This window comes from Silurus meridionalis, unplaced genomic scaffold (assembly GCF_014805685.1).
Source record: "Silurus meridionalis isolate SWU-2019-XX unplaced genomic scaffold, ASM1480568v1 Scaffold81, whole genome shotgun sequence".
NCBI classification, from domain to species: domain Eukaryota; kingdom Metazoa; phylum Chordata; class Actinopteri; order Siluriformes; family Siluridae; genus Silurus; species Silurus meridionalis.
In genome coordinates this window covers 15,804-87,892 of record NW_025804742.1, presented here as the reverse complement: position 1 = coordinate 87,892, position 72,089 = coordinate 15,804, and the positions used below count along the sequence as shown (strand labels likewise).

Sequence of the window (72,089 nt, the reverse complement as noted above, 5' to 3'; positions counted from 1 at the left end):
TCTGGGAGGCTGTGGTTGCTGCTGCACGCAATGTTGATGGTGAACAGATCAAAACACTGACAGAATCCATGGATGGCAGGCTTTTGAGTGTCCTTGCAAAGAAAGGTGGCTATATTGGTCACTGATTTGTTTTTGTTTGGTTTTGAATGTCAGAAATGTATATTTGTGAATGTTGAGATGTTATATTGGTTTCACTGGTAAAAATAAATAATTGAAATGGGTATGAATTTGTTTTTTGTTAAGTTGCCTAATAATTATGCACAGTAATAGTCACCTGCACACACAGATATCCCCTAAAATAGCTAAAACTAAAACTACTTCCAAAAATATTCAGCTTTGATATTAATTAGTTTTTTGTGTTCATTGAGAACATGGTTGTTGTTCAAATTAAATCCTCAAATAAAATTAATCCTCAAAAATACAACTTGCCTAATAATTCTGCACTCCCTGTATTTTTATTTCACTAGAAATTTTGAAAAATGTCTCCCAAGAAAATCAGTGATGGTGCTGTGAAAACGAAAGTAAATAGAATTACCATGGATCGTGGTGCGCGTCTCACACTCGCAATCAACCACTATCACATGAGTAATTGTTAAATTATGTTTATATTACAGTAATTTGCGGTGTATTTGTTTTTAAAAATAGGCTACAAATACTTTTTAAGTGCAGAAATAAGCGATCGAATGACATCTCGGAACGGATTAAATCACTTTTACATTCATTCCTATGGGGAAAATCAGTTCGACATACGAGTAAATGGACACGAGCAATTTTCAAGAACGAATTATGCTCGTACAACGGGGTTCCACTGTAGTAGTCGAAGGTGCAAAAGACAGCATGTAAACAGTGTAGTACAGTCAAATATAAATAATAAAAATAGATGATGGTGGAATGGATTGAGATGAGTGATGAGTTTGTGTTAAGTGTAAAGTCCAGGTTGTACAGTTTGATAACACACATTTGAGTGTGTGTGTGTGTGTGTGTGTGTGTGTGTGTGTGTGTGTGTGTGAGATCCCTTTAGTTCTGTGTATTAAGTAGCCTGTTGGCTTGCGGGAAAAATGTGTTGCACAGTCTTGATGTGGCTGCCCGAATGCTTCGGAACCGTTTTCCTGATGGCAGGAGGGTAAAAAGTGTGTGTGAGGGGTGTGTGTGGTCGTCCACAATGGTGTTTGCTTTGCGGATGCAGCATGTGGTGTACATGTCCATAATAGAGGGGAGAGAGACTCCGATGATCTTCTCAGCTGTCCTCACTATCCTCTGTAGGGTCTTGTGGTCCGAGACGGTGCAGTTCCCAAACCAGGGAGTGATGCAGCTGCTCAAGATGCTCTCAATGGTCCCTCTGTAGAACATGGTCAGGATGGGGGGAGGAAGATGGGCTTTCCTCAGCCTTCTCAAGTCAAGTCAAGTCAAGTGGCTTTTATTGTCATTTTTACTATACACAGTGGTACACAGTACACAGTAAAAACGAAACAACGTTCCTCCGGAACCCTGGTGCTACACTAAACAACAAAACAACATAAAGTACATCGAGTGCAGCCTGGTGCAAACAGTGCAAACAAAAGAACAGTACAGACAGACAACACAAGACAAGACAAAAGACAAAAACCAAGTATAGCGCCGACTAGTAAACCTACTGTATACTTAAATATACAGTACTGTGTGAGGAGAAATGTAAAAACTATACCCAGGAGAAAGTACAAACAGAACAGAGCAATGTAGTGCAAAAAAACAGCAGCAAGGACGTGCAAAGACAGCATGTAAAGGAATCAGAGATGCTGCTGGGCTCTTGGTGATGGAGCTGGTGTTGAGTGACCAGGTGATGCTGACTCGTCGTTCTTGCTGATTAGACCCACCACGTTCGTGTCATCAGCAAACTTGATATGATTCGAGCTGTGCATTGCTACACAGTCGTGATTCAGCAAAGTGAACAGCAGTGGACTGAGCACACAGCCCTGGGGGGCCCCAGTGCTCAGTGTGGTGGTGCTGGAGATGCTGTTCCCGATCCATACTAACTGAGGTCTCTCAGCCAGGAAGTCCAGGATCCAGTTACAGAGGGTGTTCAGGCCCAGTAGGCTCAACTTCTCAATCAGGTGCTGAGGAATTATTATGTTGAATGCTGAGCTAAAGTCAATGAACAGCATTCGTACATATGAGTCCTTGTTATCCAGGTGGGTTTGGGCCAAATGGAGGGTTGTGGAGATAGAATCATCCATGGAATGGTTTGGATGATACACAAACTGCATGGGGTCCAGGGAGGGTGGAAGCTGGGTCTTAATGTGCCTCATAACAAACCTCTCAAAGCACTTCATCACGATGGGAGTGAGCGCGACGGGACGATAGTCATTGAGGCAGGATATGGTCTTTGTGGCCGAGGTCGCAGCAAGCCGAGGTCGCAAAGGTTATTAATAACTTCATCATGCAGATTGTTGGTTGCATGATTCCTGTAGCGTAGCAGTGTCTGGTGGTCGTACACATAAACACAGCTGACTCTGGTGTCCATGTATTGTAATAGGTCGGGCTAAATATGAAAGCACCATTTTTGGATCCGGAGAGGCCGCTGCGAGCTACTGTCGCGCCACCATCTTGGATTCCATAACACTTCATAAATGTTATTCCTCAGTAGATGTGAGCAGAACTGCTGTGCTATAACCTTTTCTAGAATCTTGGCGATAAAGGGGAGGTTTGATATTGGACTGTAGTTGGACAGCTGACAGGGTGAAGGTCAGGTTTCTTAATTGGGGGTTGATAACAGCAGTTTGAAGGATTTAGGTTCATAACCAGTGCTAATGTCAGAGTTTATTATTTTTAAAACAGGTTTAATTCTCTCTGGAATGATCTGTTTAAAAAAACTTGTAGGCTAGGGATCGAGAATGCAGGTTGATGATTTTCATGAGAAAATATATGAAATTATGTCATTGTCTTGATTAGGAGTAAAACTTTGTAATTGATGGTCTGTTATAATGACACTGCTGTCTACAGGGTTATTTATAAAATAATTTGGATTTATTTTATTCTTCTGGATTTCTTGCCTGATGTTTCCAACTTTATTATTTAAAAAAATTATGAAATCATTACTACCTATTGATGGTGTGCATGTGAATGCAGTGAATTTCCTGTTCATTTTGCTACCGTGCTGAATAAAAATCTAGGATTATGCTTGTTATTTTCTATGAGGGTGGAGAAATATGCTGATCAGCAGCACTAAGAGATTTTCTAGAACTCAGGACATTCTCCTTCCATGCTATTAGATTTTTTGATGCCATTTACGTTCTAATTTCCGAGTGGTCTGTTTTAAGGTGTGCATATGATCGTTATACCACTGTGCTTATTTTTTCTCCATGATCATTTTGGTCTTAAGGGGATCTCCATCATCTAGAGTATAACGTAATGTTGATTTGAGGTATTCACTGGCCCAGTCGAGCTATTGAAAAAACTTGCTGCTGTAGTTGACGTGAATGTACGCTTAACACGGTAACGTGGTGAGGTACTAATGCAATGACCAAGGCAGATGTTAAAAGAGATGAGGTAATGGTCTGAAATAACTTCAGACTGTGGAATTATGACTACATTTTTTATTTTTAATCCAAACGTTAATAATAAATCAAGAGTGTGTCCACCACTATGAGTGGGTCCTATAACAATCTGATGAATTCCAACTGAATCTAGAATGGACACAACTGCTGCTCTTAAGGAGTCTTCCTGATTATCAAAATGAATATTAAAGTCACCAACAATTAATGCTTTGTGTAAAGAAGCAGCTAAATTTCTGATGAAATCTGCAAATTCTATGAGAAAATCAGAGTCGGGCCCCTGGGGGTCTATAAATAATAATTAATGGAATTGACTGACTGGACCTGCTTTTGGACACTGAATATTTTATGTTGGTGTAAAGAACTGCAAATGCTTTACATTTGTGTTTAGTCTATTGTGTGACCCTCAGATTATTATTATTAACAGCTGCGACTCCACCTCCTCTGCCATTTAGACGGGGTTGGTGTATGTAACTATACCCAGGAGGACTCGCTTCATTTAATGCTACATATTAATTCGGTTTAATCGGTCCAATCCTATTTTTAGATCAGCGGTGCTGGCTGTGTGTTCAGTCCAATTTAATTTAATGTTAATCAGGTTACTTAAACAGACTTTCTGAGACTTTTTACATTTTGGTTTCGCTTGGGGGACAGACACAGTCTCAATTTGGTGGATCCTGAGTGATGACTCTTTACAGCTAGCAGATGGTCGGTTTAGCCTGTCTGTCTGCACCCTGGCCTTGGCTCTGGACAGTCACTGGTTAACTAGTGCTGTTCTGAGACTATGACCTATACTACAAGAAATAAGTCACAATCATTACTCAGCACCTGATCGAGAAGTTGAACCTTCTGGGCCTGAACACCTCCCTCTGCAACTGGATCCTGGACTTCCTGACTGGGAGACCTCAGTCAGTCCGGATCAGGAACAGCATCTCCAGCACCACCACACTGAGCACTGGAGCCCCTCAGGGCTGTGTGCTCAGTCCACTGCTGTTCACTCTGCTGACTCACGATTTGGGAATCGATTTGGGAAACAATTTCTGGTTTGGGAATTGCACCGTCTTGGATCGCAAGACCCTACAGAGAATAGTGAGAACAGCTCAGAAGATCATCGGAGTCTCTCTCCCCTCTATCATGGACATTTACACCACACGCTGCATCCGCAAAGCACACAGCATTGTGGACGATCACACACACCCGTCACACACACTTTTCACACTCCTACCATCAGGAAAACGGTTCCAAAGCATTTGGGCCATCACAACAAGACTGTGCAACAGTTTCTTTCCACAAGCCATCAGGCTTCTCAACACACAGAACTGAAACAGAACTTGCACACACTCACTCAAATGAGTGTTACCGAACTGTACAACCCGGACTAAACACAATCATCATCTCGTTCCACTCCACCACCATTTATCTATTTATTATTATTTATAATACTACTTGTATTACAGTAGAATGTTTACATGCTGTCTTTGCACCTTTGTATTACAGTAGAATGTTTACATGCTGTCTTTGCACCTCCTTGCTGCTGTTTTTTTTTTTTTTTTTTTGCATTATATTGTTCTGTTCTGTTCTGTTTGTATTCTCTCTTGGGTATAGTTTTTACATTTCTCCTCACACAGTACTGTATAATCAAGTATACAGTACACCCTCAAGAGCCTTGGTATCTGCGGAACAGCATGGGAATGGTTTGCTTCCTACCTGGAAGGTCGCTCATACCAGGTAACATGGAGGGGATCCACATCTGCCCCATGCAGACTCACCACTGGTGTCCCACAAGGCTCGGTACTTGGTCCCCTCCTTTTCTCCCTCTATACCCACTCCATTGGTGAAGTCATATCCTCACATGGGTTTTCTTATCACTGCTATGCAGATGACACTCAACTCATCCTTTCTTTCCTCCATCAGATACCACAGCTTCCGCCGGATCTCAGCATGCTTGTCAGACATATCTTTATGGATGAGGGCTCACCAACTTAAACTCAACCCCAGCAAAACAGAGCTGCTGGTCATCCCAGGTGATTCATCTCCAGGTCAAGATCTACAAATAACACTTCATGACTCTCTGCTCTCCCTTCAGCCACTGCTCGTAACCTTGGGGTAACTATGGACAATGAACTGTCTTTTTCCCACATGTCGCTAATGTTGCTCGTTCTTGTCGATTTCTTCTCTATAACATCTGAAGGATTCGACCATTTCTGTCCATACAGGCTGCCCAGTTGCTTGTTCAGTCTCTTGTCATTTCAAGACTGGACTACTGCAACTCTCTGCTGGCAGGTCTTCCCCTGAACGCTATTCGTCCACTGCAAATGATCCAAAACGCAGCTGCACGACTTGTGTTCAATCAGCCCAAGTTTTCCACACCACCCCACTGCTGCGCTCCTTCACTGGCTTCCAGTAGCTGCACGTATCAGATTCAAAACACTAATGCTTGCCTACAAGGCCAAAATGGACCAGCACCATCTTACCTCAGTGACCTCATCACATCTCGCACTGCACCACGCTGTCTGAGATCCTCCAGCACTGCTCGACTGGTACCACCTTCTCTCAGAATGAGAGGTAAGTACAATTCAAGGCTCTTCTCTGTTCTGGCACCGAGGTGGTGGAATGAACTTCCCCTAGATGTCCGTACAGCAGAGTCCCTGATTTTCTTTAAGCGACGACTGAAGACCTACCTCTTCCTGAAATACCTAAATTAGCACTTTCCAAGTTTTTCCCAGTTGTATTCTTTCGTACCAGTGTAGATTTATTCACTACTAGAGATTTAAAGCACACCATCCCGCCCTAACAGGCCAGCCTTGCCCTCAAAATTGCTCCAATTATTTATGAAGCCCACATTGTTTTTGGAGCACCACTCGGACATCCAGCAGTTCAGTGACCATAACCTGCTGTAGGCTACATCGCCACGTCGCATTGGGATGGGGTCAGAGCATGTTACCTCTGACTGTCAAAGGCGTATATCATTAGGTCCTGTGTGAAAATATTAGAGAACCTGTGCTTTCCTAAAAACCTAAGCTGACCTGCTATGTCTGGCACCCTGGCTTCTGGTATACACATGACCTGTGCTTCTGGTGCCCCTAAAGGTCTAGCTAATATCACGTGTCTCAGAATAGAGTCTCCTATAACCAGAGCTCTTCCAGGTTACTCAGCGGTTGCTTCATTGTGGAGATCAAACCTGTTGGACACCTGAAGTGGAGAGGAATTGTGCTCCCATGGGCAAGCCTTAGCGTCTGCATACTTGAAGAAGAAGTTGTAGTTATACAGAGAAGTACAGTCATGGGTGAAATAACACAGCCCTGTGGGATGAAAGTGTTAAGAATGATGGTTGAGGATACCTGTTTGCCCAACCTAACAGACTGAGGTCTGATGGTGAGAAAGTCCAGAATCCATCTGCAAGTGGAGGTGCAGATACCCAGGTCACTGAGCTTAGTGATCAGTACAGTGGGGAGGAATGTATTGAACGCAGAGCTAAAGTCAATGTACAGCATTCTGATGTAGGTGTTGCTTTTATCCAGGTGGGTGTGGGCCGAATGAAGAGCCGTGGATACAGCATCCTCTGTCGACCTGTTCGGGTGATAGGTAAACTGGTGTGGGTCCACTGGAGGTGGCAGGCACGCAGTGAGGTGATTCAGGACCAGTTTTGCAAAGCACTTCATAACAATAGGGGTGAGTGCAACTGGGCAAAAGTCATTCAGGCATTCAGCATCTGAGTGCTTAGGCACTGGTATGATGGTTGTGGTCTTCAGGCATGTAGGGAGCCAGTGACAGGTTTAAAATGTCATTGAAAACCTGTGCCAGTTGTCCAGCTCATGCTCTGAGAACACATCCCGGTATGCCATCCAGACCAGCTGCCTTGCGTGCATCCACTCTGCTAAACACTGAATAGACATTCATTGTTGAGAGTGAAAGTGGGCTGTGAGTGGGCTCTCTTGTCATTTCAAGACTTGACTACTGCAACTCTCTGATGGCAGGTCTTCCCCTAAACGCTATTCGTCCACTGCAAATGATCCAAAACGCAGCTGCATGACTTGTGTTCAATCAGCCCAAGTTTTCCCACACCACCCCACTGCTCCCTTCACTGGCTTCCAGTAGCTGCACGTATCAGATTCAAAACACTGATGCTTGCCTACAAGGCCAAAAATGGACCAGCACCATCTTACCTCAGTGACCTCATCACATCTTGCACTGCACCACGCTGTCTGAGATCCTCCAGCACTGCTCGACTGGTACCTCCTTCTCTCAGAATGAGAGGTAAGTACACTTCAAGGCTCTTCTCTGTTCTGGCACCGAGGTGGTGGAATGAACTTCCCCTAGATGTCCGTACAGCAGAGTCCCTGATTATCTTCAAACGACGACTGAAAACCTACCTCTTCCTGAAATACCTAAATTAGCACTTTCCAAGTTTGTAGAATTCGAGTTATATTTATATTAAGTTTGTAATCTTGTGTACCAGTGTAGATTTATTCATTACTAGAGACTCAAAGCACTTTTGTACGTCGCTCTGGATAAGGGCGTCTGCTAAATGCCACAAATGTAAATGTAAATGTGAGCAGCAGAAGAGTCAGTGGTTGAGGTGAAACGTCCTATTCCTTGATCAAAATGAGCAAAAAAGTGATTGAGTTGTCCGGTAGGAAGCCACTGCTGGTTAATTGAGCTGTAGGTTTGTAGTCCGTGATGGTCTGGATGCCTTTCCAAATGCATTCTGTGGTCAGAATTGTGGAAGTGCTCTTCTATGTTAAGTTTGAAAGTGAGCTTGGCTCTTCTGATGCCTCTTTTCAGGTTGGCTCTGGCTCTGCTGTAGCCAGAGTTAAAAAGCAGCATCTCTTGCTTTCAACAGGAGACGGACTTCATTGTTCATCCATGGCTTCTAATTAGGAAGGCATTTCTTGTGTTTAATGGTAGTGATCATGTGTTGATATTGTCTAAAACAGATGATGTGTAAATGTCCATGTCTCTGTGAGAGTCCAGTGTGGCCTGTGAGGCAAACGTTCCAGTCAGTATCCTGAAACATCCTGTAGATAAGAAATGGCTCCCTCTGGTGACACCTTTACTGTCCTCACAGCTGGTTTCACCTGTTTGATCAGTGGTGTGTATTTGGGTAGCAGGAACAAAGAGAGGTGAGCAGACTGACCCAAATGGGGGAGGGGAATGGCCGTGTATGCCCCAGGTATGTTTGTGTACACCTGGTCCAGTCTTTTGTCCCCTCTGGTAGAGCAGGAGACATTATGATATAGTACAGATGTTGGAGTGATTGAAGTCTCCAGCAACAACGATAGCTCCTTCGGGATGTGCAGACTGTTGTTTGCTGATAGCTGCGTGCAGTTCCTCCATAGCTAGTTTAGCGTTAGCGTCCAGCGGAATTTATACTGCAGTCACAACAATGGCTGAGAATTCTCTCAGTAAATTAAAGGGTCTGCACTTAAACATCAAATATATTAAAAGCAATGACTGTCTGTTACAGTAGAGTCCGTGCAGCATGATTATACATTTTTATAAATTTTAAAACTAATTTATACATTTAAAAAGTGTATTTGTGGTCTATTTATCTGTGTAAAGCTGTTTTGAGAGCTGTTTCTGTCTCTGTGTCTGAGTCTCTCTCTCTCTCTCTCTCTCTCTCTCTCTCTCTCTCTCTCTTTCTGTCTGTGTGCCCGTCTGGCTCTCTGTCAGAGTGTCTCTCTCTTTGTCTATCTGTCTCTCTCTCTTTGTCTATCTGTCTGTCTGTCTGTCTGTCTGTCTGTCTTTCTGTCTGAGTGTCTCTCTCTGTGTCTATCTGTCTCAGTGTCTGCCTGTCCCTCTTTCTGTCTCTCTGTCTTTGTGTCTGTTTGTCTGACTGTCCTTCTGTCTGTCTGCCTTTCTCGGTTTGTCTGTGTCCCTCTTTCTGTCTCTCTGTCTGAGTGTCTCTCTCTGGCTCTCTGTCTGAGTGTCTGTGTGTCCCTCTCTCTTTCTCTCTCTCTGTATGTCTGTCTTTCTGAGTGTCTCTTACTGTCTGTCTGTTATCTATCTATCTGTCTGTCCCTCTCTCTGTCTATCTGAGTGTCTGTCTGAATATGTTTCACTCTGTCTGTCTGATTGTCTCTCTGTCTCTTTCTTTGTCTGTCCGTCAGTGATAGTGTATTAGTATCATTTTCATTATTACTGCACAATTCAACGTAACACAATCACATTCTTCACACCCACACACACCACACACACACACACACACACACACACACACACACATACACACACACACAGACATTCCCAGCAGCTACATCCTGTTTGCTTTAAGGTTGCTGAGCTGTAAACTCATACCAAAGGAGAATTGTGAGAACCCTGTGTGTGTGTGTGTGTGTGTGTGTGTGTGTGTGTGTGTGTGTGTGTGTGTATTTGTTATTTTGGGTTAGCTATGTGAGCTGAGTGGTTCTGTTTCAGCATGTACGGCTGTCAAAGACCTTGGTGTGATTATTGACCCGAGTCTTTCCTTTGAGTCTCACGTGAATAACATCACCAGAATCGCCTTCTTTCACCTTAGAAATATTGCTAAGATTAGAAATATGATGTCGTTACAGGATGCAGAAAAACTGGTTCATGCTTTTGTTACTTCTAGATTAGACTACTGTAACGCTTTACTGTCTGGGTGTGCGAGTAAGTGCATCAATAAGCTTCAGTTAGTCCAGAATGCAGCAGCAAGAGTCCTCACTAGATCTAGAAAATACGACCACATCACCCCTGTTTTAATCAGTCTACACTGGCTCCCAATCAAATCTCGCATTGACTATAAAATATTACTACTGACGTATAAAGCACTCAATGGTCTCGCACCGCAGTATCTGAGTGAACTTCTGTACCAGTATGATCCTCCACGCCTACTTAGATCAAAAGGTGCTGGCTATCTGTTGGTTCCTCAAATAATGAAGACTACAGCAGGGGGCAGATCTTTCTCTTATAAAGCCCCACAGTTATGGAACAGCCTTCCAATCAGTGTTCGGGACTCAGACACAGTCTCAGTGTTCAAGTCGAGGTTGAAAACGTATTTATTTAGTCAAGCCTTTTATCAGTAGATTTCTCTTAGGTAAAGGCACAGATCTGGAGGGAACATGGATATAGAGTGTTTGGTGAACTGGTATATTTGTATGCTGTCGTCCCTCACATTCACACGTTCACTCAGGTTTGTTGACGGTGGTGTGGTGGGTCGTCTCTTATCCCAGAGATCCCTCATGTCTGTGTTACCTTCTGGTTCTCCCTTTTAGTTATGCTGCCATAGCGAGTCTTGCCGGAGTCCAAACTGCACAGTGACATTAACTTTCGTACACCAATAGTTACACTTAATAATCCATATCCTTCTCTTCCGTCACCCTCTCTCTCTCTCTCTCTCTCTCTCTCTCTCTCTCTTCGGTCGAGTTAAACATGCTCCTGAGGCTCCAGTGACCAGTGTTCCTGCCCCTCTCCCTCCTTGGATCTTCACACTTCTGTGCAGCTCGGGACGGTCTCTTAATTCCGGAGTAGAACGGGTGCTTTGAGGACGGATTGGACTGTAGTTGGTGTCGGCGGTCTGCTGCACTGACTCGGGAGTGCAGTTTGCTTCTGATCATCATCACTGTACCCCACAACATTGTATATCTGCTTCAAATGGACATTTGGTGCAACCCAGATGAGGATGGGTTCCCTCTTGAGTCTGGTTCCTCTCAAGGTTTCTTCCTTATGCCATCTCGGGGAGTTTTTCCTTGCCACAGTTGCTCATCAGGGACAAACATACTTACAAAGAACATATTTATGTTTAATCACCACATTATCTGTGTAAAGCTGCTTTGAGACAATGTTCATTGTTAAAAGCGCTATACAAATAAAAATGAATTGAATTGAATTGAATTGGTTTTAAAAATTCTCATTATGACTTTTCCTTTCCTGATGTGCCATGATGATTTTTCCCTCACAGTAAAACTCCTGTAAGTAGTTTTTGAATGAAAGTCGTTTTTTAAATCTGTAATTTAACTTTTACTTTAGTATGTATGTGTTGTACTAAACTACATTTTAAATCATATCCATTGATCAGCAAAATATAAATAAAAACATAAAAAAAAAAAAAAATAAATAAATAAATCTTCTTTTTCTTTTTTCAGCTTTTAGGGGTCTCCACAGTGGACATCTGCCTCTTTCACACCAACTACCTGCATGTCTTTCCTCACCACATCCATAAAACTCCTCCTTGGCCTTCCTCTTTTCCTCCTTTCTGGTGTCTCCATCCTCAGCATTCTCCTACTGATATACTCCATGTCCCTCCTCTGCATATGTCCAAACCATCTCAATCTCACCTCCCTCACCTTGTCTCCAAAACGTCCTACATGCGCTGTCCCTCTAATAAACTCATTTCTAATCCTGTCCATTGTCGTCACTCCCAACTAACATCTCAACATCTTCAGCTCTGCTACCTCCAGCTCCACCTCCTGTCTTTTACTCAATGCCACTGTCTCTAAACCATACATCATCTCAGGTCTCACCACAGTCCTATAAACTTTCGCTTTCACTCTCACAGATACTCTTCTATCACAAATCACTCCTGCTATCTCTCTTCTCCACCCACTCCACCCTGCCTGCACTCTTTTCTTCACTTCTCTAACACACTCTCACATTACTTTTCCACCTCTTCTCCCTGCAACCGCACCCTCCACTGCCTTCCCTCTCATTCACACACATGTACTCTGTCTTACTCCTACTGACTTTCATTTCCCTTCTCTCCAGCATGTACCGCCACCTCTCCAGGCTCTTCTTAACCTGCTCCCTACTCTCACCACAAATCACAATATCATCCGCAAACATCATAGTCCACAGAGACTCCTGTCTGACCCCGTCCTTCAACCTGTCCATCACCATTGCAAACAGGAAAGGGCTCAGAGCCGATCCTTGATGCAGTCCAACCTCCAACTTGAACCAGTCTGTCGTTCCTACTGCACACTTCACTGCTGTCACACTGTCCTCATACATGTCCTGCACCACCCTCACATAGTCAAGTCAAGTTTATTTGTATAGCGCTTTTCACAACAGACATTGTCTCAAAGCAGCTTTACAGAAATCAACAGTCAAGGTAAATGGTGTGCATTTATCCCTGATGAGCAAGCCATGGCGACTGTGGCAAGGAAAAACTCCCTTAGATGTAATGAGGAAGAAACCTTGAGAGGAACCAGACTCAAAAGGGGAACCCATCCTCATTTGGGTGACACCAAGAGTTTGATCATAAATCTTTCAACAATACAGAACACTGGAGAGTGATAACTAACATGAGCACTGGAGTATAAGATTATAAGTAAATGTTCTTTCAACAGTCTTTGGTATAAAAGTAGGAGCTACTGAGCTCAACATTTGTGATCATCACAGATCCAGCATCAGCTTCTCCATGCCAGAGCCTTTAAACACTTCAGGAAGTCCAATGTCAAACTCCACACATGCAGTGGGATCCAATTGGCACTGGTATGTCTCTAGATGGTTCAGGATGTTTGCGAGTTTGGCATCTACTTATTTAAAGTCCATAATCTTCATGAGGTGGGACGTGATTGGAGCTGGCCAAACCTCAGGATGCCTCGGGATGGGGAGAGAAAGAGAAGCAGTGGAGAGGAATTAGCGTAGCTGCTGTTCATGATATTAACAGCACAAGTTGATAATGTGAATGTGATCAGATGTTCTGGAGCACAAGGTTATGATATGTGATGTGTGTTATGTGTAGGCTTTGCTAAAAAGATATGTTTTTAATCTACACTTAAACTGGGTGAGTGTGTCTGAGCCCCGAACACTGTCACAAAGACTATTCCAGAGTTTAGGAGCTAAATGTGAAAATGCTCTACCACCTTTAGTGGACTTTGCTATTCTAGGAACTACTAGAAGCCCAGAGTTTTGGGATCTCAGGGAGCGTGACGGATTGTAGCATGTTAAAAGACTTGAGAGATACATGGGAGCCAAACCATTTAGTGTTTTATAAGTGAGTAGCAGTAGTTTGTAGTCTATTCGAAACTTAACCGGAAGCCAATGTAGGGACGATAAGATCGGGGTTATGTGGTCATATTTTCTTGACCTAGTAAGAACACTTGCTGCCGCATTCTGAACTAACTGTAGCTTGTTTATTAATGATGCAGGACATCCACCTAGTAACGCATTAAAGTAGTCTATTCTGGAGGTCATAAACGCATGGACGAGCTTCTCTGCATCGGATATAGACAACATATTTCTTAGCTTAGAAATATTTCTAAGGTGAAAGAAGGCTGTTTTTGTAACTTGGTTGATACGATTTTTAAAAGATAGGTCGCTCTAAAATAACTCCCAGGTCTTTTACTGTTGAACTAGTGGTTACAGAGCATCCTACTAGTAAATGCAGGTTGAGAGGTGCTTCTGTATACTAGTTTTTGGGCCGATGAGCAAAATCTCCGTCTTATCAGAATTTACAAGTAGAAAGTTATGGGTCATCCATTTATATTTACATTTGCGGCATTTAGCAGACGCCCTTATCCAGAGCGACGTACAAAAGTGCTTTAAATCTCTAGTAGTGAATAAATCTACACTGGTACGCAAGATTACAAACTCAATATAAATATAACTCGAATTCTACAAATTTGGAAAGTGCTAATTTAGGTATTTCAGGAAGAGGTAGGTCTTCAGTCGTCGAAGATAATCACGGACTCTGCTGTACGGACATCTAGGGGAAGTTCATTCCACCACCTCGGTGCCAGAACAGAGAAGAGCCTTGAAGTGTACTTACCTCTCATTCTGAGAGAAGGTGGTACCAGTCGAGCAGTGCTGGAGGATCTCAGACAGCGTGGTGCAGTGCGAGATGTGATGAGGTCACTGAGGCAAGATGGTGCTGGTCCATTTTTGGCGCAGCAGTGGGGTGGTGTGGGAGAACTTGGGCAGATTGAACACAAGTCGTGGAGCTGCGTTTTGGATCATTTGGATCTAAGACAGATCCTTGAGGAACACCAAACTTTACCTCATAGAGTGTGGAGAACTCACCATTTACATCAACAAACTGATAGCGATCAGTCAAATAAGACCTGAGCCAAGAGAGAGATGGTCCCTTTATTCCAACAACGTTCTCAAGTCTAGCAAGTAGTATAATGTGATCAATGGAAGTAGTATAGTGTGATCACTATACCCTGTTGTTAATGATACCTGTGGAGGTTGTTGGTAACTCTGGCCTCGACCGATCTGGTATGAAATTCTGATTTGTGGTCCACATATTAGATTTGGCACGTTTTATACTGGATGTCCTTTATAACACAAACCTCCTCATTTATCCGGGCTTGAGACACTGAGAGTCTCCTGACCTGTGTAATTATAATGACTGGGTTAAATAAATAAACAAAATAAATAAATAAATAAATAAATAAATAAATAAATAAATAAATAAATTTATTTATTTATTAATATAAAAATAAAAAAGTAATAAAAATAATGCAATGGGAAAAGATTGCACCTAATGAACTGTTGTAATTTGTTTTCTTTTTAGAAAAATTAACATTTTATTGCTCAAATTGCACAAAAGAATATCTGTGTAAACTAAACATTTGATTGCTAAACTACATAAAAAGGCAAATACTAATATATAAATAAGAAAATCATAAATTAAATATAAAACTCAATTTCAAATTACTTTAAAAAAAACGCACTGCATTGTGTTTTCTTTATGTTTTATTTTGAAGATATTCCAAACTTTGGAAACTTTCTGTTGTTTTCTTTTATTAATTTATTTATATTTATTTATATTTATATGGCAGGGTGGAGTGGGTGGAGAAGAGTGACAGGAGTGATTTGTGATAGAAGAGTATCTGCAAGAATAAAGGGAAAGTTTATAGGACTGTGGTGAGACCTGAGATGTTGTATGGATTAGAGACAGTGGCATTGAGTAAAAGACAGGAGGTGGAGCTGGAGGTAGCAGAGCTGAAGATGTTAAGGTTTTTGTTGGGAGTGACGACGATGGACAGGATTAGAAACAAGTTTATTAGAGGGACAGCGCATGTAGGACGTTTTGGAGACAAGGTGAGGGAGGCGAGATTGAGATGGTTTGGACATGTGCAAAGGAGGGACATGAATTATATTGGTAGAAGAATGCTGAGGATGGAGACACCAGATAGGAGGAAAACAGGAAGGCCAAGGAGGAGGTTCATGGATGTGGTGAGGGAAGACATGCAGGTAGTTGGTGTGAAAGAGGCAGATGTAGAGGACAGGGTGGTATGGAGACAGATGATCCGCTGTGGCGACCCCCACCTCCATATTTTATTAGTCTTTCCAAAGCTGATAAACAGATTTTCTGTATTGTGGCGCCCCCGTGTGAAAAATAATACCACACACACACACACACACACACACACACACACACACACACACACACACACACACACACACACACACACACACACACACACACACACACACTTGAATCTGTACAATGAAACCGGCGGACTTCGGGACCACACGGATAGTGGGGAAGTCAGTCATATGACATAAAGTGTTAAACTAAAAGAGAAGCGCTGTATACAGCATCATACACACACACACAGTACATGTTATTTACAGGGGTTTTTATAACAGATATGGCGCTACAGGCAATTTGTGTGTGTGTGTTTATCACTCCGGTAATAATCAGTGTCGCGGTAAGTACACACACACACACACACACACACACACACACACACCAAACCTCCAACTGCACTTAAAGTATCATCACAATCAGAGGTGTGTAGTAACGAGTTACATTTACTTGAGTAAGTTTTTGAAAAAATGATACTTCTAGGAGTAGTTTTAAATCACTATACTTCTACTTTTACTTGAGTAGATTTGTGAAGAAGAAACTGTACTCTTACTCCGCTACATCAGGCTACAATCCGCTCATTACTTTTCTTTTTTACTCTGTTATTCTACACTTCAATTTAATGTTTTATTTTGACAGAGAGAGAAACTTCCGCTAAGCCTCTACCACGTGACTGTGTTTCACCAATCAAACGTAGTTGTGCAGTTTGTCACGTGACTATACTCAATCTGAGCGGCGGGACGAGTTAGTGATCAACACACACACACACACACACAGACACGTCAGAATCAACCGTCAGCAATGCAGACACAAAAACCCGCAACCCCCATACTGAAAGTGTGTTTACCTTTTAGTGATAGTGTGAGAGAGCAGATACAGTATGAGGTGTTCAGCATGCCTGGTATGAAATGTGTGTGTGTGTTCCTTCTGTTGTTCTGTCACTGGAGACACACACACACACTCTCTCTCTCTCTCTCTCTCTCTCTCTTTCACACACACACACTCTCTCTCTCTCTCTCACACACACACACACAGTATGAGAATTCATGCCTTGTTCTAGTTCTGCCTGGTAAAAAAGTATAAAGGTTTGGAAATTTGTGTTACTTGTGCGTATTTTTTTTATTTTTTATTATTTTATTTATTAAATACTTGAATTCACCTGAATTATTTTAATTTAAGCTATTTTGTAATTAATTCATTTAAATTTATTTTATTGATTGGATGAGCCACAATTTGCCTAAAGATTATTTTGTATTTTTGTCTGTCTGATTGTTGTCTTGTGTTAAAAATAAATCAGGCGTTAAACAGTTACTCAGTTACTGAGTAGTTTTTTCACCAAGTACTTTTTTACTCTTACTCAAGTAATTATTTGGATGTCTACTTTTTACTTTTACTTGAGTCATATTATTGTGAAGTAACAGTACTTTTACTTAAGTACAATTTTTGGCTACTCTACCCACCTCTGATCACAATATATTAATAACTAAAATATAGTGCTTTATGATTAACATGTAAATTAGATAACTGTGTGTGTGGTAGCCCTTCACATTAATCAGTACCCAAGAAGTACACTCGAAAATGTTGGTGCACGCGCACACATTTTCGAGTGTACTTCTTGGGTACTGATTAATGTGAAGGGCTACCAGTTTGATACACACTTCTGAAATAACAAATGTGCTCAATTTACCTTTAATTATGTTATTATTAATATTTAATGATATTGATCTATCTGAAGACACTGATCATGTTAATGATTTCTCACAATAATTATCAACAGTGATTTAACACGGTAGGAAACAGATCAATATCAATATGCAAAACTTTATTTCTAGAAATCTCTGTAAGTATTTACATTTTCAAATGATCACTTCTACAACATTTTCACCAGCCACTAACAATTTTTAACAAATCATGCACTATTTTGCATCATGTTTGTACAGATTATCAATTACGTAACATACAAAAATCAACATGGAGACCAGCTCAAATTTAATATAAACATTTTTAAAAGTCACCAATGCACATGTGATTTAAAAAAGAATAGCAACAAAAAAAAAGTTGGTGCAGCTCGCTGGTAAGTGGCGCTATGGTGAGCTATTTTTAGAAAAGGCCTGCAGGCAACTCATGTGGTCCTTGTGGGTGACCCCTGTTTAGTAAACATGTGTGTAAACTGTGTGTAGAAGTGTGAAGTAGAAATGTGAAGAATGCGTGGAGCACATGACTCTTTTTTAACTTCTGCTTGAGGCCCAAAGGTGCTCAATAAAGTTCAGGTCTGGAGACATACTTGGTCACTCCATCACCTTCATCTTCACTTTCAGCTTCCACAGCAAGGCAGTTGTTCATCTTCGCGGTGTGTTTAAGGTTGTTATGATGTTGAAAACTGCAGTTCGGTCCAGTTTCTGAAGGGAGGGCATCATGTCCATGTTTCCCTCAATGAACTGCAGCTCCTCAGTACCAGCAGCACTCATGCAGCACCAGACCATTATGCTGCCACCACCATGCTTGACTGTAGGCAAGACACAATTTTCTTGGTTTTCCTCACCAGGGCATCAACACACATGCTGAACAACATCTGAGCTAAACAGGTTTATCTTCGTCTCATCAGACCACAGAACATGGTTCTAGTAATCCATGCTCTTGGTCAGGTCATCTTCAGCAAACTTCTTCTTCTTCTTCTTCTTCTTCTTCTTCTTTCGGCTGCTCCCATTAGGGGTCGCCACAGCGGATCATCCGTCTCCATACCACCCTGTCCTCTACATCTGCCTCTTTCCCACCAACTACCTGCATGTCTTCCCTCACCACATGCATGAACCTCCTCCTTGGCCTTCCTTTTTTCCTCCTACCTGGTGGCTCCATCCTCAGCATTCTTCTACGAATATAATTCATGTCCCTCCTTTGCACATGTCCAAACCATCTCAATCTCGCCTTCCTTACCTTGTCACCAAAACATCCTACATGCGCTGTCCCTCTAATAAACTCATTTCTAATCTTGTCCATCCTCGTCACTCCCAACGGAAACCTTAACATCTTCAGCTCTGCTACCTCCAGCTCCATCTCCTGTCTTTTATTCAATGCCACTGTCTCTAATTAATACAACATCGCAGGTCTCACCACAGTCCTATAAACTTTCCCTTTCATTCTGGCAGATACCCTACTATCACAAATCACTCCTGTCACTCTTCTCCACCCACTCCACCCTGCCTGCACTCTTTTCTTCACTTCTAACACACTCTCCATTACTTTGCACTGTTGACCCCAGGTACCTGAACTCCTCCACCTTTTCCAGCTCTTCTCCTGCAACCGCATCACCCACTGCCCTCCCTCTCATTCACACACATGTACTCTGTCTTACTCCTACTGACTTTCATTCCCTTCTCTCCAGCGCATATCTCCACCTCTCCAGGCTCTTCTCAACCTGCTCCTACTCTCACCACAAGTCACAATATCATCCGCAAACATCATAGTACAGGGAGACTCCTGTCTGACCTCGGTCGTCAACCTGTCCATCACCACTGCAAACAGAAAAGGGCTCAGGGCCAATCCTTGATGCAGTCCAACCTTCATCTTGAACCAGCCTGTCATTCCTACTGCACACTTCACTGCTGTCACACTGTCCTCATACATGTCCTGCACCACCCTCACATATTTCTCTGACACACCTGACTTTCTGATACAATACCACAACTCTCTTGGTACTCTGTCGTACACTTTCTCTAAATCCACAAATACTCAATGCAATTCCTTTTGTCCTTCTCTATACTTCTCCATCAACATTCTCAAAGCAAATAAGGCATCTGTGGTGCTCTTCCTCAGCATGAAACCATACTGCTGCAAACAGATGGTCACCTCTTCTCTCAGGTTTGCTTCCACTACTCTTTCCCATAACTTCATGGTGTGACTAATCAACTTAATTTCCCTGTAGTTACTGCAGGTCTGCACATCTCCCTTATGCTTAAAGATGGGTACCAGCACACTTCTTCATTCCTCAGGCATCTTCTCACCTTCCAAAATCTTGTTAAACAATCTGGTTAAAAACTCCACTGCCATCTCTCCTAAACATCTCCATGCTTTTACTGGTATGTCATCTGGTCCAACTGACTTTCCACTCTTCATCCTCTTAATTGCTTCTCTCACTTCCTCCTTACTAATCCTATCTACATCCTGCTTCACCAACTCCACATCATCCAACCTTCTCTCTCTGATTTTCCTCATTCATCAGCTGCTCAAAATACTCCTCCACCTTCTCAACACACTCTCCTCACTAGTCAACACATTTCCTCTCCATCCTTTACTGCTCTAACTTGCAGTACATCCTTCCCAGCTCGGTCCCTCTGCCTGGCCAATCGGTATAAATCCTTTTCTCCTTCCTTAGTGTCCAACCTCATACAGCTCCTCATATGCCTTTTCCTTGGCTTTCGCCACATCCCTCTTTACCTGCTGTCACATCTCCTTGTACTCCTGCCTACCTTTCTCATCACTCTGTCTATCCCACTTCTGTTTTGCCAACCTCTTTCTCCTTATGCTCTCCTGCACTTCCTCATTCCACCACCACGTCTCCTTGTCTTGCTTTCTATTTCCAGATGTCACACCAAGTACTTTTCTAGCTGCCTCCTCATCACTCCTGCAGTAGTTGCCCAATCATCCAACACCTCTTCAACACCACTGAGCCTCTGTCTGACCTCTTCCCTGAACCTCACACTACACTCTTCCTCCTTCAGTTTCCACCATCTTATTCTTCTTTCAGTCCTCACTCTCCTCTTCTTCTTCGCCTCCAAAACCATCCTACAGACCACCATCCGATGCTGTCTAGCTACACTGTCCCCTGCCAACACCTTACAGTCTCCAATCTCCTTCAGGTTGCATCTCCTGCATAGCACATAGTCCACCTGTGTGCACCTTCCTCCACTCTTATACGCCACCCTATGATCCTCCTTCTTCTTAAAATAAGTGTTCACCACTGCCATTTCCATCCTTTTAGCAAAATCTACCACCATCTGCCCTTCCACATTCCTCTCCTTAAAACCATACCTACCCATCACCTCCTCATCACCTCTGTTCCCTTTACCTACATGCCCATTAAAGTCTGCCCCAATCACCAATCGTTCTTTCCTAGGTACACCATCTACCACTTCATCTAATTCACTCCAGAATTTTTCCTTCTCTTCCATCTCACAGCCAACTTGTGGAGCATAGGCACTGATGACATTTATCATCATCCCTTCAACTTCCACCTTCACGATCATCACCCTATCAGAAACTCTCTTCACCTCCACTACACTCTTACTGTACTCTTCCTTCAGAATCACCCCTACACCATTTCTCTTCCATCCACACCATGATAAAACAGTTTAAATCCACCTCCAATGTTCCTGGCCTTACTCCCTTTCCACTTGATCTCCTGAACACACAGCATATCTACCTTTCTCCTCTCCATCATATCAGCTACCTCTCTCCCTTTACCAGTCATTGTACCAGTCATTGTACCAACCCGAACCTCCACTCTCCTACACTGCTCCTTTCCCTGCCATCTCTGTAGATGTCTTCCTCCTCTCCTTCTCCTCCTTCAGCCAACAGTAGCCCAATTTCCACCGGTACCCTGTTGGCTAACGATACCTGTGGCGGTCGTTGTTAACCCGGGCCTCGACCGATCCGGTATGAAATTCTCATTTGTGATCCGCATATTTGATTTGGCACGTTTTTACGCTGGATGCCCTTCCTAACGCAACCCTCCCCATTTTCCCGGGCTTGGGACCGGCACTAAGAGTGCACTGGCTTGTGCCTTCCTAATGGCTGGGTTTGTCTTCAGCAAACTGTTTGTGGGTTTTCTTGTGAGCAGCTTCAGAAGAGGCTCCTTCTGGGATGACGGCCTGCAAACCGACTTGTTGCAGTATGCAGTAGAGACCTGCACTCCCTCCGGTCCCGGGACACAAACGAGTGCGGCGCAGGACAAGGTTTGATGGTCAATGCGGCTGCGGGCGGTAAAATACTTGTGTGTTCAGGTTGTGGGAGAATTAAATCATTCTCAGGACTCCTGAAAAATGGTCTTTAAAATATAAAAAAATTATAAATTACTAAAAACAAATACACTGTTATGTGTCTACTGCACAAAAGCAACAATAGCAACAAAAATAAAGTAAAGGATGTACAGGCACGAGGTCTGAAGCGAACTCTCACGTGGTTCATGTGCAGTAGATTACAGGAGCACAGCGAGGCTAAACGCAGCTGAACAGCTGAACGCAGGACAGGAGAATCAACCTCAAAAGCAACGCTGCAGCACTCATGTGTCTGTCTACTGAAGCAGCTTCTGCACCTGACCGACAGCATGATGACTCGACGACTTTGATGGACCCTTGTGAGGTCTATTCTGAGTGGAACCCATCTTTGAAAACCTCTGTATGCCCCTGATCACTGTACTGTAACTCAGTTTTAGGGTGATACTGATCTTCTTACAGCCTCAGCATCTTTGTGGGGAGAAACAATAATAATTCTCAAATCCTCAGAGAGCCTTTACCATGAGGCCCATGTAGAACATCCAGTGGTCAGTATGAGAGAATCGACTCAAAGTACCAAATTGTAACTGCTCTAATACAAGATACACACATTTGTATTTTCCTTTGAAGCAGACAAAAACATGAACATGATGAATAGAACATGTGGCTTTGTACGTTTACACCATGTACAGCTGTTATTACTAAGGGTGTACTCACGTTGTTGTAAGTTATTTTTAGAGGACAGTAAATCTGTACTGCTACACAAACTGCACACTGATACTCTAAAATATATCCAAGTTTCATTTCTATAGTTTTGTGCCTTTAAAAGACACAAAAATGGTTGCTGATATGTGAGGGGTGCACTTACTTTTATAAGATACTGTGTCTGTGTGTACAGTATGCGTGCTCAGGCCCAGCGGCCTGTCGGTCCGTCGGTGTGTGGACATCATTAAGAAATGGTTCTAAGGTTATGGCATTGAAAAGGAAATGTACAGAACTGGATGTTTATAAGATAATGGCATTTAAGAAATGTACAAGCTGAATAAATGACTCTCTCTCTCTCTCTCTCTCTCTCTCTCTCTCTCTCTCTCTCTCTCTCTCTCTCTATATATATATATATATATATATATATATATATATATATATATACACATTATATATACATGAATATGAGATGTTGGCCACAATAAGGAGATATACAGTAAGGATATAAAGATACATATAGATAAAATAGTGCAGATGTAATGAGGGGTAAAAAAAGATATACTATATAATATGTACATTGTACGTATAATTGTACAGAGGTTATATACAGTGTCTATGCAGTGATCTAACGGTGTAGTGTAGAGTTCAGTAGTGCAATGGTGGATGAAAGCTGTCCCTGAACCTGTTGTATCTCCCTCATGATGGAAGGAGGTTAAACAGTTTGTGACTGGGATGTAAAGACTCCTTGATAATGTTGTGATAATGTCTGCTCTGCGCAGACATCTGCTGTGGTGAAGGTGTTCAATGGCAGGTAGTTGCCAGGGATGTGTTGGGCAGTTTTGACCAGCCTTTGGAGGGCTTTATGTTCACACACAGTGGAGCCTTCGTACCATACATTTGGTCAGGATGCTCTCGATGATGCAGCGGTAGAAACAAGTTAAAATCCCCAGGGACAGATGAGCTTTCTTGAGACTTTCTTAACCAGAGCTAAAGTGTTCTGGTGCCAGGACAGATCCTCAGAGATGTGAACTCCAAGAACTTAAAGCTGGAGACTCGCTCTACCTTAGTTTCATTGATGTTGACTGAAACATGTCTCCTGCTGTTGGATTACCAAAAGTCCATGATGAGCTCTTTAGTCTTCGTGGCGTTGAGGGGCAGGTTGTTGGTGGCACACAATGCTGTCAGGCTTCAGATCTCTTCACTGTAGGCCGATTTGTTGTTGTTGCTGATCTGGCGGACCATAGTGGTGTCATCTGCATACTTGATGTTGGAGTTATGCAGAGGCGCACAGTTGTGGGTGGTTGAGGTGAAATGTCCTATGCCATGATCGAAACGAGCAAAAAAGTGATTGAGTTCATCCGGTTGGAAGGCAATGCGGTTGGTCTGGATGCCTTTCCACATGCGTCTGGGGTCAGAATTGTGGAAGTGCTCTTCTTTGTGGAGTTTGAATGTGAGCTTAGCTCTCCTGATGCCTCTTTTCAGGTTGGCCCTGGCTTTGTTGTAATCCTCTATGCTGCCAGATTTAAAAGCAGCATCTCTTGCTTACAACAGGAAGACGGACTCCGAATTCTTCCACGGCTTCTGATTAGGAAAGCATTTTGAGTGTTTGACAGTAGTGACATTGTCCAATGCATGTGTTGATATGCTCCAACACAGATGATGTGTAAATGTCCATGTCGAGACTTAAGACTCGGCTACTGCAGCTCTCTGCTGGCAGGTCTTCCCCTGAACGCTATTAGTCCACTGCATATGTTCTCCCACACCACCCCACTGCTGCACTCCCTTCACTGCCTTCCAGTAGCTGCATGTATCAGATTCAAAACACTGATGCTTGTCTACAAGGCCAAAAATGGACCAGCGCCATTTTACCTCAGAGACCTCATCACATCTCGCACTGCACCACGCTGTCTGAGATCCTCCAGTACTGCTCGACTGGTAACATCTCAGAATGAGAGGTAAGTATACTTCAAGGCTTTTCTCTGTTCTGGCACCGAGGTGGTGGAATGAACTTCCCCTAGATGTCCGTACAGCGGTGTCCCTGACTATCTTCATACGACGATTGAAGACCTACCTCTTTCTAAAACACTTAAATTAGCACTTTCAAAGTTTGCTTTGTAGAATTCAAGAGTTATATTTATATTAAGTTTGTAATCTTGTGTACAGTGTAGATTTATTTACTACTAGAGACTCAAAGCACTTTTGTATGTCGCTCTGGATAAGGGCATCTGCTAAATGCCGCAAATGTAAATGTAAAAATGTAAATCCCTGTGTGAGAGTCCAGTGTGGCCTGTGAGGCAAACATGTTCCAGGCAGTATCTTGAAACTGTTGCTGTAGAGAAGAAAATGGCCCCCTCTGGCCACACCTTTACTGTCCCCACAGCTGGTTTCACCCGTTTGATCAGTGGTGTGTATTTGGGTACCATAAACAAAGGGAGGTGATCAGACTGACCCAGATGAGGAGTAAAATGGCAGTGTATGCCCCAGGTATGTTTGTGTATACCTGGTCCAGTGTTTTGTCCCCTCTGGTAGAGCAGGAGACATTATGATGAAATTTTGTTAGTACAGATCTCAGGTTGGAGTGGTTGAAATCTTCACAAGGACCCCCAAGTTCAATGGCGCGCTCCTGGGAATGCTGTCGTTGAGCCATGTTTCCGTAAAAATCATGACATTACATTCCTTAATCCGCTTGTGTGATGTTATCCGGAGCAGCAGTTTATCCATTTTTTTTTTGCGATAGACCGTACATTGGCAAGGAAGATGCTTGGATGAGATGGTTAATGCGGGTTCAGCCTTGGCCTAGCTCTAATGCCGCCTCGCTTCCCCCTCTTTTGTTTATGGTCTCGGCGCCGGCGCTGGGGTCTCACTGTCGGCCGAGCTGGATTAGTGGTCTACAATGTTCGAGCGATTTCCTGAAGGAGTTCGAAATTCGTTGAAAGCCCCTCTCTGTAGTTGTGACCGATGTCTAATATGTTTGTCGCCCGTATGAAATGTGTGTAACCCTGTTCTGAGTGAATAAGCTTGCAGTTAGTGGAGAGAGAGACGCCGGACCTTGCGTTGTGCACACGCCACCATCTTGGTCTACCGTCTTGTAGATTACAGTTGTGTGTGTGTGTGTGTGTGTGTGTGTGTGTGTCTTCAGGCTTAGTGCTCCTTCTCTGTAGACTACAGTAGTGTGTGTGTGTGTGTGTGTGTGTGTTCAGGCCCAGCGCTCCTTCTCTGTAGACTACAGAAGTTTGTGTGTGTGTGTGTGTGTGTGTGTGTGTGTGTGTTCAGGCCCAGCGCTCCTTCTCTGTAGACTACAGAAGTGTGTGTGTGTGTGTGTGTGTGTTCAGGCCCAGCGCTTCTTCTCTGTAGACTACAGTTGTGTGTGTGTGTGTGTGTGTGTGTGTGTGTGTGTTCAGGCCCAGCGCTCCTTCTCTGTAGACTACAGTGGTGAGTGTTTCCTGAAGGATGGACGCTGTTTCCGCTACGTCTCTGGAAGTGTTCATTACTCTCGAGTCCCGCGCTGCTACTGGAGAGACAGACTGCTCAAAATGTACATGAGCGGCCTGAACGCTATTCAGGTGTAAGCAGACACACACACATATTCACTCACTCGCACATCCCTTCTCATTCACCAACACACACACAAACACGCACACACAGGAACCTATGGATCATGTTTAACTCGACAGAGGGATAGAGAGTGCATTCAGTTGTATCTAATTTAATTTTGAGTAGGTTATTTAAACAGACTTTCTGAGAATTTCTACATTCTGGTTTTGCTCAGGAGACAGACACAGTCTCAATATGGTGGATCCTGACTGACGACTCTGTGCAGGTAGCAGACGGTCTGTCTGCTCCCTGGCCTTGGCTCTGGACAGTCACTGGCTAACTAGTGCTGTTCTGAGACTATGACCTATACTACAAAAATTAAGAGCAGCACCTTCACGAGTGGGAGGGATACCATCCTGCCCTAACAGACCGAACAGCCTTGCCCTCAAAATTGCTCCAATTATCTATGAAGCCCACATGTTTTTTGGAGCACCACTCGGACATCCAACAGTTCACGACAATAACCTGCTGTAGGCTTCATCACCACTCCGCATTGGGATGGGGCCAGAGCATGTTACTGCATCAGACATTGCCTTTGCTAATTTACACACCTCTATAATATTACTCTTAGTAACCGCTGACTGTCGAAGGCGTATATCAGTAGGTACTGTGTGAAAAAATATGCTCGAGAACCTGTGCTTTCCTAAAAACCTAAGCTGAACCTGGACTGCTCTCACTCTCACTAACCCTCTTCAGACTCTGGATGTGCTCCTCTAACACTAGGATCTTCTTTATCAGAGAGCTAACTAATTCACACTTCTTACAAGTAAAATGATTGCTAGTGACCGCAAAAGACTGACTGTACATTCCACACACTGTATTAGCTGTGTGTGTGTGTGTGTGTGAGAGTGAGAGAGAGAGAGATGTATTTATTCTGCTGTGTTGATGAACTCCTGACTGAGTGCTCTGAATGTTAATGTTATTGCAGCTACATTCCCTGGAACTTCCATGAGCCGGAGCAGGGTGTGTACAGCTTTGAGGGAGACCGAGATGTAGAACATTTCCTCCATCTAGCTAATGAAACGGGTCTGCTGGTGATCCTGAGGCCCGGGCCCTACATCTGCGCTGAGTGGGAGATGGTGAGTGTTTTCTCACACATCAACACCGTAGATCTTCATAAAACACTACTGTGTCTAGCTGTGCACACTACACTAGGATACGAATGTGTGTGTGTGTGTGTGTGTGTGTGTGTGTGCACGCTTGTGTTCTTACTAAGAGATTAAGCTTAATGCTAACTAAACTCTAAACTGTGTTGTCATAGAACACACCACCCACATGCTAATTAGCAGTTAGAATATGAGTTCTATACAAATCAGCAAAATCACTCCTGACGCAAAACTCGACTTGTATTTATATATGATGTAAACATGCTGAGTATGTGCTGTGTGTGTGTGTGTGTGTGTGTGTGTGTGTGTGTGTGTTTACAGGGAGGCCTGCCTGCATGGCTGCTCCACAACCCTAACATTATCCTGCGTTCAGCAGATTCAGGTACATCTTCACATCCTGACCTTTACATAACCCAATTACATTTTTATCCTGCTGACTCTTTCTGTGTGTGTGTGTGTGTGTGTGTGTGTGTGTGTGTGTGTGTGTGTGTGTGTGTGTGTGTGTAGAGTACATGAAGGCTGTAGGTGATTGGTTGGCAGTGCTGCTCAGTAAAATGCGCCCCTGGCTCTATCAGAACGGAGGGAACATCATCAGTGTGCAGGTACGACATGTAAATCACAGCATCGCTAATTAAAGTGTAAGTAAACAGGGTAAAGTGACCTGTCAAGGTATTAAATACCCTGTCTGTCCTGTATAAAAGAGTTTGTTGTTCCAGGAGTTTGTTGTACCTCAGGGCAGTATTTATCGCTAATCCTTAAAATGTACAGCATTGCAAAAGCCATTGGTTCTGATGTTCACTGTAGTTTATATGCAAAATATCTGTATTCGCTACAGAAGCAATACATGAATACTATTGAGCTAAAAATCCAACTGAAGATAAACTAAATACAATCTGTCAATGCAGCATCATTTTATGTTCTCACAAAAAAAAAAACCTGAGCACATGAGCACATTTCTCCAGTTTTGGAGTCACTGCATCGGCTTCCTGTAAGATTCCAGATTGATTTTTAAATTCCTATACTGACCTTTAAGGCCTCATTACTGTCATAACTGTCTACACTTCAAGGTGAGATCTCTGCTCCTCTGATTCTAGTCTCCTACACGTTTACGCTCTGTGGGTGATCAGACTTTTTCCTCACACTCCCCCCACTGAGATTCGACTGGCACTAGTATTTATTTATTTTCTGATCTGTGATGTTTATTTACTTATTTTAATTATCTTATTAGTTTTCTTATTATTACTATTATTTTTTTCTTAATATTTTATGCTTGGAAAGCGCTTTGAGATGTTACTTTTACAGGCGCACTATAAAATAAAGATTATTGCTATTCATTGCACAATGAGAAAGAGTTGTTTATAAATGGAATCCGTATTAAAGTTGTGACAGAGACCAGGTTTCTTGGCATCAACAAAATTTGTTTATTCCTCAGATCAAATCACATAAAAAGAAATGTTTTCAACCATAAATGTTTTAAAGATTCTGTTCAAAACCAAATGTTTAGCAGACAGTTTAACTAATTCATTAATTTGTACATTGTTGGACTATGGAAGTATCATTCATGAATAAGCCAGAAAATGATATACTGTATACGTCTTTTGGATTGTGGATTTGGATTGTGTACTGCCAAGGCATGCAACTGACTTTGGAAGCCTAGAGAAGAACATCAGCAGTTCAAAGTCTATATGTATAAGCCATTAAACCTCCTTGGAAATTAGACGACTAAAGTTTTCTCTACAACACACAATTACAATTAAAGGAATTCCAGTCTATTCAGCATTTTCTTTCAAGTCAGCATTCAATAATATAGGAACGAAAGCCAAGTTACATCTGTCCTGTTGGCCTACACATCAGAACCCATCTGGAGAATCTGAACGTGGATTTTAACATTTTGGAACAGACACTTTCTGAAAAATTCCTCTATGCAATATCTAAAATCCAAAAAATAAATAGCAAGACATAAAAATAAATAAATAATAATAATAATAATAATAATAATAATAATAATAATAATAATAATTTAATCAAATGATCATCTCGGGGGTAAAAAGAAACGTTAGTACGTTTTCCCCCTGGACACTCGGGAATCTCTGGTAATGAACAAGCAGACAGTTCCACCAAAAAGAGTTGTCTCCAGAGCCAGTGAAGTTCTTTATACCTTTTTTAGCTCTGAGACCATCAATACATGCACCAAATATAAATGCTAATTGGAATTGTATCAGTGCTTAAACAGTAAACCACATGAAATATATCTTGATGTTGGGGAAAACACATTTTCATTTGAACAATTGGTGGAGTTATTTCCACATGATGCTGCATAAAACACTGAAAACTAACACATACATGTTAATTATCTGGAGAAAATTTCCCAAAATGTTCGTCCTGTTAGAATCCAATGTCCATTAAACATTTTGTTGGACTGTAACACTTCCACCCCTTTGAGAAACTTCTTTTATTCCGTTGATGCTTTTGAAAAGGTTTTTATTTATCAAGATACTGTAATCAAATTTTAGGAAGAATTTAATCTTAAACATCTTATTTATATTTGGATAAAAAATATAGCTATATTGGCGTGTGTGTGTGTGTGTGTGTGTGTGTGTGTGTGTGTGTGTGTGTGTGTGTGCAGGTGGAAAATGAGTATGGCAGTTACTTTGCATGTGATCATAACTACATGCGAGCTCTTCGGTTGTTGTTCCGGAACTTTCTCGGAGACGATGTGGTTCTGTTCACCACTGACGGGAACACAGACAAGGAGCTGGTCTGTGGGAGCCTGCAAGGGCTGTATGCTACAATCGACTTCGGCACTGGTGTGTGTGTGTGTGTGTGTGTGTGTGTGTGTGTGTGTGTGTGTGTATAAATATATATAAATCGATAATTTTTTTTCTGTTTCTTTATCAGACACTAATGTCACTGATGCGTTTCTTCGCCAACGTAGATTTGAGCCCAAAGGCCCTTTGGTAAGTTCATATTTACACACACACACACACACACACACACACACACACACACACACACACTGTGCTGGTCGACAGAAGGTTATGTTGTATGCAGCAGGAGTGTGAAGTGGTTTGTGTTGGTGGTAGTAGTAAAGGTGTGTTAATTGTAGGTACTGATCGACCTTTGTGTGTGTGTGTGTGTGTGTGTGTGTGTGTGTGTGTCTGTGTGTCTGTGTTTATTTCAGGTGAACTCTGAGTTTTACACAGGTTGGCTAGATCACTGGGGAGAGAAGCACGCCTCTGTCAGCACACAGAGTGTCAGTAAGATGTTGAGAGAGATGATGAGCAGAGGCGCTAACGTTAACATGTACGCTTTAGGTTTAAACTCTTCTTCATCTTTGTTTTAACACACAGAATCGTCTACATGCTAACCAGGTAACTAACCCTACTACTCTGATGCTGTTACACTCCACCCTGTTACTCTCCACCCTGACATACCCTCTTACACGCCACCCTGTTACACTCTGATACACACCACCCTGACATACCCTTTTACACTCCAATTTGGTACACTCCACCCTGTTACACTCTGATACACTCCACCCTGTTACACTCTGATACACTCCACCCTGACATACCCTGGTACACTCCACCCTGTTACACTCCACCCTGTTACACCCCACCCTGTTACACTCTGATACACTCCACCTGTTACACTCTGATTCACTCCACCCTGTTACACTCTGATATACTCCATGCTGACACACCCTGTTACACTTCCCCCTGTTACACTCCACCCTGACATACCCTGGTACACTCCACCCTGTTACACTCCACCCTGTAACACCCTGTTACACTCTGATACACTTCACCCTGTTACACTCCACTCTGTGCCCACCACACCACCCTCAACAAACCTGAGTAAACGTGTGAGATTGAGGAGACGACAGCATCCAAATATCCCAGTTCACCAAACACTCCATATCCATGATCCCTCCAGATCTGCTCCTTTATCTCACAAACACCCACTGACTAAAGACTCCACTAAATAAATGTGTTCAGCCTCGACTTGAACACTGAGACTGTGTCTGAGTCCCGAACACTGATTGGAAGGTTGTTCCATAACTGTGGGGTTTATAAGAGAAAGATCTGCCCCTGCTGGAGTCTTCATTATTTGAGGTACCAACAAATAGCCTGCACCTTTTGATCTAAGTAGGCGTGGAGGATCATACTGGTACAGAAGTTCACTCAGATACTGTGGCGTGAGAGTGTTCTCTGTTTAATACCCACTGAGTTAAGACTGAGTAAATTTCAGAGTTTAATTATGAAATCTGTTTTATAAGTTTAAGCTTGAACCTCTCTCTCTCTCTCTCTCTCTCTCTCTCTCTCTCATTCTCTCTTTCTCCCCCTGTTTTGCTCTCTTCTCTTTCTCTGTTCAGGTACATGTTTGAAGGAGGGACAAATTTTGGTTACTGGAACGGTATGTGTCATTAAAATAATTTTCATTTCTATTACAGTGCATCCAGAGAAGTATGTGAGGGTGGTGCAGGACATGTATTCGGACAGTGTGACAGCAGTGAAGTGTGCAGTAGGAACGACAGACTGGTTCACAGAGTGTGTGAATAAGAGGGAGGGCAGTGGAGGGGTGCGGTTGCAGGGAGAAGAGGTGGAGAAGGTGGAGGAGTTCAGGTACCTGGGGTCAACAGTGCAAAGTAATGGAGAGTGTGTTAGAGAAGTGAAGAAAAGAGTGCAGGCAGGGTGGAGTGGGTGGAGAAGAGTGATAGCAGGAGTGATTTGTGATAGAAGAGTATCTGTGAGAGTGAAAGGGAAAGTTTATAGGACTGTGGTGAGACCTGAGATGATGTATGGATTAGAGACAGTGGCATTGAGATAAAGACAGGAGGTGGAGCTGGAGGTAGCAGAGCTGAGATGTTGAGATGTTCGTTGGGAGTGACGACGATGGACAGGATTAGAAATGAGTTTATTAGAGGGACAGCGCATGTAGGACGTTTTGGAGACAAGGTGAGGGAGGTGTGATTGAGATGGTTTGGACATGTGCAGAGGAGGGACATGAGGTATATCAGTAGGAGAATGCTGAGGATGGAGACACCAGGAAGGAGAAAAAGAGGAAGACCAAAAAGGAGGTTTATGGATGTGGTGAGGGAAGACATGCAGGTAGTTGGTGTGAAAGAGGCAGATGTAGAGAACAGAGGGGAATGAAGACAGATGATCTGCTGTGGAGACCCCTGATGGGAGAAGCTGAAAGAAAAAGAAGATTACAGTGCATCGAGAAAGTATTCACAGCACTTTACTTTCTCCACATTTTATGTTACAGCATTATTCCAAAATTGATTAAATTAATTATTTTCCTCAAAATTCTTCAAACACTACCCTATAATGACAATGTGAAAGAAGTTTACAATTTTTGCAGATTTATCACAAAATAAAAAAAGGAAAAAAATCACAGGTACTTAAGGTAAGCTGTTTCCACTGATCATCCTTGAGATGTTTCTACAACTTGATTGAAGTCCACCTGTGGTAAATTCAGTTGATTGGACATGATATGGACATACACACACCTGTCTATAGACGGTCTCACAGTTAACAGTGGATGTCCGAGCACAAACCAACCCGTGAAGTCCAAGGAATTGTCTGTAGATTTCTGAGACAGAATTGTATCGAGGTACAGGTCTGGGAAGAAGAAAGAAACATTTCTGCAGCATTAAAGATCCCAAAGAGAACAGTGGCCTACATTAACTGTAAATGTAAGAAGTTTGGAACCACCAGGACTCTTACTAGAGCAAAATCATCCGGCCAAACTGTGTGATCGGGGAGAAGGGCCTTAGTCAGGAAGGTGACCAAGAACGAGATGGTCACTCTGAACGAGCTCCGGCATTTCTCTGTGCAGAGGAGAACCTTCCTGAATAACAACCATATATGCAGCACTCCACCTATCAGACCTGTATGGTAAAGACTGAAGGACTCTCAGACCATGAGAAAAAAGATTGAATGCTTTGGCCTGAATGGCAAGCGTCATCTCTGGAGGAAACCAGGCACCGCTCATCACCTGGACAATGCCATCACTACTGCTGTGGGGATGGTTTTCAGCGGCAGGAACTGGAAGACTGGTCAGAAGCGAGGGAAAGATGAATGCAATGTTCAGAGACGTCTTTGATAAACCTTCTCCAGAGCGCTTTGGACCTCAGGTTCATCGATGATGGTTCATCTTTCAACAGGACACCTACCCTAAACGCACAGCCAAGAAAACAAAGAAGTGGCTACAGGACGACTCTGTGAATGTCCTTGAGTGGCCCAGCCAGAGCCCAGATATGAACCTTAATGAACATCTCTAGAGAGATCTGAAAATGGCTGTGCACCGACGCTCCCCATCCAACCTGATGGAGCTTGAGAGGATTTTCTGAAGAATTGGAAGAACTTCCCCAAAATATGTATGCCGAGCTTGTAGCATCAATCAAACAAAAAAAAACGAGACTATAATTTGTGCCAAAGTAGCTTCATCAAAGTATTGATGAAAAGCTGCGAATATTTATGTACGTGATTTTTCTTATTTTTAATTTTGAATAAATTTGCTTTTTTTCACGTTGTCATTATGGGGTTTTGCTTGTAGAATTTTGAGAAAATAAAGAATTGTATCTATTTTGGAATAAAGCTGTAACATAACAACATGTGGAAAAAGTGAAGCTCTGTGAATACTTTAATAATGCACTGTATTTATTCATCTCCTTCTCTGCTGAATGTGGCTGCAGATGATCCATGAGGGTTTACAAAATCACACATGCTCCTCTGTGCTCCTGCTGTCTCACTGAGAAGAAGCAAACACTTGAAAAAAGGCACTTATAATTCACATACAATAGCTTACAACAAACCATCAGTCAGATAAGACTTGAGCCAGGAGAGAGCTGTTCCCTTTATTCCAACAATGTTCTCCAGTCCAGCAAGCAGGAGATTATGATCAATGGTGTGAAGGTCTGCTTCATTAGGGGGTTGATAACTGCAGTTTGAAGGATTTAGGTACATAACCAGTGCTGATGAAAGAGTTTATTAATTTTAGAACAGGTTCAATTACTTCAGGAATAATCTGTTTGGAATCGAGAATACAACATTTTGATGCAGAAATATGTGAATTTCTGCTCTCTCAAACATTTTAAATGCTATTTGTTATCTACATTAATACCACCTGACTTTATATTAATAGGCTGAATTTCTGTCTGATATTTTACATTCTTTTATTAAATCAAAAACTGATGTGAGTCGAGTGTGATTTGGACCCATCCTGTGTTCTTCATGGTTCTTCATGGTTTATTTCCTGTTTAGGAGCGGATCATGATACACGATTCCGCCCTGTAGTGACGAGTTACGATTACGATGCTCCATTATCAGAAGCTGGAGATCCGACTGACAAACTGCTGGCCATTAGAGAAGTCATTAAAGATGTATAAAACTAACTGTTTATTGTCTTAGTAATTACTCTGCTCATATTGTGTTAATGACAAAAGATTGTCAGAATTTAGTTCTAAATAATAATCTTTTAAGAAATAAAAAATTTACCATATTTTTAGTTCCATGATGTTCCGGTTGGACCGATACCTCCAGCTGTACCAAAGATGGCATACGGTTTTGTGATGCTACAAAAGGTAAATGATTATTATTAATGAATACAATACAATAAAAAGAAATAAATAACAGGAAATGTGTTTTTAAATATGTTTTAGATCAGTGATGTTGGTGAGCTGCTGGACATTTTATCACCTCAGGGTCCGATCACTTCTTTAAAGACACTAACATTTGAGGAGGTCAAGCATGTAAGATTTGTGTATTTATCCCATTATTTATTTATGTTTGTGTGCACGTGTTTATTTATTATACTATATACACGTATAGATATATAGATTTGTACGGCTTTAGCACTATACAGTGGAACCCCGTTGTACGAGCATAATTCGTTCTTGAAAATTGCTCGTGTGTCCATTTGCTCGTATGTTCGAACTGATTTTCCCCATAGGAATGAATGTAAAAGTGATTTAATCCGTTCCGAGATCTCATCCGATCGCTTATTTCTGCACTTAAAAAGTAATATAAACATAATTTAACACTCGTGTGATAGTGGTTGATTGCGAGTGTGAAATGCACAACACGCTTATAACCTCCTCGGTTTCCATGGTAATTCTATTTACTTTCGTTTTCACAGCACCATCACTGATTTTCTTGGGAGACATTTTTTAAGATTTCTAGTGAAATAAAAATATAAAACTAAAAAAAGTTACTGTGGGAGAGCGTATGAATACAGGAGCCACTTTTATTTTATTTTTTTCTTAGTGTACTTAGTGCCCCACGCAGCACGTCTCTGGCGCGCGCACGCACGCACACACACACACACACACACACACACACACACACACACACACACACACAATTTAATTCAATTCAATTCATTTTTATTTGTATAGCGCTTTTAACAATGAACATTGTCTCAAAGCAGCTTTACACAGATAATGTGGTGATTAAATGTAAATATGTAAAACACACACACACACACACACACACACACACACACACACACACACACACACACTGCCACAGTTACGTTTTTGTTGCACTGAACAATGAGAGCCACTGAGTGATACATCATCAACTAAGCGACTGATGCGACCCTCCGCTGAAAACGGGGAACCGGCAGCGTGGGTTTGCTCGTGCCTTCAAAATTTGCTCGTGAAACAGGGTAAAATTTTGCGAGCGAGTTTGCTCGTATCTCCGTTTGCTCGTACTATAGGTTGCTCGTATAATGGGGTTTTACTGTACAACCCTAATTTCATCCCTAAGTTGGGACACTGTTTAAATAAATAAAACAGAATACAATAATTTGCAAACCCATATTTTATTCACAATAAAATATAACATAATTTATCAAATTGGGGAAATGTACAATTTTAAGGAAAAAATAAGGTCACTTTAAATCTGATGGCTGCAACAAACATCTGGAAAAAGTAAATGTTATTTCAATGAAACAGCTGAAGAAATATTTAGTAACTAAAGATGGTAAACCACAGCAGGTCAGTGAGATGATTGGGGTATAATAGTGTATCTTAGAGAAGCAGAGTCTCTCAGAAGTAAAGATGGGCGGAGCTTCAACAATCTGTGAAAGACTCTAAAACTGTAGAACAATTTCAGTATAAAGTTCCTCTACATCAAACTGCTAAACAGTTAAACATCTCATCATTTACAGAACATATCATCAAAGGTTTTAAAGAATCCGGTGAAATCTCTGTGCACAAGGGACAAGGGGGAAAATCAATATTGGATGCTTGTGATTTTTGGTTCTTCATGTTTTATTTCCTGTTTAGGAGCGGATCACGAGACACGATTCCGCCCTGTAGTGACGAGTTATGATTATGATGCTCCATTATCAGAAGATTGTGATTTTTGATAAACAGCATTTAAAGCAGTTATGATTATGTAATGGAAATCACTGCATGGGCTCATTAACACCTCCAGGAATCATTGTGAACACAGTTTGCATGTCATTTACAAACGCAGGTTAGCAGAAAAAATAAGAAGGTATGCGTGAACATGATCCAGAAACACCACCATCCTCTCTGGGCCAAAGTTTATTTATAATCTACAGTGGAGAACTGTTCTGTGGTCAGACAAATCAATCCTAAATCATTGGAATCCTAAAGAGGAGAGGGACCATCTTGCTTATTATCAAACTTCTCTGATGTTATGGGGTTGCATTAGTCCCTATGTAATGGCAGCTTGTGCATCTGAAAAGGCTCCATCAATGCTGACATAAGCATGTGCAACATAATGCTTCCATCCAGACTGTGTCTTTTTCAGTAAAGGCCTTGCATATTTCAGCAAAAACATGCTAAACCACATACTGCATTTATTAAAGCAGCATGGCTCTGTAGTAGAAGAGTCTGGCACCTGCCTGCAGGTTAGACTTTTTACCAACTGAAAACTTTGCTGAATCATGAAACAAAGAAATATGAGATAAAAGACCCAGGAATATTGAGCAACTGGAATCCTAGACATGATATGGGACAACATTCCTCTACCAAAACTCCAGCAACAGGACTCCTTATTTCAAAGATGTTTAAAAATTGTAGCTGAAGGAAGACATGATGCTCTTCTTCTTCTTCTTCTTTCGGCTGCTCCGGATCATCCGTCTCCATACCACCCTGTCCTCTACATCTGCCTCTTTCACACCAACTACCTGCATGTCTTCCCTCACCACATCCATGAACCTCCTCCTTGGCCTTCCTCTTTTCCTCCTACCTGGTGGCTCCATCTTCAGCATTCTTCTACCAATATAATTCATGTCCCTTCTCTGCACATGTTCAAACCATCTCAATCTCGCCTCCCTCACCTTGTCACCAAAACATCCTACATGCGCTGTCCCTCTAATAAACTCATTTCTAATCTTGTCCATCCTCGTCACTCCCAACGAAAACCTTAACTTCTTCAGTTCTGCTACCTCCAGCTCTGCCTCCTGCCTTTACTCAATGCCACTGTCTCTAATCCATACAACATCGCAGGTCTCACCACAGTCCTATAAACTTTCCCTTTCATTCTTGCAGATACCCTACTATCACAAATCACTCCTATCACTTGTAAGGCGGGGAACCACCCACTGGTCCAACGACGGTTTCAGAGGCGTGGCGAAGGATTCTCGCGTTCTAATCTTTCCTTTCACATTAGATAATAAGATTTGGATTAATGTATTACTTCATTTTTGTTATTGACCTTTATCTGACTCCATTTAGATAAAACAATAAATATTTGCATAGGTTGTTATTTTACTAATAGTATAATTTTGATGGATGTTTGTCTAGTTATTCTGATTAAGCTCTGGCATTACACTCGTTCATTCGGTTCACACAGTCGCACAAGATCCTAGTATGGGCCCTATAATTAACATACTGGTCAACGGTCATAAGCGAATCAGTATTGGTCGCTGCCAGAGGTTGGACTATATGCTTGCGGCCGCTCTCTGCGTGCTCAACTTTAAACATACTTTATTTAGTCCCCTTAGAGGTGACACTTAATTATTACAATAATTATTTCTAACCACAGATAATGAATAGAATAATATTGAAATAATCAGAGGTTGAGGCTGACCCTATTTAGAGTGATTAGAAATGTTACTCTAAACGGAAATACATATTGTTAGCCTCCACGCTTCTAAGTACACTTAAACTAACGCCAAGTGCTAGTCGTATCTCTAAAATCCTCAGTTGATGTGTTATTCACTATCTAACTGGGATTTAGGCCGATCCTAGCCTGATTTCCAGTCCTTACGGTAACTGCGGATGCAACGTTATTACTTGCAGTGTCAACATTTACCGAGCAACACAGAATAAAATTAAACATAACAATTTATTAACCAGGTAAGAAAATCACAATTCAAAGCCAATTTATAGTTCAATTAAAATAAAACATAAATACAAACCAATAGTATTTACATTTAAACAGGAAATATAAAACCTTTCATACCTGGTACGAGACTACACACAGTAATCGTAAGGGATATCTGTTTACAGATTCCCTGAATTGTTGGTCAGTTCTCCTTAAATACCCAGATAGAGTAAGCATTATGTAAACATTATTTAGTCATGGAAGTTTGCATTGATTGGTTCTTACAGACCTGTGGGAGGCACCTCGCCTGTATACATCTGTAGTGGGCACGCCTTGTATAGAGTTATGTTTTCTTTAACTTTATTAAAACCTTTTTATTATTTGTTCTATTGCTGTGGGAATGGGACCTGTGTACCAGTCGCGATAAACCTTTGTAAAGAAATGAAACATGAACATTTTCTGTCGTTATTTACATGTGATATGACCTTTCTTACACATAATCATCCGGTGTGCTGTAGAATGTTCTGTGTTGAGGATGTAACAGGAAAAGGAGGGGAAGAGGGTCAGACACTTGTCTGCAGATCCACCATTTGTATGGAGATGTGGTGGTCAAGACCAAGGGTAGCTCTCCGGGGAGCCTACTGTATTCCAGGAAATGTTCTGGTTCTCGAAAGGGGGTTGCGGGTCGTTAGTCCCCTGCCGTGAGTCCTGGAGGAAAACGTGTTAGGCTCACATCCTGGCCCACACCTCTCGGGCATCCATGCTGTGTTCTCGGGGCCGACCTTTTGGTCAGGATCAAGCAAAAGTCTTACAGGTTTCCCACTTGGCCCGTGGTAATTTGAATAGGGTACCTGCGGGGTCAGACAAAGCAATTTATTTATTTATTTATTTATTTTTTAGAGTCTTTGGAACACGGGTATCTGCAGTGGGCTGAGGGCAAGGGCGGCGTGTGTGGATTCTTGTGTAGATCGTATGAGGTGTCTGAAGTAACAGCACTGGAGCATGGTGAAGGTGAAGATCAGGGCACTGCCAATGGCACATCCCCGGAACATCCAGTCCCACCAGGTGTAGGTGTACTGTGCTGACCGAGTGGATGAACTGGATAAAAGTTGTGCCGTCTTCGTGCCAGGTTGGTTTCAACCTGTGCTTGGTTTAGGTGGTATTCAGTTTGCAGGATCAGTCTTTGTGTCAGGTCCATCGTCAACCACAGCTTGGGTGCCTTGCTCATAGAAAGTGTCATCCCACCATGGTGAGGTCTCTGTGTCCAGTGGCAATCTTCCTAAAATGTTGACTTGGCCCATTGAAAAGTCCTCTGTCACTTCCAAACAGAACGAGTGATTAGCAGAGCAGGTCAGTCCTCCGTAGGTAAAGGAATTCATTTCACTGACAACGCACCACTGTGTGTGAGACACCTGGACAACATCAGAATAACCATGCAGTGACTGAACATTAATAAGTTTGGTGTTGTTGGGAGAGAAAGGTTGCAAAGTGTTACATGTACAGATAACATAATTGTGTGTTTCATGGCAACATGTGCGACTGGTAAACAAGGTCTCAGTACCCTTTTGTGTCATGTATCCAGTGAGGTGATCCCATTTAATTACCTGATCCTTCACTACCACGCCAATCGAGCGTATGGTAGTGGAATTTGGAAAACCTGATCTGGGTGTATCAAAGGAAAACTGACGAAAAATCCAATACATCCATTACATTCATTTCCTGTAAACATCATTATGGTGGATAGTAACTCAGAATATCTTACATTTTCATTTTTCCTGATTCATACCACCTATGTAGATCTAAGATGTCTATGAGGTCATTCAAAACATGTCTAGGCGTTTTGTACAGGCGAAGATCTAGGATTTCTTGTCTAGCAGCAGTGAATAGATCTTGTGCATATGTCCTACAGGCTAAGTCACGTTCAATGGTACGGGTTTGATTGAATAATGTGTGGCTGATCGCAAGAAGCGCCTGCGCTCGGATCGAACCGCTTTATGATATTTTCATTGCTATTTGTGATATGTTGAAAACCAGTGGCCACCTGGTTCGCAAACCATGTTGAGAATTGTGATTGTTTGGTAATTTTGTAGTTGTTAGCAATGGAATTAACTGAGCCGAAGAGACCTGCTATGTTTCCGAGTAGGTCTCGTTTTGAGCGTGCAGGTGAGATTTGCACGGCAAGTCTGTTTTTGTAGTCATAAATTAAATCATCGATTCGTGACTGTAGCCATGCATAGGTCTTATCATTGTAATCACAGTGATTGATATAAGCAGATAGGATGTTGGAAATATTGTATGATACATGTGTCATCACTAGATTCACATCATGAAATAATGTCTTGTTAATATTCCCTTTAATCAGTCCACCAGGAGGAATAGGATATAGTTTTGGACATTCCTTTGGTTTGCTATATCCACAAGTGGTTAAATTAAAACAATGTTTCATTATCCATGAGCAATTCTGTGGCCCGGTGTAATTATCTGGGTCATTGACACATTTTCCCATAATACATGCCTTCTCTCCGGCTAGTCCAGACAAAGGCTTCAGGTTGATTTTATGAGGTACATATGAAGTTATATCAAATTTATATTCGGTATAACTCATATGCGTAGTGTTGATTGTTTCAGTGTGTGTACACCTATATATTGCGGGTTCTAAATTTTTGGTTAAATAACAGATTTTAGGATCTAATCCATTGTTGATTTTTTCATAGAGAGTGCGCATACTCCCAATTTTTGCTCCTGGTTCTGCTTTAAGTTGATACCAGGCCGTTATGTTGTGAAAAGATGTGCGTGCGGTGTGTCACCTGAAATGTTTACTATAGGGAGATGGTCAGAGCCTACTTTACAGCAAATTTTAGTTGCAATTTGGTTCGGTACTACTCCGGGAGGCCACGTGACTAGTTCTCTGGTTGAAAGTGTACTGAAAATGTGGATGACCTCTTAGTGTATTTCCATACCCATCTCCCACATTCCAGTGTGTGTGTGAGTGAAACCCTTTGACCCAGCTTGATGCAAGTGGGTCCAGAAACTTTCCTCTCGTCCGGTCTCCATGGAATTGCTGCAGTCAACCTAGGAGATGAAACAGAGAGAAACTTTAATAATTATTGATTAGCAGAACCTTTGAAGATTTTGCACTGGGACATGTGGTACCATTTCAACTTCCCCTTGACACTTATGGCCACACAGCTATTGCATAAAGCTTTTATCTCATGTGGTCCATGCCATCTGGGTGTGAATGGACCCTGTTTTATAAACACCGAATCATGATCATGTCACCTCGGTAAATTTGATCTCAGAAGTTGGGTTAAATTGTGCATCATTCATTAGGTCAGACTGTTGCTGTTTTAAGGTGGTTTGTGTTTGTAACACTGCCAGTCTTTGTTGTAATTGTGTTAGTACAGTCTGTTGTTTTGCAAGCACAAGGGGTCCCAGATCTGCTGGGGTAATTTCTGGGTCTATGGGTAGTTTCATGACTCTGCCTGTCATGAGTTCAAATGGGCTGATGCCTGTGGCTTTGGATGGGGTTGCTCGCAAGACTGTCAGAACTGTTGGCAGTGCATCAGTCCACCTGTTTTGATGTTGCATTATTTGTTTGGAGATGCTTTCTTTTATCGAACGATTTGCCCGTTCCACCATACCTGAGCTTTGCGGCCTGTATGGAACGTGAAATCTTTGTTTGATATGTAGCATTTCACATATGTGTTTCATTATCTGACCTGTGAAGTGTGTTCCTTGGTCAGACTCGATCTGAGTTGGTGTTCCCCAGATTGGCAGGATTTGATTTGCCATTACTCGTGCCACGGTGCGTGCGCTGTTGTCGCGAGTTGGAATTGCGTCTACCCATTTAGAGAATTTATCAATTATGACGAGACAATAGCGATATCCCCCCTTGGCAGTGGGTAATGGACCAATAAAATCTAGCTGTAAGAATTCCCATGGTCCTTTGGGTGGTTCTGGGCGACACAAGTTTGTACGTCCAGTTCTACCCTGGTTGATGGTGGCACATATGAGACATGTGTTGCACCATCTCTCAATGTCTGATGCCATTTTTGGCCACCAGAAGTTTTTCTGTATCAGCTGTTGTGTTTTGGGAGCTGATACATGCGCATAATCATGGTATAATTTAATCACTGGTTTCTGGAGGGCCTCTGGAACGATGTATTTACCATCTCTGAGAATCATACCTTCTACGATGCTGATTAGCTGATCCTGCTGCAGTTGCGGTACAAGTTCTCCGTCTGACACCCATAGCTCTTGCTGGTATTGTTTTAAGTCAATGGGAGCAACCTGTATCGCACTCACAGAAGGGGCAATCAGCTCGTCAGGCTGCCATTCAGTCCCTTTAGTGGCTGCAAGTTTTGCAAGTTTGTCAACGTTGTTGTTATTTTTCTCGTGCTCGTCGGTGCTATTAGTGATGTGCGCGCGTACTTTAATGACTGAGATTGGAGAGTTGTGTGTTTTAATTGCTTGCCAAATCGCGGTGATTGTGTCAAAATGTTTTATTGGCTTTCCAGCGGATGTGAGAAACTTTCGTAATTGCCATTGAGCCATAAAGTCATGGACGACGCCATATGCATATCTGCTATCGGTGTACACGCAAAGTGGTTCTGGGTGTGTTTTAATGGCTTCAAGCAATGCAATCAATTCAGCTTCTTGTGCGGATTTGTTTGCTGGCAATTTTATTAACAATTGTTTTGAATCTGAGTTGAGGGGGTGGGGGGTCCACACGGCACATCCTGTATGAAAATTGCCATCATGCCAATATCTGGATCCATCAATGTATACTGGTGTTTGATTGTCAAATTGTATATCATAAACTGGACTTTGTATTTCATGTTTCGTTTGGCATGTGTGTGGTGGCCTCCATCTCCCCAAGAGATGTGGTAAAATTCTTGCGTTTACCATAGTAATGTTGCGCTTGGATGTCTGCCAACCATCGCGCCAGTCTTTGCGACGATACTCCTTTGATTCGGCCCTGTAACAGCATTTGCACTGGCGTGTGCATTGTGTGCACGACAACAGATTGAAAACCAACAATGGGTTCTGTTGTTGTTAACATCCAATGGACCGCAAGAACGTGCTGTGTACATGGGTCGAATCCCTGTTCAACGGGAGATTTCTTACGGCTATAGTATGCAATCGCAACTTTCCTCCGTGGTCTTGTGCTAGCACTCCACTCAGAGTATTTTCATGCGCATCAATCTGTATATGAAAAGGCTTCGATGGATTGGGCAAACCCAGAGCGGGTGCGGCACACAGCTGTTGTTTTAAATCTGTAAAAGCCTGTTCGTGTTCTTCTGCCCATTCGAGGACATCAGACGGTTTTGATTTTCCCTTTAAGAGGGCGATAGTGGCGGCTATGTTTGCAAAGTCAGGGATGAAATCTCTTAAGTAATTTGCGGTACCCAAGACTTTCTGCAGAGAGTTTAGTGTGTGCGGACGAGGCAGTTCAGCAACGCATTTACGTCTGTCCTCTGTCAATGCCTTGTGGCTTTGGGTGATTGTATAACCTAGGTATTGAACTTGTTTTTGTGCAATTTGGGCCTTTTCTTTGTTCAATTTAAAGCCAGCTTTACCTAGTGTTAACAGCACTTCATCGACAAGTTGTAAGTGCTCATCGAATGAGTCTTCGGTTGCAATTAGTATGTCGTCGACATAGTGCATTACATTACCGGTTCTAATTACGGGTTGTAGTCGTCCTCTAACGCACGATGAAAAATCGATGGTGAGTTATGCAGACCCTGCGATGCAGCGTTGCCAGGTATATTGTATTTGGTTCACAGTGAAGGCCAATTTCCATTGGTCTTCACGTCTAACCTGATGGACCAGAAACCATTCTTTATATCGAGTACGGTAAACCACGATGCTCTATTGGAGATTTGTGTCAACAAGGTTGAGGGGTTTGCAACGATGGGTGTAGCTTTGGGCAAAACTTTGTTAAGACGTTGGTAGTCAATGCAAAGACGCCATTTACCATTTGGTTTTGGAACGGGCAGACACGGAGAGTTTGTGGTCGAACTACATCGCCTGACTATACCTCTGATTTCAAGCTGCTGGACTATTTCATGCACTGCTGTTTCAGCCTCAGGCTTGATGCGGTATTGTCTTTGTGGGGGAGGTGGCTCTCCTTCAATACACACAACAAAATCAATCAGGCCACAGTCATGTTCATGATTAGCCCAAACAGCGCTGTGCTTGTCAATCAACTGTTGAATGGGATCTGTAGTGGAGATGGACATAATGCTGACTACGTTCCGTGGTGGACGTTTTTTCACTGTCTTATTAGTTTGAATTTCAATTTGTTTTTCAAAACAATGAATGACAAAACCATGTTTTTTCATAATGTCCATTCCCAGTACAGTCCCCTCACTGTTGTTTGGCAAGTACCAGAAAGGTTCTTCAATTATGGCTATGCCTAAGTCAAGTCGAGCGGGCTGGGTTTGTGTTGCTACCATTAGCGTGTCGCCGATGCCTTTTATGTGTATGGTTTCGTCTGTTAATGGCAATCGAATGTTTGTACATGAGCATGCTGCGCCGGTATCAATAAGTACATCAGCTAATTGGCCTCCTAAATTAGCTCTTATTTTGATCCGTTGCCGCTCTTAATTATGTTCCCTATAGCAATGGAGGCCACGCACCCCTATGGGAAACTGTATTTTTCTGGCGCCGAACTCGCAACGATTGCTCCGTTCTGTGATTCATTTTGTTTTTAATGTGGCGAGCAGTATGTTAACTAGCTCCGGTCTTTTCAGAGGATCGGTTTGGGTTTGCATTTGCTGTCTGTCCCCATGTTTTTTAAAGCAGTCTTTGGTGTGGTGATTGTTTTTTCTGCAAAAGTTACAATATTTGTGTTGGGATCTCGGGTAGGGTTTATCCTTGCCCTGTCCTTCTGTTGTCCACTGTGTGGACGCAACGGCGCGAGGTTTATTTTTCCATCTATTTTCTATTTTTGTGCCCCAGTCTACTACTGCTCTAAATGTGTTCTCTGCTGGATCCACACCATTTAACAGTGCCTTTTGGATCGGGGGGCCAGCGTGATTTTTTATCATTTGTAACAATACCTCATTATCACGACTTGCATCTTCAAACCCAGAATGCTCTTTATATGTTACCCATAGTCGCTCCGCATAAGTTTCAAACACTTCGTTGGGTGCTTGTTTTATATCTAAAATTCTGTCCCAGTCTACGTAGGTTGGCCCTCTTAAGTTTAGCAGCGCCGCTTTTAACCGTTCATAAATTGCATCATTGGTTTCGTCATTTTTTCTCTCTATTATGTCTCCGGATTTCATTTCAGCGGTCAATTTTGGTTTAATTTCCTCGGGAATGGTGAGGAGTGCTATTTGCCACACGTCTCGGACTTCTAGTCTGTATACTGTTGCTTGTAACATTAAAGTTTCCCAATATGGCTGGAACGGGCCCTTTCGAGGCATCATCCCTACGACCTGTTTATGTCGTGAACACTCTTCGCATGTTAATGGACGACTAATAGTTGTAATCTCGTCGTTTGCGTTTGTTACGGTTTTTAGTACGGCTACTTCGACTGAATTTTGCGGAACATCGTTCGATTTTGCTCTCGTTTTCATTGGGCTTATCTGATTAGCACCCTCAGGCTCTTGCATTGGAGCTCGTTTACGAGCATCTCTCTGCATTTTAGCCCCTAACGCAGTTATTTCATCATCTTCGCTATCGCTTTTTGTTCCGGTGTTCAACATGTCATTTATGGCTGCTTGTTTAATTGCAGCTACGGGGACACCCGAATGATCGCAGCAGTCTTCGAGCGCGGATATATAATTGTTACCGTTTTTGAGTTTCTTTTTAAGTTCGTGAATTTTTTTAGCCATTGTCTCGCTCTGTCTTGCCCAGCTTTGTTTTTCGTATGCGAACGAGTCGACCTGAGCTCGTAGCCTTGTTAGTTCATCGGAACGTGAGTTTTCAATCTCTTTTATGCTTGCTATTGTCCGCTCGTTTTTGGTTATGGTTGTCAAATCGTTGACGCAACAGGTAAACAATAGCGAGGGGAGTCTTTTTATATTTAAATTTTGTTTTCAGTTTATGGCCCTCGGCAGAATACCAGGATATGATTTCATTATTGCTCCATGTGAGATTTAGTCCCTTTTCTTTTAACAGAACAAGGGTGTTTTTTAGCTTTAACACGGCTGTTTCCATTATTTCCTCCTCTACACTGCTTCTATAATGTCCCTGAGAATCCATGTTTTCTCTAAATTCTTATGCCCCACCGGATTTCAACGGTCTCCGGTCTAACAATGGGCATACCGGCCCGTTCTAATTTATGTGTCTATATTGGGTGTGCAAAACTTTCCCTCAACACTTCTAATAGGCAAAAAGGAACGAACTTACCATAGCAGCTGTAGGCAGAGAAGGAGAAGATCAAACCTCATATCTTCTGTGGGAATCCAAACTGAGTAGTCGCGTCGGAAACATGTCACCGCCTGTGCAGGTAGAGAGATCACGTCGGGGTCACCAACTTTGTAAGGCGGGGAACCACCCACTGGTCCAACGACGGTTTCCAGAGGCGTGGCGAAGGATTCTCGCATTCTAATCTTTCCTTTCACATTAGATAATAAGATTTGGATTAATGTATTACTTCATTTTTGTTATTGACCTTTATCTGACTCCATTTAGATAAAACAATAAATATTTGCATAAGTTGTTATTTTACTAGTAGTATAATTTTGATGGATGTTTGTCTAGTTATTCTGATTAAGCTCTGGCATTACACTCGTTCATTCGGTTCACACAGTCGCACAAGATCCTAGTATGGGCCCTATAATTAACATACTGGTCAACGGTCATAAGCGAATCAGTATTGGTCGCTGCCAGAGGTTGGACTATATGCTTGCGGCCGCTCTCTGCGTGCTCAACTTTAAACATACTTTATTTAGTCCCCTTAGAGGTGACACTTAATTATTACAATAATTATTTCTAACCACAGATAATGAATAGAATAATATTGAAATAATCAGAGGTTGAGGCTGACCCTATTTAGAGTGATTAGAAATGTTACTCTAAACGGAAATACATATTGTTAGCCTCCACGCTTCTAAGTACACTTAAACTAACGCCAAGTGCTAGTCGTATCTCTAAAATCCTCAGTTGATGTGTTATTCACTATCTAACTGGGATTTAGGCCGATCCTAGCCTGATTTCCAGTCCTTACGGTAACTGCGGATGCAACGTTATTACTTGCAGTGTCAACATTTACCGAGCAACACAGAATAAAATTAAACATAACAATTTATTAACCAGGTAAGAAAATCACAATTCAAAGCCAATTTATAGTTCAATTAAAATAAAACATAAATACAAACCAATAGTATTTACATTTAAACAGGAAATATAAAACCTTTCATACCTGGTACGAGACTACACACAGTAATCGTGGGATATCTGTTTACAGATTCCCTGAATTGTTGGTCAGTTCTCCTTAAATACCCAGATAGAGTAAGCATTATGTAAACATTATTTAGTCATGGAAGTTTGCATTGATTGGTTCTTACAGACCTGTGGGAGGCACCTCGCCTGTATACATCTGTAGTGGGCATGCCCTTGTATAGAGTTATGTTTTCTTTAACTTTATTAAAACCTTTTTATTATTTGTTCTATTGCTGTGGGAATGGGACCTGTGTACCAGTCGCGATAAACCTTTGTAAAGAAATGAAACATGAACATTTTCTGTCGTTATTTACATGTGATATGACCTTTCTTACACATAATCATCCGTGTGCTGTAGAATGTTCTGTGTTGAGGATGTAACAGGAAAAGGAGGGGAAGAGGGTCAGACACTTGTCTGCAGATCCACCATTTGTATGGAGATGTGGTGGTCAAGACCAAGGGTAGCTCTCCGGGAGCCTACTGTATTCCAGGAAATGTTCTGGTTCTCGAAAGGGGTTGCGGGTCGTTAGTCCCCTGCCGTGAGTCCTGGAGGAAAACGTGTTAGGGCCCACATCCTGGCCCACACCCCTCTCGGGCATCCATGCTGTGTTCTCGGGGGGGGGCCGACCTTTTGGTCAGGATCAAGCAAAAGTCTTACAGGTTTCCCACTTGGCCCCGTGGGCTTAATTTGAATAGGGTACCTGGGGTCAGACAAAGCAATTTATTTATTTATTTATTTATTTTTAGAGTCTTTGGAACACGGGTATCTGCAGTGGGCTGAGGGCAAGGGCGCGTGTGTGGATTCTTGTGTAGATCGTATGAGGTGTCTGAAGTAACAGCACTGGAGCATGGTGAAGGTGAAGATCAGGGCACTGCCAATGGCACATCCCCGGAACATCCAGTCCCACCAGGTGTAGGTGTACTGTGCTGACCAAGTGGATGAACTGGATAAAAGTTGTGCTTTTCGTGCCAGGTTGGTTTCAACCTGTGCTTGGTTTAGGTGGTATTCAGTTTGCAGGATCAGTCTTTGTGTCAGGTCCATCGCGTCAACCACAGCTTGGGTGCCTTGCTCATAGAAAGTGTCATCCCACCATGGTGAGGTCTCTGTGTCCAGTGGCAATCTTCCTAAAATGTTGACTTGGCCCATTGAAAAGTCCTCTGTCACTTCCAAACAGAACGAGTGATTAGCAGAGCAGGTCAGTCCTCCGTAGGTAAAGGAATTCATTTCACTGACAACGCACCACTGTGTGTGAGACACCTGGACAACATCAGAATAACCATGCAGTGACTGAACATTAATAAGTTTGGTGTTGTTGGGAGAGAAAGGTTGCAAAGTGTTACATGTACAGATAACATAATTGTGTGTTTCATGGCAACATGTGCGACTGGTAAACAAGGTCTCAGTACCCTTTTGTGTCATGTATCCAGTGAGGTGATCCCATTTAATTACCTGATCCTTCACTACCACGCCAATCGAGCGTATGGTAGTGGAATTTGGAAAAACCTGATCTGGGTGTATCAAAGGAAAACTGACGAAAAATCCAATACATCCATTACATTCATTTCCTGTAAACATCATTATGGTGGATAGTAACTCAGAATATCTTACATTTTCATTTTCCTGATTCATACCACCTATGTAGATCTAAGATGTCTATGAGGTCATTCAAAACATGTCTAGGCGTTTTGTACAGGCGAAGATCTAGGATTTCTTGTCTAGCAGCAGTGAATAGATCTTGTGCATATGTCCTACAGGCTAAGTCACGTTCAATGGTACGGGTTTGGTTGAATAATGTGTGGCTGATCGCAAGAAGCGCCTGCGCTTCGGATCGAACCGCTTTATGATATTTTCATTGCTATTTGTGATATGTTGAAAACCAGTGGCCACCTGGTTCGCAAACCATGTTGAGAATTGTGATTGTTTGGTAATTTTGTAGTTGTTAGCAATGGAATTAACTGAGCCGAAGAGACCTGCTATGTTTCCGAGTAGGTCTCGTTTTGAGCGTGCAGGTGAGATTTGCACGGCAAGTCTGTTTTTGTAGTCATAAATTAAATCATCGATTCGTGACTGTAGCCATGCATAGGTCTTATCATTGTAATCACAGTGATTGATATAAGCAGATAGGATGTTGGAAATATTGTATGATACATGTGTCATCACTAGATTCACATCATGAAATAATGTCTTGTTAATATTCCCTTTAATCAGTCCACCAGGAGGAATAGGATATAGTTTTGGACATTCCTTTGGTTTGCTATATCCACAAGTGGTTAAATTAAAACAATGTTTCATTATCCATGAGCAATTCTGTGGCCCGGTGTAATTATCTGGGTCATTGACACATTTTCCCATAATACATGCCTTCTCTCCGGCTAGTCCAGACAAAGGCTTCAGGTTGATTTTTATGAGGTACATATGAAGTTATATCAAATTTATATTCGGTATGACTCATATGCGTAGTGTTGATTGTTTCAGTGTGTGTACACCTATATATTGCGGGTTCTAAATTTTGGTTAAATAACAGATTTTAGGATCTAATCCATTGTTGATTTTTTCATAGAGAGTGCGCATACTCCCAATTTTGCTCCTGGTTCTGCTTTAAGTTGATACCAGGCCGTTATGTTGTGAAAAGATGTGCGTGCGGTGTGTCACCTGAAATGTTTACTATAGGGAGATGGTCGGAGCCTACTTTACAGCAAATTTTAGTTGCGCAATTTGGTTCCGGTACTACTCCGGGAGGCCACGTGACTAGTTCTCTGGTTGAAAGTGTACTGAAAAATGTGGATGACCTCTTAGTGTATTTCCATACCCATCTCCCACATTCCAGTGTGTGTGTGAGCGAAACCCTTTGACCCAGCTTGATGCAAGTGGGTCCAGAAACTTTCCTCTCGTCCGGTCTCCATGGAATTGCTGCAGTCAACCTAGGAGATGAAACAGAGAGAAACTTTAATAATTATTGATTAGCAGAACCTTTGAAGATTTTGCACTGGGACATGTGGTACCATTTCAACTTCCCCTTGACACTTATGGCCACACAGCTATTGCATAAAGCTTTTATCTCATGTGGTCCATGCCATCTGGGTGTGAATGGACCCTGTTTTATAAACACCCGAATCATGATCATGTCACCTCGGTAAATTTGATCTCAAGTTGGGTTAAATTGTGCATCATTCATTAGGTCAGACTGTTGCTGTTTTAAGGTGGTTTGTGTTTGTAACACTGCCAGTCTTTGTTGTAATTGTGTTAGTACAGTCTGTTGTTTTGCAAGCACAAGGGGTCCCAGATCTGCTGGGGTAATTTCTGGGTCTATGGGTAGTTTCATGACTCTGCCTGTCATGAGTTCAAATGGGCTGATGCCTGTGGCTTTGGATGGGGTTGCTCGCAAGACTGTCAGAACTGTTGGCAGTGCATCAGTCCACCTGTTTTGATGTTGCATTATTTGTTTGGAGATGCTTTCTTTTATCGAACGATTTGCCCGTTCCACCATACCTGAGCTTTGCGGCCTGTATGGAACGTGAAATCTTTGTTTGATATGTAGCATTTCACATATGTGTTTCATTATCTGACCTGTGAAGTGTGTTCCTTGGTCAGACTCGATCTGAGTTGGTGTTCCCCAGATTGGCAGGATTTGATTTGCCATTACTCGTGCCACGGTGCGTGCGCTGTTGTCGCGAGTTGGAATTGCGTCTACCCATTTAGAGAATTTATCAATTATGACGAGACAATAGCGATATCCCCCCTTGGCAGTGGGTAATGGACCAATAAAATCTAGCTGTAAGAATTCCCATGGTCCTTTGGGTGGTTCTGGGCGACACAAGTTTGTACGTCCAGTTCTACCCTGGTTGATGGTGGCACATATGAGACATGTGTTGCACCATCTCTCAATGTCTGATGCCATTTTTGGCCACCAGAAGTTTTTCTGTATCAGCTGTTGTGTTTTGGGAGCTGATACATGCGCATAATCATGGTATAATTTAATCACTGGTTTCTGGAGGGCCTCTGGAACGATGTATTTACCATCTCTGAGAATCATACCTTCTACGATGCTGATTAGCTGATCCTGCTGCAGTTGCGGTACAAGTTCTCCGTCTGACACCCATAGCTCTTGCTGGTATTGTTTTAAGTCAATGGGAGCAACCTGTATCGCACTCACAGAAGGGGCAATCAGCTCGTCAGGCTGCCATTCAGTCCCTTTAGTGGCTGCAAGTTTTGCAAGTTTGTCAACGTTGTTGTTATTTTTCTCGTGCTCGTCGGTGCTATTAGTGATGTGCGCGCGTACTTTAATGACTGAGATTGGAGAGTTGTGTGTTTTAATTGCTTGCCAAATCGCGGTGATTGTGTCAAAATGTTTTATTGGCTTTCCAGCGGATGTGAGAAACTTTCGTAATTGCCATTGAGCCATAAAGTCATGGACGACGCCATATGCATATCTGCTATCGGTGTACACGCAAAGTGGTTCTGGGTGTGTTTTAATGGCTTCAAGCAATGCAATCAATTCAGCTTCTTGTGCGGATTTGTTTGCTGGCAATTTTATTAACAATTGTTTTGAATCTGAGTTGAGGGGGTGGGGGGTCCACACGGCACATCCTGTATGAAAATTGCCATCATGCCAATATCTGGATCCATCAATGTATACTGGTGTTTGATTGTCAAATTGTATATCATAAACTGGACTTTGTATTTCATGTTTCGTTTGGCATGTGTGTGGTGGCCTCCATCTCCCCCAAGAGATGTGGTAAAATTCTTGCGTTTACCATAGTAATGTTGCGCGCTTGGATGTCTGCCAACCATCGCGCCAGTCTTTGACGATACTCCTTTGATTCGGCCCTGTAACAGCATTTGCACTGGCGTGTGCATTGTGTGCACGACAACAGATTGAAAACCAACAATGGGTTCTGTTGTTGTTAACATCCAATGGACCGCAAGAACGTGCTGTGTACATGGGTCGAATCCCTGTTCAACGGGAGATTTCTTACGGCTATAGTATGCAATCGGGCGCAACTTTCCTCCGTGGTCTTGTGCTAGCACTCCACTCAGAGTATTTTCATGCGCATCAATCTGTATATGAAAAGGCTTCGATGGATTGGGCAAACCCAGAGCGGGTGCGGCACACAGCTGTTGTTTTAAATCTGTAAAAGCCTGTTCGTGTTCTTCTGCCCATTCGAGGACATCAGACGGTTTTGATTTTCCCTTTAAGAGGCGTATAGTGGCGCGGCTATGTTTGCAAAGTCAGGGATGAAATCTCTTAAGTAATTTGCGGTACCCAAGACTTTCTGCAGAGAGTTTAGTGTGTGCGGACGAGGCAGTTCAGCAACGCATTTACGTCTGTCCTCTGTCAATGCCTTGTGGCTTTGGGTGATTGTATAACCTAGGTATTGAACTTGTTTTTGTGCAATTTGGGCCTTTTCTTTGTTCAATTTAAAGCCAGCTTTACCTAGTGTTAACAGCACTTCATCGACAAGTTGTAAGTGCTCATCGAATGAGTCTTCGGTTGCAATTAGTATGTCGTCGACATAGTGCATTACATTACCGGTTCTAATTACGGGTTGTAGTGCGTCCTCTAACGCACGATGAAAAATCGATGGTGAGTTATGCAGACCCTGCGGTACGCGTTGCCAGGTATATTGTATTTGGTTCACAGTGAAGGCCAATTTCCATTGGTCTTCACGTCTAACCTTGATGGACCAGAAACCATTCTTTATATCGAGTACGGTAAACCACGATGCTCTATTGGAGATTTGTGTCAACAAGGTTGAGGGGTTTGCAACGATGGGTGTAGCTTTGGGCAAAACTTTGTTAAGACGTTGGTAGTCAATGCAAAGACGCCATTTACCATTTGGTTTTGGAACGGGCAGACACGGAGAGTTTGTGGTCGAACTACATCGTCTGACTATACCTCTGATTTCAAGCTGCTGGACTATTTCATGCACTGCTGTTTCAGCCTCAGGCTTGATGCGGTATTGTCTTTGTGGGGGAGGTGGCTCTCCTTCAATACACACAACAAAATCAATCAGGCCACAGTCATGTTCATGATTAGCCCAAACAGCGCTGTGCTTGTCAATCAACTGTTGAATGGGATCTGTAGTGGAGATGGACATAATGCTGACTACGTTCCGTGGTGGACGTTTTTTCACTGTCTTATTAGTTTGAATTTCAATTTGTTTTTCAAAACAATGAATGACAAAACCATGTTTTTTCATAATGTCCATTCCCAGTACAGTCCCCTCACTGTTGTTTGGCAAGTACCAGAAAGGTTCTTCAATTATGGCTATGCCTAAGTCAAGTCGAGCGGGCTGGGTTTGTGTTGCTACCATTAGCGTGTCGCCGATGCCTTTTATGTGTATGGTTTCGTCTGTTAATGGCAATCGAATGTTTGTACATGAGCATGCTGCGCCGGTATCAATAAGTACATCAGCTAATTGGCCTCCTAAATTAGCTCTTATTTTGATCCGGTTGCCGCTCTTAATTATGTTCCCTATAGCAATGGAGGCCACGCACCCCTATGGGAAACTGTATTTTTCTGGCGCCGAACTCGCAACGATTGCTCCGTTCTGTGATTCATTTTGTTTTTTTAATGTGGCGAGCAGTATGTTAACTAGCTCCGGTCTTTTCAGAGGGATCGGTTTGGGTTTGCATTTGCTGTCTGTCCCCATGTTTTTTAAAGCAGTCTTTGGTGTGGTGATTGTTTTTTCTGCAAAAGTTACAATATTTGTGTTGGGATCTCGGGTAGGGTTTATCCTTGCCCTGTCCTTCTGTTGTCCACTGTGCCAATGGCACAAGGTTTATTTTTCCATCTATTTTCTATTTTTGTGCCCCAGTCTACTACTGCTCTAAATGTGTTCTCTGCTGGATCCACACCATTTAACAGTGCCTTTTGGATCGGGGGGCCAGCGTGATTTTTTATCATTTGTAACAATACCTCATTATCACGACTTGCATCTTCAAACCCAGAATGCTCTTTATATGTTACCCATAGTCGCTCCATAAGTTTCAAACACTTCGTTGGGTGCTTGTTTTATATCTAAAATTCTGTCCCAGTCTACGTAGGTTGGCCCTCTTAAGTTTAGCAGCGCCGCTTTTAACCGTTCATAAATTGCATCATTGGTTTCGTCATTTTTTCTCTCTATTATGTCTCCGGATTTCATTTCAGCGGTCAATTTTGGTTTAATTTCCTCGGGAATGGTGAGGAGTGCTATTTGCCACACGTCTCGGACTTCTAGTCTGTATACTGTTGCTTGTAACATTAAAGTTTCCCAATATGGCTGGAACGGGCCCTTCGAGGCATCATCCCTACGACCTGTTTATGTCGTGAACACTCTTCGCATGTTAATGGACGACTAATAGTTGTAATCTCGTCGTTTGCGTTTGTTACGGTTTTTAGTACGGCTACTTCGACTGAATTTTGCGGAACATCGTTCGATTTTGCTCTCGTTTTCATTGGGCTTATCTGATTAGCACCCTCAGGCTCTTGCATTGGAGCTCGTTTACGAGCATCTCTCTGCATTTTAGCCCCTAACGCAGTTATTTCATCATCTTCGCTATCGCTTTTTGTTCCGGTGTTCAACATGTCATTTATGGCTGCTTGTTTAATTGCAGCTACGGGGACACCCGAATGATCGCAGCAGTCTTGAGCGCGGATATATAATTGTTACCGTTTTTGAGTTTCTTTTTAAGTTCGTGAATTTTTTTAGCCATTGTCTCGCTCTGTCTTGCCCAGCTTTGTTTTTCGTATGCGAGCAGTCGACCTGAGCTCGTAGCCTTGTTAGTTCATCGGAACGTGAGTTTTCAATCTCTTTTATGCTTGCTATTGTCCGCTCGTTTTTGGTTATGGTTGTCAAATCGTTGCGACGCAACAGGTAAACAATAGCGAGGGGAGTCTTTTTATATTTAAATTTTGTTTTCAGTTTATGGCCCTCGGCAGAATACCAGGATATGATTTCATTATTGCTCCATGTGAGATTTAGTCCCTTTTCTTTTAACAGAACAAGGGTGTTTTTTAGCTTTAACACGGCTGTTTCCATTATTTCCTCCTCTACACTGCTTCTATAATGTCCCTGAGAATCCATGTTTTCTCTAAATTCTTATGCCCCACCGGATTTCAACGGTCTCCGGTCTAACAATGGGCATACCGGCCCGTTCTAATTTATGTGTCTATATTGGGTGTGCAAAACTTTCCCTCAACACTTCTAATAGGCAAAAAGGAACGAACTTACCATAGCAGCTGTAGGCAGAGAAGGAGAAGATCAAACCTCATATCTTCTGTGGGAATCCAAACTGAGTAGTCGCGTCGGAAACATGTCACTCGCCTGTGCAGGTAGAGAGATCACGTCGGGGTCACCAACTTTGTAGGCGGGGAACCACCCACTGGTCCAACGACGGTTTCCAGAGGCGTGGCGAAGGATTCTCGCGCGTTCTAATCTTTCCTTTCACATTAGATAATACGATTTGGATTAATGTATTACTTCATTTTTGTTATTGACCTTTTATCTGACTCCATTTAGATAAAACAATAAATATTTGCATAGGTTGTTATTTTACTGATAGTATAATTTTGATGGATGTTTGTCTAGTTATTCTGATTAAGCTCTGGCATTACACTCGTTCATTCGGTTCACACAGTCGCACAAGATCCTAGTATGGGCCCTATAATTAACATACTGGTCAACGGTCATAAGCGAATCAGTATTGGTCGCTGCCAGAGGTTGGACTATATGCTTAAGCGGCCGCTCTCTGCGTGCTCAACTTTAAACATACTTTATTTAGTCCCCTTAGAGGTGACACTTAATTATTACAATAATTATTTCTAACCACAGATAATGAATAGAATAATATTGAAATAATCAGAGGTTGAGGCTGACCCTATTTAGAGTGATTAGAAATGTTACTCTAAACGGAAATACATATTGTTAGCCTCCACGCTTCTAAGTACACTTAAACTAACGCCAAGTGCTAGTCGTATCTCTAAAATCCTCAGTTGATGTGTTATTCACTATCTAACTGGGATTTAGGCCGATCCTAGCCTGATTTCCAGTCCTTACGGTAACTGCGGATGCAACGTTATTACTTGCAGTGTCAACATTTACCGAGCAACACAGAATAAAATTAAACATAACAATTTATTAACCAGGTAAGAAAATCACAATTCAAAGCCAATTTATAGTTCAATTAAAATAAAACATAAATACAAACCAATAGTATTTACATTTAAACAGGAAATATAAAACCTTTCATACCTGGTACGAGACTACACACAGTAATCGTGGGATATCTGTTTACAGATTCCCTGAATTGTTGGTCAGTTCTCCTTAAATACCCAGATAGAGTAAGCATTATGTAAACATTATTTAGTCATGGAAGTTTGCATTGATTGGTTCTTACAGACCTGTGGGAGGCACCTCGCCTGTATACATCTGTAGTGGGGCATGCCCCTTGTATAGAGTTATGTTTTCTTTAACTTTATTAAAACCTTTTTTTATTATTTGTTCTATTGCTGTGGGAATGGGACCTGTGTACCAGTCGCGATAAACCTTTGTAAAGAAATGAAACATGAACATTTTCTGTCGTTATTTACATGTGATATGACCTTTCTTACACATAATCATCCGTGTGCTGTAGAATGTTCTGTGTTGAGGATGTAACAGGAAAAGGAGGGAAGAGGGTCAGACACTTGTCTGCAGATCCACCATTTGTATGGAGATGTGGTGGTCAAGACCAAGGGTAGCTCTCCGGGGAGCCTACTGTATTCCAGGAAATGTTCTGGTTCTCGAAAGGGGTTGCGGGTCGTTAGTCCCCTGCCGTGAGTCCTGGAGGAAAACGTGTTAGGGCCCACATCCTGGCCCACACCCTCTCGGGCATCCATGCTGTGTTCTCGGGGGGGGGCCGACCTTTTGGTCAGGATCAAGCAAAAGTCTTACACACTCTTCTCCACCCACTCCACCCTGCCTGCACTCTTTTCTTTACTTCTCTAACACACTCTCCATTACTTTGCACTGTTGACCCCAGGTACCTGAACTCCTCCACCTTCTTCACCTCTTTTCCCTGCAACCGCATCACTCCACTGCCCTCCCTCTCATTCACACACATGTACTCTGTCTTACTCCTACTGACTTTCATTCCCCTTCTCTCCAGCGCATATCTCCACCTCTCCAGGCTCTTCTCAACCTGCTCTCTACTCTCACCACAAATCACAATATCATCTGCAAACATCATAGTCCAGGGAGACTCCTGTCTGACCTCGTCCGTCAACCTGTCCATCAAGTCAAGTCAAGTCAAGTTTATTTGTATAGTGCTTTTCACAACAGACATTGTCTCAAAGCAGCTTTACAGAAATCAACAGTGATGGTAAATGGTGTGTATTTATCCCTGATGAGCAGCCGTGGCGACTGTGGCAAGGAAAAACTCCCTTAGATGTTATGAGGAAGAAACCTTGAGAGGAACCAGACTCAAAAAGCGAACACATCCTCATCTGGGTGACATCAAGAGTTTGATCATAAATCTTTCAACAATAAAGAACACTGGACAGTGAGAACTAACATGATTACTGGAGTATAAGATTATAAGTAATGTTCTTTCTGCAGTCTTATACAGTCTATATGGTTAGTAGCTCCGAGTTTTATGAGCTCAGCATTTGTGATCACCACAGATCCAGCTTCAGCTTCTCCATGCCAGAGCCTTTAAACACTCCAGGAGGTCCAATTTCAAAACTCCACACATGTAGCGGGATCCAAATGGCACTGGTACGTCTCTAGATGGTTCGGGATGTTTGTGAGTTCGGCATCTACTTCTTCAAAGGTCCGTAATCATCACGAGGTGGGAGGTGACTGGAGCTGGCCAAACCTCAGGGTGTCTCGGGATGGGGAGAGAAAGAGAAGCAGTGGAGAGGAATTAGCGTAGCTGCTGTTCATGATATTAACAGCACAAGTTGATAATGTGCATGTGATCAGATGTTCTGGAGCACAAGGTTATGATGTGAGACGTATGTTATGTGTAGGCTTTGCTAAAAAGATATTTTTTAATCTACACTTAAACTGGGAGAGTGTGTCTGAGCCCCGAACACCGTCAGGAAGGCTATTCCAGAGTTTAGGAGCTAAATGTGAAAATGCTCTACCACCTTTAGTGGACTTTGCTATTCTAGGAACTACTAGAAGCCCAGAGTTTTGAGATCTCAGGAGCGTGGCGGATTGTAGCGTGTTAAAAGACTGGATAGATATATGGGAGCCAAACCATTTAGTGCTTTATAAGTGAGGAGTAATAGTTTGTAGTCTATTCGAAACTTAACAGGAAGCCAATGTAGGGACGATAAGATCGGGGTTATGTGATCATATTTTTTTGACCTTGTAAGAACTCTGGCTGCTGCATTCTGGACTAACTGAAGCTTGTTTATTAATGATGCAGGACATCCACCTAGTAACGCATTACAGTAGTCTATTCTGGAGGTCATGAACGCATGGACGAGCTTCTCTGCATCGGATATGGACAACATATTTCTTAGCTTAGAAATATTTCTAAGGTGAAAGAAGGCTGTTTTTGTAACTTGATTGATGTGATTTTTGAAAGACAAGTCGCTGTCTAAAATAACACCCAGGTCTTTTACCGTTGAACTAGTGGTTACAGAACATCTGTCTAAATGCAGGTTGAGATGCTGGAGCGTCTGTATACTAGTTTTGGGCCGATGAGCAAAATCTCAGTCTTATCAGAATTTAAAAGTAGAAAGTTATGGGTCATCCAATCTCTTAGTTCCTTAACACACTCAGTTATCCGGGTTAATTGAGCTGTATCGCCTGGTTTAGATGAAATATATAGCTGAGTATCATCAGCATAACAATGGAAGCTAATTCCATGCCTTCTAATAATATTTCCTAACGGAAGCATGTATATTGTGAAGAGCAGGGGTCCTAGAACTGAACCTTGCGGCACGCCATAATTTACTTGCATTAGCCTGGGTAGCTCTCCATTTAAATCTACGAAATGGTAACGATCGGACAGGTAGGATTTAAACCAGCTTAATGCCTGTCCCTGAATGCCGATGTAATTTAGTTTTCCTCCATTTTCTCTCCAGATTACGTGCTGTTCTCTTGAGGGCATGTGTATGACTATTATACCAAGGTGCAGGTGCTTGTTCTCTAACCTTTTTTAACCGGATAGGGGCAACAGTGTCTAATGTGCTAGTGAGGATAAGGTCTATGTTCTTAGTTATCTCATCAAGATTATTAGTAGTTATGGGTTTAGTGAGAAATTGAGATAAATCAGGCAGGTTATTTATGAATCTGTCCTTAGTGGTTGGAACAATAGTCCTACCAAGTCGATAACGTGGTGCAACACGGCTAATCTGCTCTACCGGTAGTGTGTACAGTATGAGGTAATGGTCTGTGATGTCATCACTCTGAGGTAAAATATCTATATCAGTGACGTCTGCTCCGTGGGATATTATTAAGTCTAGTGTGTGGTTAAAACGGTGAGTTGGTCTGGTGACGTTTTGTTTAACCCCAAAAGAGTTTAATAAGTCAACAAATGATAATCCTAGAGCATCGTTTACATCATCTACATGAATATTAAAATCTCCTACAAGCAGCACTTTATCAAAATTGATCAAGAGATCTGATAGAAAACAAGCAAACTCTTGAAGAAAATCAGCGTAGGGCCCTGGGGGTCTGTACACGGTGACCAGAGCGAGTTTTCTATGTCTGTCTGAAAGTACAATTTTAAGAACGAGCACTTCAAATGATTTAAAGCTGAATCCTAATATCTGACTAACATTAAGGGAAGCAGTATAAATGGTTCCTACACCCCCCCCACGACCAGTCTGACGGGGCTCATGCTTAAAAACATATCCTGACGGTGTCGACTGCTTAGACCCATATAATCACCTGGTTTAATCCAGGTCTCAGTGAGACAGAGTGCATCGAGATTATTCTCTGTGATCATCTCATTTATAATCAGTGCTTTGGGTGCAAGTGATCTAATGTTTAAAAGACCAAACTTTAAAACTTTTTGGTGTTTGTTTATCTGGCATTTTTCAGTTTTAACTGCAATAAGATTATGTCTGGATCTTGTGTATTTACTTCTTGGTTTTGCTACACGAGGGATAGATACGGTTTCTATAAACTGGGCTGTGTGTGAACTTGTAACTATTTGGTTTGTTGTATAAATATTCTCATTGTCGAAGATTTCCTGATGTCTTACCAGTCAGATGGTGTGAAGTATCCTGGAGATGTTATCTGATAGCACTGCTGCTCCAACTCTGCTGGGGTGCAGGCCATCAGGGCGGAAGAACCTAGGACGCTCCCAGAAACAGTTCCAGTTATTAACAAAGAGAAGTTTATGTTCTCAACACCATGACTGTAACCATTCATTTAGAGCTAAAAGTCTACTAAACTTCTCAGCCCCTCGCTGGTAAGTGGGAAGAGGTCCTGACACTATGATCCTCGTTGTGGGTGATGTGCTGTGTACCGTCTCCACCAGGATCCTGAAATCCCTCTTTAATATCTCCGTTTGTCTCCATCACCACTGCAAACAGGAAAGGGCTCAGGGCCGATCCTTGATGCAGTCCAACCTTCACCCTGAACCAGTCTGTCGTACCTACTGCACACTTCACTGCCGTCACACTGTCCTCATACATGTCCTTCACCACCCTCACATACTTCTCTGACACACCTGACTTCCTCATACAATACCACAACTCCTCTCTTGGCACTCTGTCGTACGCTTTCTCTAAATCCACAAATACACAATGCAATTCCTTCTGTCCTTCTCTATACTTCTCCATCAACATCCTCAAAGCAAATAAGGCATCTGTGGTGCTCTTCCTTGGCATGAAACCATACTGTTGCTCACAGATGGTCACCTCTTCTCTCAGCCTGGCTTCCACTACTCTTTCCCATAACTTCATGGTGTGACTGATCAACTTAATTCCCCTGTAGTTACTGCAGGTCTGCACATCTCCCTTATGCTTAAAGATCGGTACCAGCACACTCCTTCTCCATTCCTCAGGCATCCTCTCCCCTTCCAGAATCCTGTTAAACAATCTGGTTAAAAACTCCACTGCCATCTCTCCTAAACATCTCCACGCTTCTACCGGTATGTCATCTGGTCCAACCGACTTTCCATTCTTCATCCTCTTAATCGCTGCTCTCACTTCCTCCTTACTAATCCTATCTACATCCTGCTTCACCAACTCCACATCATCCAACCTTCTCTCTGTGATTTTCCTCATTCATCAGCTGCTCAAAATACTCCCTCCACCTTCTCAACACACTCTCCTCACTAGTCAACACATTTCCTCTCCATCCTTTATTGCTCTAACTTGCAGTACATCCTTCCCAGCTCGGTCCCTCTGCCTGGCCAATCGGTATAAATCCTTTTCTCCTTCCTTAGTGTCCAACCTCTTATACAGCTCCTCATTTGCCTTTTCCTTGGCTTTCGCCACATCCCATTTTACCTGCTGCCGCATCTCCTTGTACTCCTGCCTACTTTTCTTATCACTCTGTCGATCCCACTTCTGTTTTGCCAACCTCTTTCCCTAATGCTCTCCTGCACTTCCTCATTCCACCACCACGTCTCCTTGTCTTGCTTTCTATTTCCAGATGTCACACCAAGTACTTTTCTAGCTGCCTCCTCATCACTCCTGCAGTAGTTGCCCAATCATCCGGCACCTCTTCACCACCACCAAGCCCCTGTCTGACCTCTTCCCTGAACCTCACACTACACTCTTCCTCCTTCAGTTTCCACCATCTTATTCTTCTTTCAATCCTTACTTTCCTCCTCTTCTTCTTCGCCTCCAAAACCATCCTACAGACCACCATCCGATGCTGTCTAGCTACACTGTCCCCCGCCAACACCTTACAGTCTCCAATCTCCTTCAGGTTGCATCTCCTGCATAGCACATAGTCCACCTGTGTGCACCTTCCTCCACTCTTATCGTCACCCTATGATCCTCCTTCTTCTTAAAATACGTGTTCACCACTGCCATTTCCATCCTTTTAGCAAAATCTACCACCATCTGCCCTTCCACATTCCTCTCCTTAAAACCATACCTACCCATCACCTCCTCATCACCTCTGTTCCTTCACCTACATGCCCATTAAAGTCTGCCCCAATCACCAATCGTTCTTTCCTAGGTACACCATCTAACACTTCATCTAATTCACTCCAAAATCTTTCCTTTTCCTCCATCTCACAGCCAACTTGTGGAGCATAGGCACTGATGACATTTATCATCATCCTTCAACTTCCACCTTCACGATCATCACCCTATCAGAAACTCTCTTCACCTCTACTACACTCTTACTGTACTCTTCCTTCAGAATCACCCCTACACCATTTCTCTTCCCATCCACACCATGATAAAACAGTTTAAACCCACCTCCAATGTTCCTTGCCTTACTCCCTTTCCACTTGGTCTCCTGAACACACAGCATATCTACCTTTCTCCTCTCCATCATATCAGCTATCTCTCCCTTTACCCGTCATAGTACCAACATTTAAAGTACCAACCCGAACCTCTACTCTCCTACACTGCTCCTTTTCCTGCCATCTCTGTAGACGTCTTCCTCCTCTCCTTCTCCTCCTTCAGCCAACAGTAGCCCAATTTCTACCGGTACCCTGTCGGCTAACGATACCTGTGGCGGTCGTTGTTAACCCGGGCCTCGACCGATCCGGTATGAAATTCTCCTTTGTGATCCGCATATTTGATTTGGCACATGTTTTACGCTGGATGCCCTTCCTAACGCAACCCTCCACATTTACCCGGGCTTGGGACCGGCACTAAGAGTGCACTGGCTTGTGCCCCCCTAATGGCTGGGTTGGAAGACATGATGCTACACAGTGGAAAACATGTCCCTGTCCCAACTTTTTTTGAGATGTGTTGCAACCATTAAATTAAAAATGACCTTATTTTTTCCCTGAAATTTGTACATTTCCTTAGTTTTAACATTTGGTTCTCTATTTTCTATTGTGAATAAAATATAGGGTTAAGTGATTTGCATTCTGTTTAATTTACATTTAACGCAGCATCACAACTTGTTTAAAACTAGGGTCGTAATTCCAGCAGTTCTTGAGTAAACACTGCTTGTTGTTCAGTGACGTCACAATGAGCTGTGGTTCCTTTGTGACTTTTGTTTGAGTTATATATTCATTAACAGTGATCTTTCACTTGTGATTTATTTTATAAATAAATAATTGTAATGTCTGTTAATGGAGTGTTAAATAGATCACACATAATGTACATGTAGAATGTTAGTGTGTAGATGAAGTATATTACTGTAATATGCTCTAATTTCAGTATTATGGATATGTGCTGTATCGGACACGACTGCCACGGAACCTTCCAGATCAAACACCACTGATCTCTCCACTGAACGGCATCCACGACCGCGCCTACGTCTCTGTCAACGGGGTGAGTGTGTTTGTCTGTGTGTGTGTGTGTGTGTGTGTGTGTGTGTGTGTGTGTGTGTGTGTGTGTGTGTGTGTGTGTGTGTAATTTAATGTAATGCAATGTAATTTTTCTAAACTCACAGCAGTCATCACTTGTAACAGACTGTACATTGTTTACAAAACTGCACTGTTCACATCTTTACATCAAAACCTCGTACTTACAGAATCACTGTTTAAACCTGTCATAAAAATACCATAGGAATGTTTTAGATTTCACACACACACACACACACACACACACACACACACACACACACACACACAGAGGAATCATAAAAAATCTGAATAGAAATGCAATAGTCAGATCACAACAGTGTTTCCCTACAAAAATAAAGAAGAGTCTCCTGCTGCAGTGTTTCTCTCCCGGTGTTCTGTAAAACACTTCCCTGTCCCATGTTCTCATCTTCTCATTCTTACCCAAACATCTCCAGGCCTGCATCTGGTCTGCTGTGAGGTCATTGTATGCATGGCTAAGTACAAGGTGGGTGGAGAAGGTGAAATGAGATGTTATTCCACACACTGACTCTATATCAGCTCTACAGATTTATGTTGCTCATCCAGGAATTTATTTGAGAAGAGATGCATTACAAGATGAGGTATGAGTACCATCACAACATCTGATATAGCTGTACACATGGTACTCCACTCAGAAGCCATGCCTCTGACCACCACAGCTATCTTATCTTCCTCTTCTCACTACTGGACTTCCACTGTGACCTGGATCACATGCTGTCTGTGTGCCATCACTTGAAACAACACTCTATAAACTCGTACCCAAGAACCTTTATTTGTCACTTATACATCACAGCTCAGTGAAATTCTTTTCTGTTTTCAGTTTGTTCAGAAGCTGGGGTAAGAGCGCAGGGTCAGCAGCCATGATACAGTGACTTTGGAGCACAGAGGGTTAAGGGTCTTGCTCAAGGGCCCAAGAGTGGCAGCTTGGCGATACTGGGGCCTGAACCCTCAACCGTTCAATTAGTAACCTTAACCACTGAGCTCCCACTTCCCACATCTGTTCACATCCCACACTGTGAATATCAGACCTGAACAAATAGGGAAAGTGGAACATGGACCATAGACACTTCTCCATTTGGTTGATGTTCCATGGTATCATGGTATTCCTATAGTGTAATGGATCTCATTCTCCTGAAACCTTCAAGATCTAAATACAGAATCTTGTTAATCAGTTTCTTTAAAAGTCCATATGAAGAGTAACGCAGCAGGTCCTGCTTAGTGTGAGGAAGTGAGTTTACTGTAATCAAATGAATTGAGTTTGAAGTGTTAATATGTGTGTGTGTGTGTGTGTGTGTGTTTAGGTGTATCTGGGTGTGATGGAGAGAGACATGATGCTGGTGATAAATGTGACTGGGCGTAAGGGAGATCTGTTGGACCTGTTAGTGGAGAACATGGGCAGAGTGAACTTTGGCCCCAAAATCAATGACTACAAGGTGAGAACTTTTACACGTCTTTGTGTTTGGAACACATGTTAAACGCTCAAGGTTAGATGAAGGTCTTAAGGTCTGAAGATTTGAGATAAAGTGAAACTGGAGTGAGTGTTACTGTGTACACACTTCAAACAGGGCATTCTGGGAAATCTGATCCTGGGTAACGACGTCCTCTCTGACTGGCTGATTTTTACGTTGGATATTGATGGAGTGATAGCGCATGGATGGCCACAGTCAGGATGGAGGTCAGATGGGATAGTGGAAGGAGATACTGGACCTAGTTTTTATTCTGGCACTTTAAAACCCAATGGAGTCTCCAGAGACACCTTCATCAAACTCAGCGGCTGGACCAAGGTACGTTAAATCCTCTAAACCTCACAAGCATAGAGAGACGTTAGGATGAAAACTAAAGCTTGGAGGAACATTGCAGAGATAGTTAGTGCTGCTGGTGAGTTATGTAGTGAATACATTTATCTAATAGGTGTATGAAGTTCAGTGGCGGGCAGTCAGGGTCAGCTAAGCCTTCTGTGCTGGACTAAACACTATCAGAAGCACTGACCTACATTTACAAAATAAACTGTATTTGTTCCATGAAATTGTATTAATTTATTAATCAGTTTCTTCTCTTCATGTGGTAGTGTTTCTCTCGGCTGCACTGCTTCCAGTACGTGTATGTGGATGGTAGATTTTTTGTCCAATCAGATTTCAGCCTCTATGTGCTGCCATGTGAATCTAATCTGCTCAGAGCCTTCAGAATCAGTACTGCTGGACTTTTACCATAGAGAATATTACCAACAGCTCTGTTTCTTTAACCAATCAGATTTCAGATTCTCCTCACAGAGCAGATCGCTGGCCCAGAATAGCGTCAGCATTGTTCCGTCCTCTGATTGGTTGGTCAGAGGGAAACTGTTACAGCCGAGTTTGACTGGTAAAACACGTGTGTAGCTCTGCACACGTTCATACATCTGAGTTACACTTTTTTATACCTACAGAGGAAGAGAAACTGATTTGATCTCAGACACTTAAAAATCTATTGTGAAGAAAAGCGAGACATGGTGAGGAGGTCAGTAGACCCTGAAGCTAGCTAGCGTGTCTCAGCCCAGGAAAGGGTTTGTTCTCCATATCCAGACCAGTGAATACGAGCGGTACCACTGGATTACAGCCTCTGGGGGGCGCTGCACATTGAGTCTGCAACTCTGGAGAGTAGGTTGTGTTTCATTTACATTTTAATGTTTTTGTCATGTTATTAGATAAATATTAATTGTGAACTGCTCCAGATGTTGTAGGTGCACAGTTGTGGTCGTAGTGTAGAGGTTTGGAGTCTTAACTGGGTTTGTTGTTTTAGTAAAATGGTTTTCACCTCCGTATGTGAAATGTCTCTCTGGTATTTCACGTGTTGTTTTTGTATTGTATTAATGGTTTCTATAATTGCGACGGGATCAGGTCAAGTCAAGAAGCTTTTATTGTCATTTCAACCATATCTAGCTAATGCAGTACACAGTGAAATGAAACAACATTCCTCCAGAACCCTGATGCTACATAAAACAACATAAAACAAGAATCACAGAAACAGAAAACACAAGGCCAAGAACTAGTAAGTAATAGTAGTAAGTGCATGTGTGCAACCTGGTGCAAACAGTGCAAAAGACCACACAGGACAGTGCAAGACAATAAGTCTAATAAGTCCTCACTGAAGGCCCAGGTACCAAACGCACAGCCCGCCACTGATGAAGTTAATATGAGCAGGTAACAGAATGTTCACACTGAGTAAAGCGTTAGTTTGTGTTTAATTCTTTACACCAAGAAGATAAATCAAAATACAGACATTCCTGTTCTGAAGTGAAAAATAAAAGATAGCATCAGTGACACTGAGGCTTCACATCGTCTTAATTTTATTTCGTGGTTGTGTTTGTTTTCAGGGTCAGGTGTTTATTAATGGATTTAATGTGGGCCGGTTTTGGTCCCAACGTGGTCCTCAGCACACGTTGTATGTTCCTGCCTCATTAATCAGCGACTCCACAATTAACAACATTACTGTGCTGGAGCTGGAGCGAGCAGCCAATCACAGACGAGTGGTGTTTACAGACCGCCCACAACTCGACAACATGGCTGTGTGACACACACACACACACACACACACACACACACATAATAATAAAAGATACACACAAAAAGGTGTGTGCTGGAAGTGTCATTTTTTAAATCATTACTCCTTTAGTCACAGTGTTGGGGGAGGTGAGAGAGAGAGAGAGAGAGAGATGGATTATTAAGTGTACTTATTGTTGTATAAAAGGTAAAGACTCTGTACAGTGTGATTAGGATGTAAGTATGAACAAGACTCACTATAGCAGCAGAACTAAAAGGGAGAAGCAGAAGGAAACACAGACATGAGGATCTCTGGGATAAGAGACGACCCACCACACCACCATCAACATCAACAGAGTGAACATGTGAGAGTGAGGAGACGACAGCATCCAAATATCCCAGTTCACCAAACACTCCATATCCATGATCCCTCCAGATCTGCTCCTTTACCTCACAAACACCTACTGATTAAAGACTCCACTAAATAAATAAATGTTTCAGCTTTGAAAAAAATGACAAAAGCTTTGAGTGTATAAATGTTACACACCTTCCTATGGAAGTTCTAAGAGGCCGTGATCTTGACATAACAAACATTGTTTCCCTATGATCAGTAATTCGTTTTTCTGTGTATTCGGCAGAACAGCATGTTCTACAGGCAACGTCGTGTAATAACAATAAAGGGCACGTGGACAAAACAACTTTTATATCGAGTTTTCAAAGAATTTATGTTGTGAAAACAAGAAAAAATAATTATAATGCGTACCTTTCAGTGTAAAAGCCATAATTTATTTCTGATTCTTGTCATGAGCTGTACGAAGTCTGGAACCTGTGTATAATTAAAGGCTGATTCATTCACCTGCTTTAAAGCATATTTACAGTGAAACACAGGGGGATTATGGGTAAATGTCTCACACACGTTCTAACTACACATTGTGCCTCAGGAAAACACTGGATGCTTGTCTGGGAGACGAGTCTGACTGTGTACACAGAAGTGATTTAATAAAATGTGGCGTTTATTCAACAGATTCAATAAAATTCAGAACGTGATGCTGTACATTTGTAAACTATAAATTACTAAACTAGAAAAGTATAATTATCCCTCATTACATCCAGAACTTTCGGTCATATAAATGTGCTCTTCAAGTGCTTTCTGAAAACTGTAAACAGAACAGAGTAAACTAACATTTAAATGTAAATGAATGTGTTCTGTGTGTTATGTTCATGTTAGATGAACCATGTGGGAAAATTAAACTTGAATTTAAAAGGTTGAACTTTTTGGCCATAATTCAAAAAGGTATTTTTGTCCCAAACAGACTTATAGGCACCATGTTAAACTTCTTTACAGAGATAAAGAGGTTCTAAGTTTAACATGGTGCCTAAAAGTTTGTTCCTTATATGTTTTTCGAAGATAGATGGAAATTAAAAAGCTCCAAATACCAAGATATTTTGGCATGAAACTTTCTGTCCTCTGTCAAACTGAAAATGATGAGAATTTCACATTTACACGACAATGAACCAAATCTCACATCAACATCAACAAAGACATGGCTTCAGAAAAGAAGAATAAAAGTCCTGGAATGGTCTGGAGAGAGCCCAGACCTCAATCCCATCCAAAACCTTTGAAATTATTTAAAAAGTGGCATATACAGAAGATTCCACACAATCTGAAGCAGAGGTGTAAGAAGTAGCTGAAAATCCTACTCGAGTAAAATTATATATCCCTTTCTGCAAAATTTACTCATTAAGTTGATTGAAAAGTCACCAATTTCAATCTGACGAGTAAAAGTGTTTGAGTATCTGATTTGAACAATACTTATTATTGTATTTGACCCGTACTAAACGTCGGATCAAAGATGCATGAGGCCTCAACAACAAGACACACATATTAGTGAAAAGCCAAAAACATTGATTTGAGGTTTTATTTCCTAAAATACAAATCAAAATAAAACCTAAATACTGCATTAACCGTCAGCACAACATCCTCTTCAACACGCCAGAATGAAACACAGATCAAAAAAGAAATTTGCATTTAACAAATATAAATACAGTCTCATGTCACAAAGTAGAAGAACCATTTATATTTAATGGGCAAACAAAATGAAAGTAAATAATTTTAGATGGAAGTAAAACCAAATATTCAGAGCTGACTGATATGATGCTGTAAGTGCAGAGATAGAGAAGAAGTGTGTGTTGTATGAGTGTCTCACACACAGAAATGATTGCAGTGTCCTGATTGAGAAGCTCGTTCAATAAAGTTGCTTCAACAGAAGATTATCGAAGTTCGAATGGAATAAAGGAAACAGCATTAAGTGTAAGTGAGGCAGTGACCCACGTTTTGTAGTGAAAAATAGTTTTTTTTCCAGTTTTGTTCTTATGGTATGTGTTGGCTGTTAGAAGGTTGCAGTAACATATTATGAAGGCCACGGAAGCTGCGAGTATGCTTAAAGTCAAAACCCAGCTTGATTTTTGTCATAATGATACTTGTTGCATGTCTTTATGCTGCATTTTGCACTTCTTCAACAGGACGGTTCACATTCAATTGAGTTTCCCCGCATGTGAGGCCGAGGTGGCTGTATAACGTAGTTGCTGCTCTTCCATCCAAGTGACATCTCAGTCCGATTCGTCTCAGTTTGATCATTTTTGAGACAGTTTATTTGTGGAATGTTTTTCAAGACTGAGTGTATTTTTTAACCTACACACTTAAACTACATGATCTTTAGTTTATTTTAACGCACCCTACGTCCAGACATTGCACTCTAATTAGCCGTTTTACGAACTGATATTCTCATAATTTCTTTCTGTTTTTTGTTTTTTGGTGACTGAACTGATAAACAGGGAACTGTGGAAATTCAAGTGGACTACGGAACTTGAATATCTGTGAGGAAACATTTGAACATTTATATACAGCTGCATCTCAATAAATGTGAATATCATTAAAAAGTTGATTTATTTTAGTAATTTAATAGAACAAGCAAAAAACCCAGCCATTAGGGAGGCACAAGCCAGTGCATTCTTAGTGCCGGTCCCAAGCCCGGGTAAATGGGGAGGGTTGCGTTAGGAAGGGCATCCAGCGTAAAACATGTGCCAAATCAAATATGCGGATCACAAATGAGAATTTCATACCGGATCGGTCGAGGCCCGGGTTAACAACGACCGCCACAGGTATCGTTAGCCGACAGGGTACCGGTGGAAATTGGGCTACTGTTGGCCGAAGGAGGAGAAGGAGAAGAGGAAGACGTCTACAGAGACAGCAGGGAAAGGAGCAGTGTAGGAGAGTGGAGGTTCGGGTTGGTACTTTAAATGTTGGTACTATGACGGGTAAAGGGAGAGAGGTAGCTGATATGATGGAGAGGAGAAAGGTAGATATGTTGTGTGTTCAGGAGACCAAGTGGAAAGGGAGTAAGGCCAGGAACATTGGAGGTGGGTTTAAACTGTTTTATCATGGTGTGGATGGAAAGAGAAATGGTGTAGGGGTGATTCTGAAGGAAGAGTACAGTAAGAGTGTAGTGGAGGTGAAGAGAGTTTCTGATAGGGTGATGATCGTGAAGGTGGAAGTTGAAGGATGATGATAAATGTCATCAGTGCCTATGCTCCACAAGTTGGCTGTGAGATGGAGGAGAAGGAAAGATTCTGGAGTGAATTAGATGAAGTGGTAGATGGTGTACCTAGGAAAGAACGGTTAGTGATTGGGGCGGACTTTAATGGGCATGTGGGTGAAGGGAACAGAGGTGATGAGGAGGTGATGGGTAGGTATGGTTTTAAGGAGAGGAATGTGGAAGGGCAGATGGTGGTAGATTTTGCTAAAAGGATGGAAATGGCAGTGGTGAACACTTATTTTAAAAAGAAGGAGGATCATAGGGTGGCGTATAAGAGTGGAGGAAGGTGCACACAGGTGGACTATGTGCTATGCAGGAGATGCAACCTGAAGGAGATTGGCGACTGTAAGGTGTTGGCAGGGGACAGTGTAGCTAGACAGCATAGGATGGTGGTCTGTAGGATGGTTTTGGAGGCGAGGATGAAGAGGAGGAGAGTGAGGACTGAAAGAAGAATAAGATGGTGGAAACTGAAGGAGGAAGAGTGTAGTGTGAGGTTCAGGGAAGAGGTCAGAGAGAGGCTCAGTGGTGTTAAGGAGGTGTTGGATGATTGGGCAACTACTGCAGGAGTGATGAGGGAGGCAGCTAGAAAAGTACTTGGTGTGACATCTGGAAATAGAAAGG

At 42.2% G+C, this 72,089-nt stretch overlaps 1 protein-coding gene and 2 pseudogenes across 1 annotated transcript; 1 reads left to right on the top strand and 2 right to left on the bottom strand.

Annotated features, from left to right (window-relative positions):
• Positions 1-15,919: 15,919 nt before the first annotated feature.
• On the top strand, positions 15,920-67,959 carry glb1l (galactosidase, beta 1-like). The gene is made up of 16 exons (XM_046844615.1): positions 15,920-16,150; positions 25,904-26,067; positions 27,025-27,175; positions 27,524-27,584; positions 27,710-27,804; positions 29,829-30,009; positions 30,101-30,159; positions 30,384-30,505; positions 31,578-31,618; positions 34,474-34,592; positions 34,719-34,793; positions 34,872-34,961; positions 64,191-64,304; positions 65,659-65,790; positions 65,923-66,141; positions 67,707-67,959. The coding sequence occupies exons 1-16, from the start codon at positions 16,061-16,063 to the stop codon at positions 67,902-67,904; spliced, it is 1,911 nt and encodes a 636-aa protein (XP_046700571.1). The 5' UTR covers positions 15,920-16,060; the 3' UTR covers positions 67,905-67,959.
• Positions 39,363-41,012, bottom strand: LOC124382616 (annotated as a pseudogene).
• On the bottom strand, positions 48,654-50,255 carry LOC124382615 (annotated as a pseudogene).
• Positions 67,960-72,089: the final 4,130 nt, after the last annotated feature.

Coding starts and splice junctions, on each gene's coding strand:
- glb1l (XM_046844615.1), top strand. CDS start 16,061: ATGTTATTTACAGGGGTTTTTATAACAGATATGGCGCTACAGGCAATT. Junction 27,585..27,709: donor CCTGCGTTCAGCAGATTCAG/GTACATCTTCAC, acceptor GTGTGTGTGTAG/AGTACATGAAGGCTGTAGGT. Junction 30,506..31,577: donor AGAGGCGCTAACGTTAACAT/GTACGCTTTAGG, acceptor TTCTCTGTTCAG/GTACATGTTTGAAGGAGGGA.